The following is a 72,089-nucleotide window of genomic DNA, read 5'->3' on the forward strand; positions in this document are numbered from 1 at the left end:
ACACCCTGTCCTGTCACCCCGTTTTGTTCAGCCTTCTGTCTCCGTTAATTGCTCCCACCTGCCTCTCGTTTCCCAATCACCTTAGGTCCCGGCCCTCGTGTATTTAAACCCCTTCTGTTCTGTGTCTTGTGTCAGATCATTGTTTCATTGTCCAGCGTGTTTCCAAATAAATGATTGTTAAACGTTCCTACCCATCTGCCTGTCTTCCTCACCCCGTTTTGGATCCTCACCTCTTCTCCGCTTCATTCGCCAGCACGTGTGACACTTTTCTGTCCTTCACTCGTTACCTGTATCAATGGCACCTGTTTGAACTCATTATCTGTATAAAAGACACCTGTCCACAGCCTCAAACAGTCAGATTCCAAACTCCACTATGGCCAAGACAAAGAGCTTTCGAAGGACACCAGGAAAAGAATTGTAGACCTGCACCAGACTGGGAAGAGTGAATCTACAATAGGCAAGCAGCTTGGTGTGAAAAAATCAACTGTGGGAGCAATCATCAGAAAATGGAAGACACACAAGACCACTGATAATCTCCCTCGATCTGGGGCTCCACGCAAGATCTCATCCCGTGGGGTCAAAATGATCATGAGAACGGTGAGCAAGAATCCCAGAACCACGCGGGGGGACCTGGTGAATGACCTGCAGAGAGCTGGGACCACAGTAACAAAGGTCACCATCAGTAACACACTACAACTGCAGGGAATCAGATCCTGCAGTGCCAGACGTGTTCCGATGCTGAAGCCAGTGCATGTCCAGGCCCGTCTGAAGTTTGCCAGAGAGCACATGGATGATACAGCAGAGGATTGGGAGAATGTCATGTGGTCAGATGAAACCAAAGTAGCACTTTTTGGTATAAACTCAACTAGTCGTGTTTGGAAGGAGAAGAATACTGAGTTGCATCCCAAGAACACCATACCTACCGTGAAGCATGGGGTGGGAACATCATGCTTTGGGGCTGTTTTTCTGCTAAGGGGACAGGACGACTGATCCGTGTTAAGGACAGAATGAATGGGGCTATGTATCGTGAGATTCTGAGCCAAAACCTCCTTCCATCAGTGAGAGCTTTGAAGATGAAACGTGGCTGGGTCTTCCAACACAACAATGATCCCAAACACACCGCCCGGGCAACAAAGGAGTGGCTCCATAAGAAGCATTTGAAAGTCCTGGAGTGGCCTAGCCAGTCTCCAGACCTCAACCCCATAGAAAATCTGTGGAGGGAGTTGAAAGTCCGTGTTGCTCGGCGACAGCCCCAAAACATCACTGCTCTCGAGAAGATCTGCATGGAGGAATGGGCCAAAATACCAGCTACTGTGTGTGCAAACCTGATAAAGACCTATCGTTTGACCTCTGTTATTGCCAACAAAGGTTATGTTACAAAGTACTGAGTTGAATTTTTGTTATTGACCAAATACTTATTTTCCACCCTGATTTACAAATAAATCCTTTAAAAATCCTGCCATGTGAATTCATGCATTTTTTTTCACATTCTGTCTCTCACAGTTTAAGTGTACCTATGATGTAAATTACTGACCTCTGTCATCATTTTAAGTGGGAGAACTTGCACAGTCGGTGGCTGACTAAATTTTTTGTCCCACTGTATGTATCTACATAAAATAACCTTAAAAGACAGTCATTGCATAGGTATAAGTGAACATTTAAAGTTTATTTTGAAGAATTGTCTCAAACAACACTGATGTCACAGATGTTTTGGATGTAGTCATCGCATTTACATTCCTTTCCAAGGGGAATTTCATTTTGTGTTTATTTTTCATCAGTAAACCGAATAATTGTCCAACTCCCAACTGATTTGTTGAGTGTTGTCCACGATATCATGAAAGCATTACTCTGCTGCTGGCCTCCTGTAGCACATTGAGAGAAAGAACATCACACCAAAAGTGTAACTTGGTGATGGTCTGGAGCTGCTTTGCTGCTTCAACCACTTGCTGTAACTGATGGAACCATGAATTCTGCTCTCTAGTAGAAGATCCCTAAGCAATGATTTTGGTGCATTTCATGGTTTTTTGCTTTAATTAACTCATTTGCAAAATATTAAACTGAAATCCATAATTATGTAGCTAATTGCATTACTTCCGCTGACTCAAACGGCGCACATCATCCGAGGCTTTCTGGTACCTCCAGTCAGTACCACCAGGCCGCCTAATGATTTACTTTGCACATTTTTCTCCATTCCCCGCCCGGAGGTCTGCAGCCAATGGCTCGTCAGAACCTCACAAGTGTTATTTAAGACACAGTCGGTCCAAAGTGGTTCAGATGACAGCTCGGCGCTGCTCAGCAGGACGCACCGGATTATCCAGAACTCAGCCGCTCTCTCCGGCTGCAGCGTGTGGTTTAGCTTAACAAGATAATAACTGTTATTAATTACTTAAAGGAACAAGCTGTGTGAGAAATGAGAACGTGGCAGGCTCGGTTTCTGTTCTTCGCGGTTCTGAACGCAGCTGTGCAGTGTGTAACCTCCCTGGAAGAAGAGCTCTCCGATTCTATTTTAGGTAACTTTCCGGTTTTAACATTTTTTACATTTTAATTTCTAACTCCTTTCTAACACTAAAATGTACCAAATTACTATTAATGATGATAGAGATAATGCGTGCGCAATAACTGATAAATCAAAGTTTTGCGCAGCAATACAGTGATGTGAGTTTTTAATTATCTTGTTAAATTAGGTGTTACTCATTGGGTGTCCTGCAGATTAGAGGATCAAAGTTCAGTGAAATGATCTGAACTGCATCTAAGTCATCAACTTGCAATTATTTAGAAATGTATCTCCTTGCAAATCCAGCAGATGTCTGCAACGTGTTGACCTCCATCAGCTCATCCTGTCCTGCAAGCATCTTAGCCTCTCTACCTGAGTTAGGTGGTCTGATTGAGGAATGATCACGTGTGCATGCAGATTATAATAAGTCAGGATGAGAGAAACTTGAATTCTGTCTTAATGTGGAAGGTTTTTCATTTTTGCAGAGGGGGTTGAATGGATGAGAAGGTGTTATCCCAATTTGTAGATCAGCGTAGTGAGATGTTGCGTTTGCTTCTGATTTTTAAAAGGCATTTTTCAAAACGATGCTGCTAATTTATCAATCTTCTCTCTTAGGTAACTTCCTGGACCCTCTTAAAGACTTGTTGGAGAACAACCATGACAGCAACACAGCGATTGCCAAATTCTTCCTCCGTAAACCTTCCTATCCCGACAATGACCTGTGCTACCTTATTCCTGGCAAACCGGAGTCGTTGACTGCCTGCGGCTTCAATAGCACAGCCAAAACCTTCATGGTGATCCACGGATGGACGGTGAGCAAAAATTCTAAAGATGAATGTAAACTTTAGTGATTAATACAGAGGTTTACTGATTCGTGAGATGTGTTTAATGGTTTGCTTGTGTTTACTTTTAGCTGAGTGGGATGTTTGAAAGCTGGATGCCAAAGTTAGTTTCAGCTCTGCACGAGAGGAAGCGGATGGCCAACATCATCGTAGTAGACTGGCTCGGCTCAGCCCAGAACCATTATGTGATTGCTGCTCAGAAAACCCAAGCTGTGGGACAGGAGGTCGCTCGCTTCATTGACTGGATCGAGGTGAGTTGAATGTCTTTAAATCAAGTATTTTTAAGGACAAATAAAACGTTTAATAGCCAGTTCTTTTATAAACCTACTGTTTATTAGACTTTTACATTACCAGGGCTATGTGCTGAGCTAATGCAGCAGTAAGAACATTTCTTAGGTTTTATTCCACTTGTGTTCAATTCAATTCAATTCAAGTTTATTTATATAGCGCCAAATCACGACAAGAGTCGTCTCAAGGCACTTCACATAATAAACATTCCAATTCAGGTCAGTTCATTAAGCCAATCAGAAATAATTTTTCCTATATAAGGAACCCAGCAAATTGCATCAAGTCACTGACTGGTGTCAGTGACTATACAGCAATCCTCATACCAAGCAAGCATAAAGCGACAGTGGAGAGGAAAACTCCCTTTTAACAGGAAGAAACCTCCAGAGAATCCTGGCTCAGTATAAGCAGCCATCCTCCACGACTCACTGGGGATCGAGAAGACAGAGCAGACACACACACACACACACACACACACACACACACACACACACACACACACACACACACACACACACACACACACACACACACACACACACACACACACACACACACACACACACACACACACACACACACACGGACAAGTAATGTGTCTACAGTTATATTGTGATGTCAGTAAATATTCTATTTGGTGAAAGATAAACTTTATTGTATTTATCCTAGTGGATCTATAATTAAACGGATAAACTAGTATTAGCACATCAAAAATCAATGAAAACAAAAAGTTATTATCAGGAGAGAGAGAATGTTTAAGTGTGCTAGTCGATGGCCCCCTCCATGAGGCCACCACAGCTCAGCAGAACGTCATTGTCGCATCTTCTGGGGAGAAAAACACTTACAGAGAAAATAAAGTTAACAGCTGAAATTGGACAAAATAGTACAGTTAAAGAGCAGACTGTAGAAGAAAGCAGTAGAGTGTGAGAAGTGGTCAGTGTATCCTCCAGCAGTCTAAGCCTATAGCAGCATAACTACAGAGATAACTCTGGATAATCTATCCTATTTAGATGTAGGCATGTTGGAGGCAGGGCAAGGGAGAGCCGTCTTTACCGACTGTACACTCCACCTCCCTGTAATCCCCCACTTGTCCAGATTTAGGCTAACATCAGATTTTAACCATAGGCCCTATCAAATAAAAATGTTTTAAGCCTATTCTTAAAAGTAGACAAAGTGTCTGCCTCACGGACTAAGGCTGGGAGCTGGTTCCACAGGAGAGGAGCCTGATAACTAAAAGATCTGCCTACCATCCCAGTTTTAGATATTCTTGGAACCACCAGTAGACCTGCAGTCTGAGAGCGAAGTGCTCGGTTAGGAACATATGGAACAATCAGATCACTGATGTATGATGGACCTTGATTATTAAGAGCTTTATATGTGAGAAGGAGGATCTTATGATCTATTCTGAATTTAACAGGTAGCCAATGTAGGGAAGCTAAGACAGGAGAGATATGATCTCTCTTTTTAATTCTCATCAGAACTCTAGCTGCAGCATTTTGGACAAGCTGAAGACTTTTAACTACATTCTGTGGACTTCCTGAGAGTAATGAATTACAGTAATCCAGTCTTGATGTAAAACTGTGTTCAACAGGAAACCACCAACATCCCGCTAGACAACATCCATCTGATTGGTTACAGCCTGGGTGCTCACGTGGCAGGATTTGCCGGCAGCCACACTACTAATAAAGTTGGGAGAATTACTGGTAAACAAAGTGAAACATTTTACACATGTCACATTTCTATCATTTAATTTTTACCACCTAGTAATGCTCCTCTATCTGGTCTGAAGGTCTGGATCCTGCTGGTCCTGTGTTTGAGGGCAAACATGCTCACAGACGCCTCTCTCCAGATGACGCTCACTTTGTTGATGTCCTTCACACTTTCACACGTGGCTCCCTGGGTCTCAGCATCGGCATTAAGCAACCCGTCGGCCATGTGGACATTTACCCCAACGGAGGCAGCTTCCAGCCAGGGTGCAACCTCAGAGGGGCGCTGGAGAAAATAGCAAACTTTGGGATATTTGGTAAAAAATGTTGTATTATTTTAAAAGAGGTTTTTCGTCTTTTGCAGCCCATTGATAGTAGTAGTATTTAAAACTTAAAACAAGAGCTGGTTTAATGTCTGTAAAAAGCTACAGTGGTAAAATATTGTTTTAGTCAAATGAGCTGAAATGAGGGCTGAGTAAAGGTTGGGAGACATGTCTGTCCTTACGTCTGTCAGAGAGCTCCTCTTACATTGTTTTTAATTCCTGTCTCATTCTTCAGCCATCACCGACGCAGTAAAATGTGAACACGAGCGCTCGATCCACCTGTTTATTGACTCGCTGCTGAATGAACAGGAAGTGGCCAAGGCCTACAGGTGTGGCAGCAGCGACATGTTCGACCGCGGCATGTGTCTGAGCTGCCGCAAGAGCCGCTGCAACGCGGTGGGCTACGACATGAGCAAGGTCCGAAGAGCACGCAATGTTCAGATGTACACCAAGACAAGAGCCTCCATGCCTTTCAGAGGTCAGAATTCCTTCTGTTGGCCATTTAGCAGAGAAGCTGCAGGAGGTTTTTTGCACCAATTTGTGTTTTCTAAACAATCATCTTCTCATTCTCCTTCCAGTTTATCACTATCAGCTGAAGATCCACTTCTCCAGTAAAGTGAACACATCACAGATGGAGCCTTCACTCACTGTTTCACTGTTTGGAACCAACGGGGAGGCTGAAAACCTGGAACTTCAGCTGTGAGCGATCATTTCAAACACTTTATCCAAACACACAGATTTCCACCTCACCATTTAGTTGTGTTTTTAAAATGCATGTTTTCATCACAGGAAAGAAGGTATTGTGTCAAATAAGACACATTCATTCCTGCTGGTGACAGAAAAAGACATTGGTGATCCACTGATGCTGAAGTTTAGGTGGACAGAGACAAACAGCTGGTCGGCCTCCAGCCTTCTGAAGATAGTTTCGTCTTGGTGGTCTGGAGACTCAAACAGCTCCAACATGGAGATTCACAAAATACGCATCAGAGCTGGAGAGACGCAACAAAAGTAAGTTAAAAACAGGAATGTGGGGAAAATCGTTGGTTATCTTGGTGTGGCCAACTTCTATTAGCATTACAAACCTGTAACAGGGTCAGCTGTAGGATAAAGTATTGACTTTTTGATTATAAATTTCTCTTTGCAGAATGGTATTCTGCCTAAAAGACCCCAATGCCCCAAACCCTACACCGGAGGTCACGTTTGTTAAATGTAAGGGTACGTGGAGGACGAAACCAAGGCAAATTCCACAGAAGTGAGTTGGTGTTTGCATTTAATTCATTAATGAAATATAATATGTAATGTAATATGTGGGAGCTGATCTGTAACCATGAACTGGTCTCTGTCTGTAGAATATCTCAGAAGAACAAATCACAAAGAAAACATGCTGCTGAACTCCCTCTTGCTCATTTCAGCAGATAATTTATACAACAGGGGCCTAATTTATCAAGCTTGCTTACGCACAAAATGGGGTCGGAAAACTGTGTAAGCAACTTTCCACGCAAACTTTGGGATTTCTGAAAGAAAACTTAGCAGAAAAATGTGCGCAACTTTAAATTGACTAAGGGCCTGGCTTATGCACATTTTGGACATGGAGAGCACCTGCAGTGCTGCTGAGAAGGATAAAATTATGAAATCCTGCAGCATTATCACTTGTACCGCTTCATTTTCACACAGAACAAGACCTCCCACACGCGCGTGCACACACACAGCCTGAAGCGCAGAATACGGAATGCAGAATATCAGCAGGGGGACAGATTGAGACAGAATGCCATGCGTCTGTGACAGTGTGTGTCCTGTCACCGTGACCCGATTGATCATGCGCCCTGGCTACTTGGACAATGGAGATCTCTGTTTGGCTGACTAGTTAGCACGGGTGACTTTCACCCAGGAGTCTGGGGATCAAATCCCGATTGCACCATGTTTTTTATATCCATCACAGATCTCTCTGAAGAACTCAGCATTGACGGCTTCAGCAACGCTGTGCCACTCTATGGATTTTCTCTTATTTGTTTTGCAAAAGCACTTCCTTTCATTTCTCCACCTCAACCACAGGTACCTCAATTTCTGCTGCTGTGAAATAGCACTTCCTTGATCTGTGGTTGTGATTGAAATGCTGCAACAAGCCAGCTTATGTATATGCATGAGGTCCACAAGGCACTTTGCATTGACTATTTATGGCAGTAAGTGGGCGTGATGAGGGCGGGATGTGACTAAATTGCAGCTGAGAAACATTCTCGTTAGTCTCTGATTTATGAAGCGGAGATTGCGTGCAGCTGTGCGTACTCCATGTTTGATAGATCACAAACCTACTTGGCGTAAGTACATTTTTTTGCAGAGTTTAAGTACGGTTTTAGTAAAGATTCTACGCAATGCTTGATAAATGAGACCCCTGTACATTTACCAGATGCATAAAATATTGTATATTATATTTTTGTAAAATCCAAAACAAGCATGTGAATGCTGTTTAGTGATTTGTAAAAAAATGTTTTATAAATGTATTTTTATGTTTTTACAAGTAAATGTAGTCATGTTTGGTTGACTTAGCGGGCTAAAGTCTGAGTGAATGGATGTCACACTCTAAGAAATAAAATATTGAATTAACTTAACCAAGTTATGTCAGTTGGTTCCACTAAACCTAGTGGCATAGATGTAAAGAGTAATATACATTGTTAGATGTTGTGTCAAAGCATATTACTCTTTTTACATTTAAGCTACTATAGTGGAACAAGTTGACATAACTTGGTTTAGAGAGTTCACCTTTCCATTTCTTAGAGTGCTGATCGTATATTCACAGTGGTACATATTCATGTAGAGGTTAGTCAAATAAAAAAAAATCATTGGCTTATTGTTAGTGAATTCACTAAGACTTTATAACACAACCAGCAATAAAGAAAGGTAAAAAGATAACGTACCAGTGTGGACGTAGTTCAGACTGAGGACCTGGTTGACGCTAGCCTAGTGGACTAGACCAAATTCTTGCTTTGCAAAGTTTGTTCTAGGAACGCTCCATTGGAACCTCTGCAGCCCCTAGCAGCATTCTGGCTGGCCAATCACAGCTCTCTCTATAGGGGTTTCAATCATATATAGCGCTGTGATTGGTCCACAATAGTGGGCCAATCACAGCGCTTTATCTGCTTTGTGGGCCAATCAGGGCCCTCTATTTCTCTGGTAGGCGGGATGGTGCTACAGAGTGGAACAAGATGGCGACAGCTAGTTTGAAACTGCTTTTACATCTGTTTTGGACTATTTGGACTTGGGCTTTATTAGAATCAGGAGCAGATTGATGTATAGAAAAATGTTTAACTCATTCACTGCCAGCCGTTTCCTGATCACTAACGGCCTTCGCTGCCAGCGTTTCTCACCGTTTTTACTGTTTTTTAAGACTCACAGAACGTTGCGCGCTAGCATGATGTCGATGCCAAAACAACCAAAACAAAGAGGAGACTCACCTCTTACATCAGGAAGAAGCCGCGTGTTTTGAGCGTTATCCGGTCTTTCATAATCCGTTGTCGAATTGTGATCGGCAGAAGCTTTTCCGGTTCGCGCCTCACTTTTTTTACAGGAACGGCCCAAAACGATCTCCAAACACATGGATGTGTTGCTTCCTGATCATGTGATCTGTGACGTATACGGATGATTGGCTTCAGGGCTGAGATGTTTGTTCTCTCAGCGCGGGGGCTCGTTCCGATGCTTTAGTCGTCATTGGCAGTGAATGAGTTAAAAAAAGGATGTATTTTCACCTTCTTCAACAGTGGACTGCCTCGTTTACCGACATCCGCTGCGGTATACGTCACATTGTTCATTGTCCAGTAGCATGCGGTGATTGTTTGAAAGACAACGGTTGAACCCGCCCCACGACCGAGAGCCATCAATGGAGCGTTGCCAGACAACATTTATTATTTGGTCTGGCTTGCCAGGCTAGGTTGACGGAGTTTCGGAGGTACTTTTATCCTGTTTAATAAAATACCTCATGTAATTTAAACAGAAACACTGTGAGAAACAACCATCTTTGGACTTCTGTCTCTAAAAATATGACATTTTTAGGGGTTTTAAAGGTATGGTTCACCTGATTATTCAATACATTTGCAATGGTCTAGCAGAGATGATTGCCTTGTAAGTCTTACTCAGGGGTGGGGGGATGTATGCCGGTGCACCAGGAGCAGTGACCCACATCACAGCTGAGACGGCAGGATTATTTTCTGATTTTTGGACTTCTCATCTCAGATTGGATAACAGCAACACAACACTACCACTGACTTGCAACGCTGATGTTTTATCTCCACAAATAACACAAGTTTGAAGGAGTTCTGGTGTGTGGTGAAGTTGCAAATGCTACTATACGAGACGTCCTCTGCTGTTTCCTGGCTGCTAAACCAACAACAGCCTTCCCCATGAATGTGAAGTGACAGTGTGACGTAGATGGGTCAGGCTTCCCTAATCCTAGCATTTCACCATCTATTTTCTGTCAGAAGCTCATGCAGGAGATAGGTGTAGGAGACTATTTTCATGTTCAGCCTGCAAGAAACACTCAGAGTGGCAGATTGTAATCAGGAATAATAATTAAAAACAAGGTTTTCAATGAACCACACCTTTAAGCATTTTGGTATAATTGTTTTTGCGTATTTTATTTCTAACACAACACTGTGGTTGTGTGTGACTGTAGGACCTGTATCAGTGTACTGTAAACGCTCCCCAGACTCACCATTTTTGTTTTGACATTGTTCTACTGTACTGTACACCTTTATACACAGCATCTCTGTCACCTCGGACACCTGCCAAACGTACCTGGAATGTGTCTAATGAACATACATGTATTTTCTACGTTCAGTTTTTGTCAAAGAGTGTTTTCTTTCTGCTAATGCTCATTTATTTATAATTCCTTTAAGATGAACTCCTCAGCTTTACAGAGATCGGTACTGAAATCATTGTGACTTTAAAAGAATAAAAGCGATTTATTCTTGCACAAAAAGGGAAGACGTTTTGAAGGAAGGGGTTTGTACAGAGAATCTTTGTAAATATCAGAATATAAATAACAGATTTATTAAAAAAGAGGCGATGCTATTTTATATTTTTATCTATGGATGAAGTTATTTTATAAACTGTACATTTCTGTAATTCTTTATGTGAAACTACATAGAATTTGTCACTGCACTGAGCACATGCTCTAATAAACCAAGTTTGCCAACGTTCTGAAGTCGACTTGATTTTATTTTATGACTTGACAACAAAAACGTTTCCATTGTTTCTCATTTTATCATTAAAGCAAAATGTATGCCCCCCTCCCAATAAGAACAATTTAAACTTTCACACAGCCATTTCTGATATACAATTCAAAATATTCTCAAACTGCCCAAAATAAGATACGCTGTTCTTCGTGCCCTCTCAGTTGTGACGCCAGAATGTTCCACCGATTGTGTCAAGGTGACATGGAGACAGATTAAAATAAGAACACTTGAGTTAATTATACAGACAGCTGCAGATTTTGTCTTTTTAAAATAAGAATTCATTTCAAGGTTCTGAAAATGTCCTCAGATTTACCCTCAGCCAAGAAGGCCACGAGCATTCTAGTGCACTCTGAAGTGTCTTATCATGCATAAAAATGAAGAATAAAACAAAACTGCTGAACTTTGGTTCACGTTTTTCAAAATTTAAAAGGACCATAACATGGAAAATCCACTTTTTGGAGCTTTGTAGCATGTAATATTGTTGTTTCCTCGTGAAAAGCACCCGCAAACCTGTTTTTGGCTGTATCCATGCATTTTTTATGTTTCAGCTACAAATTTAGATTTTTATTTTGACATTCCTGAAACAATCTAATGTATAAGGGCTGCATGGTGGCGCAGTGGTTAGCACTGTTGTCTCGCAGTACGAAGGTTGCAGGTTCGAAACTCGGCTCGGCTGCGGCCTTTCTGCGTGGAGTTGCGTGTTCTCCCCATGCATGCGTGGGTTTCCTCCGGGTACTCCGGTTAACCCCCACAGATCACAACATGCCCTATAGGTTATAAATTGTAAGTCGCTTTGGATAAAAGCATCTGCCAAATAAATAAACATAAACATTAATCATCCTGCCCCCAACATCAGGCCTTGCTCCTCCCTAAGAAGCTATTCTCTGGTCTAAACTGGTCTCCCTGGCAATCTCAGGATACGTGGCTTAAGCAACAAGCTTTATTTAATAGACTTGGTTAATGGCTAGGCTAGCATACAGTTTTGTGCTGGTTTACATCCCAGAATGAACAGTAACCAGTATGATTTTTTCAATCCTTTATTAGTAAACTGTTAATAATATAAGGACTGATTTTTTTTTTTTTTTTTACTTTCTTTGTAAGTCCATGTGAGGTGAGCTGCTTGGAAATGACCAAATTCAAAGATCTTTAGAGACACAAAATATTTTGCCGAAAATATTCAATAAAACTAAAATATAAAAACATGAAATCTGCTCCAGCTGGTAAATAAACGGCTGCCGACACCGTCAGGAGCTGAACCCACATCAGAACATGGCAAAAATGAGACGCAGGATTGAAGCTTTTGCCACTGGACTATCACAGCAAACATAATACCCACCTCATCTAAGACACTACTGTAGGCATGTTTGGTTGGAGCGGGCATGGGCGGAGCTTCACTGAAACAAAGTTTGTTGTATTTCTGGCTATAAATTCAGGCTGATGAAAAGAACTCATATTTAAGATAAATGACATCTCAATAGTGTAATATACTGTGCCCACCTTTGCTCTCAAAGGTTTAAAAAAAGCATGATATGGAACCTTTAAGTTTTCCTGTACAAACAGCGGCACTGGCCAGAGCCATCATGTCCACATGCTCTTTCATCTCTACCGACATGGAAAGTTGGAACGGTTCCAAATCAGAAACACGTTGGCTTTTGCAGGGACATGTGACTTTACATTCAAGTGTCACTGTATCTGTGTCTTTCCAAGAAAGACTGTACTGATTCATCTTGGCAGAGACTCTTTTCACAACACGAGTGCCACAAGAGGCTTACCGCAAATAAAGTCCCTTACGGAAACGGAGATGCAAACATATCAGGTGACAAACACAAGAGACAGGCTTAAGCAGGTGTTCAGCGACCTTGGACGTTACGTTCAGATCAGGTGTGAGACAGAGTTGACCAAAGACCATCTCTCAATTACTGTCCCAAAAATGAGGTTGAAATTATTTTCTGTGTGGTCCAGGAGGAGATGTTAGGTCAAGGGGTCAGTCCAAGCCATGGGTGTTCAGGGTGCGGCTGCACAGGAAGACCGTACAGCCCATCACTCCAGACAGAGCGATGATAACGATCAGGATAGCCCACCAATGAGCCTGTGGAGAAGAACGAAACTGTTTAGTTGGGTTCTTATGATTCTGTCATGTTAGATCTCCTCCTGAAAACATCACCCAGAAAGTGAACGGTCTGCAGGGGCTCGGGTAGGTGCATGACTGATAGCTGAAGACATTTTTTGTATGTTTGTGATTTTTGTGTTCAGACAGGAATTAGTGCCTGAAAACATTTTGAATCAAATATTTGTATCAGATGCCAAAATTCATTTTTAAGGAGAAGAAACACATTTTTAAGCAGCGCCTCTCAAGATAAAAAAATCACAAGAACAAAAATACATATATATTTGTAATACATAAGTTTTATAAAGCGCTTTTCACAACAACTCAAAGATGCTGTCTTTATCTATCTATCTATCTATCTATCTATCTATCTATCTATCTATCTATCTATCTATCTATCTATCTATCTATCTATCTATCTATCTATCTATCTATCTATCTATCTATCTATCTATCTATCTATCTATCTATCTATCTATCTATCTATCCATCCATCCATCCATCCATCCATCCATCCATCCATCCATCCATCCATCCATCTATCTATCTATCTATCTATCTATCTATCTATCTATCTATCTATCTATCTATCTATCTATCTATCTATCTATCTATCTATCCATCCATCCATCCATCCATCCATCCATCCATCCATCCATCCATCCATCCATCCATCCATCCATCCATCTATCTATCTATCTATCTATCTATCTATCTATCTATCTATCTATCTATCTATCTATCTATCTATCTATCTATCTATCTATCTATCTATCTATCTATCTATCTATCTATCTATCTCTATCCATCCATCCCCCCCCCCCCCTCTCTCTCTCTCTCTCTCTATATATATATATATATATATATATATATATATATATATATATATATATACATATATATATATATATGTATATATATATGTATTTATTTATTTATTTATTTATTTATTTATTTATTTATATATCCATTTTCAACTGCTTATCCAGAGTTGGGTCGTGGGGCAGCAGCCTAAGCCAAAGACTCAGACTTCCCTCTCCCCAGCCAGTTGGACCAGCTCCACCAGGGGAATCCCAAGGCATTTCCTGGCCAGCCGAGAGACATAGTCCCTCCATCGTGTCCTGGGTCTTCCCTTAGGTCTCCTCCCAGTTGGACGTGTCCAGAAAACCTCACCAGGGAGGCATCCTGACCAAATGCTCGAGCTACCTCAATTGGCTCCTCTCGACGTGGAGGAGCAGCAAGTCTTCTCCAAGTCTCTCCTGCATGACCGATCTTCTCATCCCATTTCTAAGAGAGAGCCCAGACACCCTGCAGGGAAAACTCATTTTGGCCGCTTGTATCCACGATTTTGTTCTTTCTGTCACCACCCAAAGCTTGTGACCATAGGTCAGGGTAGGAACGTAGATCAAATAGTAAATTGAGAGCTTCGCCTTCTGGCTCAGTTCTCTCTTCACCAGGACAGACCAGTACAATGTCCACATCACTGCAGACACAGCACCAATCTGCCTGTTGATCTCATGCTCCATCTTTCCCTCACAAGATCCAGAGATACTTAAAGTCCTCCACTTGGGGCAGGACCTCTTCCCTGACCTGGAGAAGGCATTCTGCCCTTTTCCAACTCAAGACCATGGTCTTGGATGTAGAAGAGCTGATTCTCATCCCAGCTGCTTCACACTCAGCTGCAAACCACTTTAGCAAGAGCTGAAGATCATGTTCTATTGAAGCCAACAGGACCACATCATCTGCAAAAGGCCGAGACCTGATCTTCAGGCCACCAAAACGGATCCCCTCAACACCTTGGCTGCATCTAGAAATCCTGTCCATAAAACTGTATTTTATTATTTTATATTTGATTATCACCTGTATATGTTGATATATGACAGTAAAGACAGGAACATGAAAAATTTGTGTCTGACATTTGCTCGGGTAAGTCAAACAATTCCAGATCATTTCAGTCATCCCCAATTTGTTACAGACTGGGTCTGCCTTGATTTTTTTATGTTGCTGTCCTTGCCCGCACCCCTCAGCTCATCAGCTGATTACGTCCACCTGCCGTCCACTTTCAGCTGCGACATGCCGACCCTCTAGTGTTTGGCATAAGAGGCCAGGATTGGGAGCAGACAGAGGCAGCAGCCCGAGCCGATCAGTTAACACATTTGTTTTGGTTAACTTTATGTTTTATTTTTATAATAAATGAACATCGCATTCATGCAGCCCATGTCCCGTTTCCTTCTGTCCATGACTGGGAAACGCCTTTGCGGCACCACCTTCTAGACCTCTGGCATCTGTAACACTATTGGTTATTACTGTTGCTGTTGCACCCAGTTCCAACCAATCACACACCTGTTAATCACCTTACCTGTTCACTCAGGAATGACCCCTTCCTGTATAACTCGATTCTCAATTAAGGTGTGAGGCAGATGCACATGTCATCCATAACTGTTTAGTAGGGTGGGGTAAGGGATCCTAGCTAGAATACATCTATTACGGTTAAAGTCATCCCTGTGCCTGTTCATTTGCTGAAATGACCAAAGAGGCTTCATAAAAATGAATATGAAGAGGCTTGATTTTAGTAGTTGCTGCATGTAAAAAAAAGACAAAATAGAAAAAGTAACCTTCATCCACTCTGCCACGTCATCAAACTCGTCAAAATGAAGAAAAGCGTTCTTCAGTCTGGCTATAGGGCCGTCTGCGTCCAGTAGGCGACACATGTGAAACTTATCACAGTACCCTCGGTTCCCTGCACACGGAGCACCACCAACCAGAGGCAGCGACGTCCCCTGAAAGTAGCGAGACAGCACAGAGGAGGTGGTGCTGGCACACGTTTTGGGATTATCTGTAACGGACACACAGTTAGAACACGTGCTGTATGTTTCATCTCATTCATTCAACTGCAATGTGATGACAGGGCTCTGAGGAAAAGGCCTTGTGAGAGTATCAATGAAACCAAACTGAACCTGTATCACGAGTCATGATGGTAAACTTGACCTATTTAATTTAAAATGTTTTTTTGCAGCAGGTTGAGAACAGCTTTCTGGAACCAGCCCTGGTGGAAGAGGGGGGAACTATGTTGGCCCTTTTGGCAGACGAAGTTCACCGCTTGGGGTAGCCGCTAGACTGAATCTTTTGCTATTGCTACAGCTGGTCTATATTTGTACTCTATGTAAACATGTTTCTGAGTCATTAAGACACACGCCGGTCTGTGGTTACCAGGCTGCTGGCAGCACATGTGGCATTTCTCCTTCATGTTGTCTCCTGGACAGTCACACTGCTGCAGATCGTGCTTCACACACACAGACTCGGCACACACCTGCACGAGAACACACACTCTGATGATTTTCTAAAGGAAAGACTCGGAAGAGAAAAAAAGACATTAAAACGACAAGAAACAGTCAGGATGTTCTTCAGTTATAAAAGGGCATCACTTCATTTATACTTTAATACTGAATGAGTCGTTTAGGATGCTTTAACACACGAATCAATCAAACCAAAGAACTATTTTTAGTAGTGTCACCTTAACCTCTCAAAAATGTTTATATTTATTAAATTTTTCTTATTGAAATGATTTTTTTCTGAAAGTTAGATGTGATTATATGTGCAAGAGTCATAATTATTCTAGTTGTCTTTGGTTTCATGTTCTGAATTGTTGAGTTTGTTTCTCTACCCTCAAACACACACACACACACACACACACACACACACACACACACACACACACACACACACACACACACACACACACACACACACACACACACACACACACACACACACACACACACACACACACACCTGTTCCCTAATCCTGTCCTCTTTCTGCATCCTTTCTCATCTTGTTTACTCTTTCCATCCCTTCAGGTCTAGCCAGGAGTTTTTCATTGTTCTCTTTCTTCTGTTATGATATGCTGGATGCCATATCCATATCCTGGCTGATTTGTTTTGCTTTTTGACTGAACTGTCTCCTGAATCTTTCATGCTCTCATTTTTGTCTTGTGACAAACATTTGGCCAAAATCTTTGTTATGATGCAGATACTCACGCATGTGCTTTTCTTTTTGTTTTCAAAAATGAAAACAAACAAACATTTGTTTTTAGCAACTAAACTGAACCAGGAAAACAATTGAAAATACCATTATTTCTCTCTTCTCACCAAAAGCTTTTTCCAGGTATTTTATTGTGTAATCAGACATTATCACAGCCTGCACATCTGGACAATAAGACATCCGGAACAAATGATTAAGCAACTTTCACAGCTGGAGGAAATTCCCATCAGAGATCTCAGTGTATTTAAGAGTCAAGATGAGTTATTTGTAATCATACCGTGATGGCGCAGTAAGATGGAGTCAGTCAGTGATTTTCCAAGTAATTATGTGCAGTAATATTGCATTTGTTAAAAAACAAAGATGATTGGCAACGAGGGAGTCTTTTTTTTTATTCCCACAAACTGAAACCAAAATGAGAAGCATTTGAGTAGTACACCAGATCAGAGAGAATTTGGATTTTCACCTAAAGCTCATTTCATATAGCAGGATTTTTTATATTGTTGGCCGAAACACAAGACCAAACATGTGGTGACAGAAAATCACTGATATACTTGTTTTGACTTACAGTGTGTGCTGTCTTGCAGCTCAGCAAAAACGACACATGAACCGCTTTCACTCATGGACATTCTTCCCCTAGATGGGATGTCTCTCAAGATAAAACGTGACTACCAATTAAATATGACCTGTTGTTAGGTTAAACAGGCAGTACGTTCATGGTCCTAGAAAATCAGACAGGGATAATACAACATGTTTGAAAGTCTGGATTTTTTATTGGAACGCTACCAGATCAGATCACACGTGATACACAACGCATGGTAGGATTATCTGGGAAGATGATCTTTAGAGCCGTCACAGTAATCAGGTGCAACTTTGAGATGTCTGAAGGAATGGGCCTGGTCAAAATTCAGTGTGATCATCCTGTAATCAGACATGCTAACCGTAGGGTTTAAAGGCAGAAAATCTGAATCAAATATCCTAGAAGAGACTAAAAATGAAGGCACAGCAGATAACTGCTGCTGCTAGGGTCTCTGCAGGAATGCTGCAAATATTGCCAAACTGTTGGGTAATAAAGAAAATGTGTTACGTCACATTCTATGTGTGTGTGTGTGTGTGTGTGCGTGCGTGTGTGCCTCACCCCGTTCAGACAGATACGTGTGCCCTGGCTGCAGATGGTGAGGTTTTCCTTGGCATGTGGCTCAGGGCAGACCGGGGATAGACCTGAACACTCAGTCACTTCCTGACAGTCCGTTTCCTCGTGGCACATCTGACCCGCCGGTTTAAACTCACAGTTCTTACCACAACACAAGCCCTGCCTCGGACTGATGGATGGACAAAAAGACAAAAAGAAATGTGGAATAGCAAAAAAATATTTCTTATGAAAGTTTGATTTATGAATGTGGTACCTGCAGACTTTCCCAGGCTTCAGGTGACACTGGACTCCTACAGGCTCTGCAGCACTATAGCAGCACAGATCTGTGCTGTTTTGACCAACGTCACATTCTTCACCTTCCTCTACTATGTGGTTCCCACAGATGGGCTGATCGCTGACTGATCAGAGCACGCAGAAAAGCAGAACTACTCTCAGCCACCAGGAGGTTTATCGATGAACACTGTTAAACACTTCCCTCACCTACGAAGCAGTTGTCCTTCTTCTGCTTCAGGATCTTGCTAATATGTTTAATGCTGCAGGGTGAGAATTTGTCATTGTTTTCACGCACCTCGTCTGTGGCTTGAGGAAACATCAGGTACCGACCTTTACCACCAGAAGAGCCCAGGTCCCCGCAGTTTGAGCCCTCATCATGCTGAAACACAAAAAATTTACTTAATGTGCTTTTTTTGTTGTAAAGTCACTCAGCTGCTGACAGAAACAAATTAACCAGTCAAGCTTCCATTTACCGTGAATCCTCTAATACAGGCCCGGGCCTGTATTAGAGGCTTTACGGTATTTTGATCACAAATGCAGGAGTTTAACCCAGCAGGTTGTCAGAAAAATACCTTCAGAACATGGTGAGATTCAGAGAATTGTGTTGATATCTTTGGTATGTCTGTCAACATTTAACTCGTTTATTTTAACAAAACAGTGGGACGCAGTGTTCCACATGTAGGACAGCAAGGACAAAACAAGTTTTTTTTTTCTGTAACTTTTGGTAAAACTCATCCTGTCAGAGTGTCAGACTCTTTGGTAGGTTCAGAAACCAGAGAAATTATTTAAAATGAACAAGAACACATGTAGAGAAGAGCAGCCTTGATGTGGGTATGCCTCCGTCCGGTCCTGATTAGTATGATAGATTTAATGAGTGACAATTTTACAATCTGCTTTAGCTCTGGGACTGTTGGATTGATGGGACACAGCAGATGTGGAATTGTTTTTGTCTCTGCTGCAATTTATTTGACATGTTGTGGTGCCACGCAGCATTTCCACTTCTGTTTGAGTTGCTGTTTTACTCTTTTGACCATTGTGTCACTGTTTTATAGAAACTGTTCACAAAATCACAAATCTTGACTATTTAGAAAAGCAAAACAAGCAATGTGGAGGACTTCACACGTTGAAATCAGCAGTAATGTCTTCTCATTAGGTTTCTTGCAGAGTGTCTTTGGGGTGAAAACAAGTTCTGGATTGGATTACTGGCTGCATGAAGATTTAATGTTCACTTTTGTGCATGCACGAGTTTTTTATCTGGTTTTCCATGCTTGTCAGCTAGTTGGTGACCAGAAACAGAATACATTTTTTTGCCACGTTAAAAAAAAAGACATTTGTTTTAATGCACTGGTGCTGAAAAGTTCACACGTTATATAAGACATGCCATAAACGTAACAGACTCTTTAAAAAAAAGGTATAGTTTGGTGCAGTCTGAATGTAGTCCTACAATGGTCGGGGTATCCCACCACCACCTCTGGAGATGGAAACAGCCCCCCACCACTCTAGACAGGAAGAGGCAAGCATGCAGAATGTATTAATCACAAACACCAGCAGGCATCCATCAATGTATAATTAGAAGTCAAGGAAATTCATTCACTCATCTTAGCGCAGATTCACTGAAGGACCTAAAAAAATAAGAAATCATAGTTTGGGTTTGATGAAGTTGAAAAATGATAAATTTTTTCTGCTTGGATCCAAACTTTTCAAACCAGGCCTGTAGCACGGATCAAAACTACTGAATTTTTACATTTTTCTTCTTGTGGTTTGCTTTTTTTGACTGTTATAAAATGCAGAAATTTCTCTAGTTGCACTCCAAGCTGTGGAATGGCCCAAAGAGGGGGAAGGCAAGAGGGAAAACACACACACACACACACACACACACACACACACACACACACACACACACACACACACACACACACACACACACACACACACACACACACACACACACACACACACACACACACACACACAGCTTATAAGCTGTAGCTGTCTATTGTTGTTTAAGGAGCAGAAACTACTCTGGGTACCCCTCCTCTCTACCACCTGACGTGTCGTCCGTTAATGGTGCTAAGTTTCAGGCTCTTTGGATGGAGACTTTGTTATCGACATCTCAGGTTAACTCAGGAGGTGGTTTCTGTAGTCAGCAAACTTCCTTGATGTCCTCTCATAGTTTGTAAGCTTGGCTCTCCCATAATCCAGTCAGAATTGACAAAGCTCCTCAGATGAGAAGCGAAACGTCTTCAAGAAAGTCCAGTTACCATCATTTGAACCATTTTGGTTGATTGCTAAGTTTATTTGTAGGTTAAATGATTGCATTTTAAATTTTGTTTTGTAAGTTAGCTAGGAAGTATGCACTGGGGTGGGCCTATGGTTTTCTACTAGAGCAGAAGCATCAAATCACAACTTTCAAGTTTTAGACATTGGATTTATTTTGCATGAGCCGCAGTGGCTCGTTGATTTCTGAACGTTCTTTTGACTTTGTTGTTTCTTTTGAAAATCAAATTGTATTTATTATACTTTTAATTAGTTTTATTGTTTTTTAATTGCACTGTTTTAGCCCTTAATTTAGATTCTTCTAAACCCTCTAAAAACCAAACAGAGGTCTTGAGTTAACTGGAACCATAAATGTCTGATGCAGTTTTAGTGACATTACTTGTTATCAAAGTTATTACAAAGATAGATCCTCTCCTTTGAAGGTGGTCCCCTGAAACACATCACCAAAAATGTAAAACCAATCCCTCAACTCATGACTGAGAAAAACTGCTGCATGTAGACATTCATGTTCCCAAGGTCCAGGCACACAGCTTACTGCTGACACCCGCTGGGATCTGAATGAATTCTTAACTCTGACGCATCGAAAAGGTAAAAACACATTAAAGTCATTTGGTGTTTCACTGTAAAGCAGAGCGTTTTTATTCATAGAAAGGAGGATATTCATTTAATCATGTTTGTCTGATTCAGAACAAAGCAGCCAACTAAAGAGACATAAAATGTTAAACTTGGCTGAGCTGTGTTGTTATGCAACCTACAGGAGACAGTTGGCTGTTGAATTAGACAAAAAGGCAGAAATGTTTTTGTTGATTGTCTGAAAAACATGAATGTGTTATTTTTGTACTCATTTAAGTACTAAGTCACGATGATTTTTCGTGTTTTTTGTAAATGAAATCAAAGATTTTGGGGATTTTCCTCTATGAGTGAATTAGTTGGAAGCATTTCATCCTGTAATACGTCTAACAGCTCGTATGTAGTCCGGACTTTTCTAGCCTTGTCTTAACAACATCCCAATAAATTGTGTTTGCCCAAGGCTTAACTAGTGGCCAATTTATCAGCCTGCAAACAAAGAATGAGCAGCTGTCACATACTCAACAGCTTTAGTTCTGATAACTGATAACTCCCACCACACGGGCACTCAAAAAGGTAAAAGAGATGTCAGAATTAAAACAATTTAAATGAATATTTGAGCAGGTAACTTTGTTTTAGCAGATATTAGACAATTAAATTCCAATTATCATTTTCACTTGGTTTATTTTATATTATGACATTCAAAGATATTTGAGTTTCTTGTATTTTTCAAGATCTGTGATAAAATTAAATAAATGGAGAGTAAGAAAAAGCCAAAGCATTTAATTCACTCTACATCAGAGGAAGATGAAACGAATTTTGTATAGTGCCTCCCAAGATAATAGGTGCTTCACAAGAATAACAACAAATGAACCAAAAATATTGGGCAAAAAAGGGAATATTTAGATTTAAAAAAAAGATGAAAAAGAGTTGTGATTGCATTTCAGGCAAAATTCCTGAGAGAAAGTTTAGGCTGAAATTGTGAAAGCTGGTGTCATGTGAAAATAATCAAACATGCCTGTGATGACCTCATGGCTCATCCTGTGATGCTCAAACCTGAGTCTTTTTTAAAGGAAACTGTTTAATAAAGGCCAAAGTCTCTAACATTCACGCCAATGGATTTCATGGACAGGTTGTTCAAGAACAGAACAAATATTAAAAGTGTGGGACTCTCGTTTAATCAATACATTGTTGCTGTTAGCCTCGGATTGGCTAACAGCAACATGAAAATAGTCTAGTCCTTTATAAAAATAAGCTTCGACAAGCTACAACTGCTTGTTTTTCATCGCTAATTGAGCAGAATAAGACTAATCCTAAATATCTTTTCAGTACAGTTGCCAAACTTACACAGAATCATAGCTCTGAACCATCTATTCCCTTAGCCCTCAGCAGCAACAACTTTATGGGATTTTTCACAAGGAAAATTAATTATATTAGAAACAAAATTATTAGCATCCTCCCTAATGCGATTTCTTCTTCCTCAGTAAGTAAGGCAGCATCAGAGGTAACTGTAGAACCTCATCTCTGTTTGAACCATTTTGATCCAGTTGAGCTTTCAGAGTTATCAAAAATATTAGCTTAATCTAAACCTTCAACTTGCATTTTAGATCCAATCCCAACCAAATTATTTAAAGATGCATTTCCTTTGGTTACTGCCCCCATTCTAAATATAATCAATCTATCCTTAGTAAATGGATACGTACCACAGGATTTTAAGGTTGCTATAATCAAACCTTTATTTAGGATGCCTTCTCTGGATCCAGATGACCCAATAAATTATAGACCAATATCTAACCTTCCATTTTTATCCAAAGTCCTTGAGAAGATAGTGGCCAACCAAGTATGTGAGCATTTAAACACTAATGATCTGTTTGAGGAATTTCAGTCTGGTTTTAGAAGAAGAAGAAGAAGAAGAAGAAGAAGAAGAAGAAGAAGAAGAAGAAGAAGAAGAAGAAGAAGAAGAAGAAGAAGAAGAAGAAGAAGAAGAAGAACTGTGGATTTTAACCAGTTTATTGAAAAATCTAAAACTGTTGAGAAATAGTTTATCAGTTCTATTGCTTGAGAGAGAGAGGATTGAGAATTCAGGAGAAAAAGTATCACATCATCTGCATAAAGACTGTTTTCATGTTCTATGTTCTTACACTTTATGCCTTTAATATCTGTTGTTTGCCTAATTGCTGCCGCTAGTGGTTTGACAAAGACAGCATACAGTGAGGGGGAGAGTGGGCATCCCTGCCTGGTCCCCCTCTGAAGACAGAAGCTAGCTGATATTTGGTCGTTTGTCCTGACACGTGCTGTTGGTGAATTGTTTAATGTTTGTAGACAGTTTATGAAGAAGTTCCCAAAACCAAATTTATGTGAAGTTGCAAATAAGAACTTCCAGTTAACTCTATCAAAAGCCTTTTCTGCATCTAGAGATAATATACTAGTTTCTATGTTTCTACTGTAAGAGAAATCTATCAAATTAAGTAATCTACGTGAGTTTGTGGATGACTGTCTACCCTTCATGAAACCAGTTTGGTCAGGGTGTATTATGAAGGGGGTTACCTTCTCTAATCTTTTTACCAGGGCCTTACAAATTATTTTGAGATCAACATTAATAAGAGAAATTGGGCGATAGCTGGTAGGAAATGCTGGGTCTTTGCCTGGTTTTAACAAAATACTAATATTGGCTGAGTTCATGTTTGGCTGTAATCTGCCGCTCTCTTCGATTTCCCTCACCATTCTGAAAAATGTTGGAGCCAGAATGATCCAGAATGTGATGAGAAAGATTATTTTACCTCTCATCACTGAGTCCCAGCTATACTGAGCCAGTCTGTTAAAGTATCCATCCAAAAATGTAATCGCCTTCAAGTTTAAGTGGACAGTCCAAGTGTTCGGAGAGTACAGAGAAAAAAATAATGAAATAATGAAGGGTCATCAATATTTGGACAGTGTATGCTGACGTTACATAAGCTTTGCTTCTGTACAGATATTTTTAGCATTGTAAAGCTCTGGATCTGAAACTGTGTCCAATACTGTGAAATTGATGTTTTTTTGTATTAAAATAGCTACACCTCTTTGCCTAGAGTAATAGCAGGCAGAGAACATGCTGGGAAACTCAGATGTTTTAAGTTCAACTGCAGATGTGGCAGATCTGAGTCTCTTGTAATATTATTACGTATGCCTGCACTCTTTTTAATTGATCAAAAATCTTTAATCTCTTCTCTCTGGAGCCAGCTCCATGTACGTTCCATGAGACAAACCTTAGTGCACCCATAGATGTGTGTGTGAGTAGCTAGAATATGATGCTTTCATGTGTATGATATAAAATAAGTAATTAAATGCATAAATTAATCTGATAGTAAATAATAGAGAGTAAATAATAAGGGTATCATTATAATCATTATTATCATTTGCAATATCAATAATAGCAACAACAATAATAATAATAATAAATAATAGTAGCAATATTAAAATAATAATCATATTTTAACAATATTAATATATTAATATAAAGATATTAATGCTGATAATGATAAATAATAATAATAATGATAAATAATAATAATAATAATAATAATAATAATAATAATAATAATAAGAAGAAGAAGAAGAAGAAGAAGAAGAAGAAGAAATGCTCAAGCCCAGCAGTGGTTTTGATGCCATAAAACGCCTTACTTACATCGTGTGTGACTGTGCGTATGGATTCTATATATGTGTGTGTGCGTGCGTGCGTGCGCATGTTGTGTGCGTGTTGCTGCAGTGCAGAAAAAAAATTGCTAATTGTGCCATGCAGATGTAAAGATCCAGACGCAGATAAAAAAAGGCAAAGGAAGGAATTATAAAAATAAAGAAAAGGAAAAAAGAAGAAAGGAAAGAAAAAAGTGTTGTCGGTGTGAGGTGGTGAGGGAACAGGTGAACATATCTAAACACGGACCTAGCAGCTAATAAATCCTGACTTGTTCAAACCCAGTGAATTCTGTTAATAATAATAAAGTTGTACCTGATGTTTGTCTAATAAAGCCAGTCTGTTACTCCTCCTTCTTTGTAGAGCTTACTGTTCACATGCAGTCGATACGAAGATGACAACCCGTTTCCCATCCTGGATTAACTTCTTACACGGTGGGAAGAGAACTAGGTGGTGATCCAGAATTTCCTTGGGAAATTGGTCGTTAACGCTGAAGTATTTACCTTTAAGCTCTCTCCCGCAGCTTTTAACAAGATCTTTCTGGAGTTTTCTTCCTGTCAAAAGGGAGTTGTCCTCTCCACTGTTACTAAATGCTTGCTTAGTATGAGGATTGCTGTAAAGACACTGGCACCAGTCAATGACTCGATGCAGTCTGCTGGGTTCCTTATATGGGAAACTTTTTTCTGATTGGCTTAATGAACTGACCTGTATTGGAATGTTTATTATGTGAAGTGCCTTGAGACGACTCTTGTCATGATTTGGCATTATATGAATAAGCTTGAATTGAATTTAATTGACTCTACCACTGAATTTGTTTGCTCAACAACAAGGATGTTTAATCTCCACAAAAAACACAAGCCTGGAGGTGTTTTGCTGTGTGGTGGAGTTGCTAATGCTAATGGTTAGCTTCTATTAGCCAAGATGGTCTCTGCTGTTTCTTGGATGCTAAACCAACTCATGGCTGAGTCCATGAATGTAGGTGACAGTGTGATGTAGATCTGTCAGACTTTTCAAATCCTAGAATTTCACCATCTATTTTCTATCAGAAGCTAATGCATGGGATATGTGTAGGAGACTATTTTCATGTTCGGTCAGCATAAAAAACTCAGAGAGATTGATTATAATCAGAAAAAAAATCATTAAAATGTTTTTTCACTGATCCACACCTTTAACAAGAACCCAACAAAACAGTCTGAATCAACCAACCAAACAAACAAACCAGTTTTTCCAAAGGAAAATAAGTAAGGCAATTATTAGATTTTTTACTTCCTCTAACATCCATCCATCCATCGTCTGAACCCACTTTGTCCATGTAGGGTCGCGGGGGGTGGGGGGGTGGGGGGTGGGGGGTGTTGGCTATCTCCAGCAGTCAACGGGGAATCAGGCGGGGTACTCCCTGGACAGAGAGCCAGTCCATCGCAGGGCAACACTGAGACACACAGGACAAACAATCATGCACACACACACTCACACCTAAGGACAATTTAGACAGACCAATTAACCTAACAGTCATGTTTTTGGACTGTGGGAGGAAGCCGGAGTAACCGAAGAGAACCCACGCACACACAGGGAGAACATGCAAACTCCATGCAGAAAGATCCCAAGCTGGGAAGCGAACCCAGGACATTCTTGCTGCGTAGCTTCCTCTAACATATCAATAATTATTGCAGTTTAACATTAAACTAAGTTAAATTCAATTGCGTTAAGTTAAATTAAGATGGATGTAAACTACAGTAATCTATGGAGCTGTTTTGAGCATCCCGTGCTGAAGATGAGTGTTAGGACAAAAACTAACCGGAGAACCTAGACTGTGGCCCAGTTCGTGTGCCATGGTCAGCTGGATGTGTCGAGGAGGCAGGAACTGTCCGTAGTTCTGAATTGTTATTAAGCCGGTGTTAAGAGAGGATCTTTGTCCATCACGGAAGATGGTGTGTTGTGAGCATATTCCTCCCCAGTTACCTGAAGCACAAATAAAAAAGAAACAAAGCAGTTATTTTCATTGATGTTCTGCCAGAAAGATGATGCTAAAAAAACTGATGGCTGATGTGTGTAGATTTTATTTTTTAGTAGACCTTAATTCTCATTGTGACACACATTCCTTTCAAAACTGTGACAATAATACAAACTTTACTGAGCTACAGTCCAATAAACTCACAGAAAAGAGTCACTTTCAACGTGGTGTATTGCAGTAGCATTTGTCATTGTGGAACCAGTAATAGCCTAAACCAGTGACGCCCGAGTTATCATCCTGTGAGGCTTTCAGGTCATCAGTAGACCTGCTAAATAGTCGTCGTCGTCGTCGTCTTCCTCCGCTTATGTGGCCTCTAATTATACTTTTTAATTTACCCTTTCATCTCTTTTCAACTATAAAAGTTTAAGAAAACTTGCAAATTTTAAATAAGCGATATAATGAATTAGTATTAAATTGTGGGAATTTTCATTCATGTAGGTAATTTAGAGAGTGTCCTGTAATTGCAAACTGTTGTGTAAATGTTCTTGTTGCAGGTTAGTCAACCAAAAAAGTAGTTGTCTCTTAATTTGTTTGTTGTTTACCAACATTTTAATTCTTTTATTTGTTCACAAAACCCACCCATTAGTTCACATATTTCTGTTTTTGGTTCATGGAAACTAAATTTAGAAAAGTTTCAGACATTTGCCAGACTCTACCTCATATTTTGATTTAGGAGTTAGTCTGTAATTTATTTATTTATTTTTTCATGATCAAAATTCAAGCAACGTGAGAAAAACTCCCCAAAACTCAGGCTTGGTAGTGAACCCTTAAAAACTATAATTTTCTGTGTCCCATGTGTCTTTTTTCCCCATGTGCTGCAGCATGCTCATTTATGTGGTTGTTTTTGTGTGTTTAGTAGTTCAGTTTTCCCTGTGAAAAATTGGATGGGAGGCAGGAGTCATCAGGCTCCTCTACTGTGGAACCAGCTCACAGCTTTGGTCTGTGAGGCAGACACTTTGCATTGTAGACTAGGCTTGAAACCTTTTAATTTGATAGAGCTTATGGTTAAATTCTGACAGGTGTTGGCCCAAGTTTGGATGAGTGGTGGAGTAGAAGGAGGTGGAGTGTATAGTAGGGAACACAGTCGGTAAAGACGGTTCTCTCTGGCTCTGCCTCCAACATTCCTCCATCTAAAAGGCTGGGTTATCCAGAGTAGACTCTGTAGTTATGCTGCTAAAGGCTTAGAGGACATACTGACCACATTCCACAATCTGCTACTTTCTTCTACCACTACTCTCTAATTGCATTATTTTATTTTATTTCAGCTTTTAGTTTTATTTTCTCTCTGTGTTTGTCTCCCCAGAAGAAGCTACAATGGTGTTCTACTGAGCTGTGGTGGCCTTATGGAGGTGGCCATCAGCTGTTAATAAATAGAATCTCTACTAAGAAATCACAATCTAGCCTTGGTCTAGCTTGGTATACAATACAGGCCAAAAAGTTTGGACACACCTTCTCATTCAATGTGTTTTGTTCATTTTTATGACCATGACCATTTACAAAGGGAACTTTTCAAGACTGTTGGAGAACCATTTCAGGTGACTACCGCTTGAAGCTCATTAAGAGACTGCCAAGAGTGTGCAAAGCAGTAATCAGAGCAAAGGAATAGAATAGAAATAGAATCTAAAACATGTTTTCAGTTATTTCACCTTTTCTGGTTAAGTACATAACTCCACAAGTGTTCATTCATAGTTTTGATGCCTTCAGAGAGAATCTACCGGTGTAAATGGTCATGAAAATAAAGGAAACACATTGAATGAGAAGGTGTGTCCAAACTTTTGACCTGTACTGTATTCAGTTAAATTAAATTCAAGTTTATTTCTATAGCACCTAATGACAACAAGAGTCGTCTTAAGACACTTCACACAGTAAACATTTCAATCCAGGTCAGTTTATTAAGCCAATCAGTTAAAAGTTTCCTATATAAGGAACCCAGCAGGTTGCATCAAGTCACCGACTGGTGTCAGTGTCTTTACAGCAATCCTCATACTAAGCAAGCATTTAGCGACAGTGGAGAGGAAAGCTCCCTTTTAACAGGAAGAAACCTCCAGAAGATCTTGGCTCAATATAAGCAGCCATCCACCACGACTCACTGGGGATTGGGAAGACAGAGCAGACATGCACACATGCGTGTGCATTCATGACGTCTGCGCACGCACGCGCACGTGCACACACACACACACACACACACACACACACACACACACACACACACACAACATATACTGTATACCAAGTAATGTTTCTATGGTTACATTGTGATTTCTTAGTAAATATTCTGTTTAGTAAGAGATACATTTTATTGTATTTATCATAGTGACTCTATTATTAATTCAACAGGTAAACTAGTAGTAGCACAAATATATTGTGTGTGTGTGTGTGTGTGTGTGTGTGTGTGTGTGTGTGTGTGTGTGTGTGTGTGTGTGTGTGTGTGTGTGTGTGTGCGCTGTCTTCTTAAACCCCAGTCACTTGTGGTGGATGCCTGCTCACACTGAGCCCGGATCCTGGAGTTTTCCTCTCCACTGTTGCTACATGCTTGCTAGAATGAGGATTGCTGTAAAGTGACTTGATGCTTTCTGCTGGATTTCCTTATATAGGAAACTTTTAACTAATTGAACTGAACTGAACTCATTTGGAATATTTATTTTGTGAAGTGCCTTGAGACGACTCTTGACGTGATTTGGTGCAATATAAATACACTGAATTGAAATGAATTATAGCTCAGCAGAAATCAGAGTCAACAATGAAATATTGAATATTAGAGGACAATTACTCATCTAAAGTTATTATTTCCTTTTTGTTTAGGGTATCAGCAATGGACATGGGAGCTTTTCACAATACCTCTTATGCAACACAGCCAGTTGAAACATTCTAGGAAGGGGGGGAGAGGGGTCTGCTGCAGACAGCCAACATTTTTTGGATGTCACCGGGGACTGTGGGAACCAGAAGCAGGCGTAACGATTTCTAACCAGCATGTTATTTGTTACATGGTAAGCACAACAGGGACGTCCAGAAACGGTCAGGGACAATTAGAGGTTAAACAACAATAACAAGCCCCCTTATCTCTGTTGTACTGCAGCAGGAGGACCCCACTACTGTCATATAGCGTGTGAAGGACACTGTCAATAACAATGCTGTAAACGTAAAGAATTTACCCCCTTTGCTACAATGTAGCTCATCATCACCAGTGTGTGAGTGTGTGTGTGTGTGTGTGTGTGTGTGTGTGTGTGTGTGTGTGTGTGTGTGTGTGTGTGTGTGTGTGTGTGTGTGTGTGTGTGTGTGTGGTTGTAGAACATTAGAAGGTTCCATACAAACACAGGCCATTTACCATTTATTATATCTCACAAAGTTTTTGAGGTTCAACAAGACTGTCAGACTTTAGATGAAGCACATGTGAAAATAAGTTAAACTGTTTGTGATCGTTATCAACAAAAAGTCGGATTTAGAAAGTATTCAGGATGATTTTCTCCCCTTGCATCCTGCTTTTGACCTTTAAAGAAAAAAAGTCACTCAGTTAAATGTAAATTAAACTTCCAACATCAGAAAGAAGAGTAAATTAGCAGTAATCACTATGTTTTCCTTTATTGTGTGGTGGAGTGACTATCATGAAATAAAAAGTCTTCTTTTTTCTGTTTTTGTTTATACTGCGCCATTAATATAGGGGAACTGCCTTTCCAGACAAGAATAAAAGACTGCTGAAAACATCCAAAAACGATTGTTAAAAACAAATTTGCAAAAAATATTTACCTTAAAAAATTTTTTTCATGCTTCTTTATCTAACAGCTGAAATATCTCCTCAGCCTTCATTAGTGTCTACAGGAGTGATTCATCACTAAATTAAACAAATCAGCTGTGTTCATGATCTAAGACATGCTGGAAGCAGGCTGAAGCAGGTGGCGGCCTGCCAGTCTGAAGTTGCAAGTGCGTTATTCTGGCCACATGGGGTGGTAGGGGTCTGAGTGACATTTCATTAACCTTGTAAAGGGTTGTCTTAGCACATACCGGCCCAAGAAAATGCGAAATAATAGTTTACGATAAAATTGTCCCAATGTAGGATTATATGTGTTAAACTTACGTTGTTTATGTAGTATGATAGGAGTGTTGCCTTTAAAAGACATCTTGTCCCATCCAGGTGAGAGAGTAGCATCTGAACTCGATGACCCCACCAGCAATTAAAAATTGGTAGGGATCCAAATTTCTTTTTATTTATTTTTTAATAAGTTCCAGTTTAAAGTGAAACGCTGTTTATCACATAAAGTTATAAATCCAGCAGGGTGAATTCTGGCAACGTCGGCAGCTTGTTTACATCGGTGAATAGCAGCAGGGAGAACGTAAGCTAATGTTTGTAACTTTTGTAAATACCGCTCTCTGAGAGCCCCACCTAGGTGTGCTACTTCTTCTGATCACTGAATTGGGCTTGAACTAGTTGATTAGGTGATGTAGGTGCAAAGGGTCAATAAAGTAGTTCTCTCAAAATTGTCTGAAACCCTCAGCCAATCACACGACACTGACCAAAGTCAACTACTGGACCATCTGGTTGTCTGTCTTACCAAACCGACACACTTCCCTGGGTCCTCCATTCATTAAACTATCACTTATTTAGTACCAGAACACTTATTTACAACAGAACAGGTGTGAGAGGTTCTCCGCTCAATAATACCAGAGAAGGAGAAACAGCCGGCTGCTACCACTTTAACTTTAGGACAAACTACCGGAGTCACCATTTGAAGCCTGGTTTTAGCTCCCTCTCGTATCCTCCGGAAATGCAGTTTCCGGTTCCGGCAGAAAGGTCTCAGGGAAGATATCCGAGGGAAGGGGTGGGTGTCCCGTGGCCGTGTTTGCATTCAAAACCTAGCTTGATTGCAGATTCGCCATAACAGCTTTAAGGATGACCAAAAAGTTGATTCTACTTGTTGTAGTGTGCTTTAAACAAAATAACACAATTTCCACTGTTTGTGTGATTTCTTCCTTCCTATTTTACTTCCAGCAGTGACAATGCATTTACAGGGAATACCTCCTGCTGTGTAGTTCATGAGTGAACAGGAAACAGCTGACAAAGCCTGCAAACAATTCTGCAAACAACTTCTGAGAAACTCAAGGTATAGAAGCTTCGGTCTGCATTGCTGTAGGCAGAGTAAAGGGTTTGAGAAATACGGTCAATGCAAATTGGCTTGAACTTATGCCTAACTGTTACATATGAATTATGAATTACCTTTGCAACAGACATTTTATTTATTCTCTTAAAAATCCAGTTCACATGACTGTAATGTGTTTTGTCCCATGGGTGGGACGCTGGAATGCAACATTTTTTTTAAATCGTGATACTCAGAATTTTTGTTTATTAAAACAAAAATGAAGCTTCTCAAAGCTGAAACTTGTAATTAAAACATTTTTTTGTTAAATTAAAGCTGATGTGCCAATGAAGGACTCCTGAGGGTTGTTTGATGCGGCTGATGGGGCTGTAAATGTGTACGTGCGAAAGTGGCGTTTTCTTATGTCTCTGTTGGATGTATAGAGGTCCTGAAGTTTATGGTTTTGCTGTTTAAACTGGACTGAGTGGAGATGCAGGGCTAGAGTGCATCTGTCTCTGGAGGTCAAACATTATCTAATAGCGTGAGAATGAAATGCCCCAACATCCAAAACAACATTTTATCCACAGTGTGTTTGTGTGTGTGTGTGTGTGTGGCTGTCCATCACACAAGATTTCACCATGTCAACCATGTTGTGGAATGCAGCCAACAATTCACACTATCCCAGGAGCATGATCATGTGTGTTCATGCACATGTTCGTGCATGTGTGTGTTACAGGTTGTCACTAATCCTGAGTCACAGTGGCAAACTGCCCCCCCCCCCCCCCCCCCGCCTTCTGACAATCCAAAGCTGCATGTGGGACATTGTCACTGAAAGAAGCAGGAAAGACCTACTAAAACAGTTCCCAAATAAATAACACACACACACACACACACACACACACACACACACACACACACACACACACACACACAGGTTACAATGATTGCTTAACACTTGTTTTTGCCCACTTTGTGTATTTAGGTCATTGAACACGTTGAACTTCTTCAGGTACATTTGGTGAAACAGGAATTAATTAAAGTCGAAACCAATAGAAACTATTAGTGAATGAACATTTATTTTTATTTTTATCCAACTCAACGCCTGTTGAGTTTATTCTTGTGTAGAAACTAACACTGACATTTACTTTTTAAATAAAGATTGTAACAAAATTTAAACATGTTATAGCAAAAATAACTTTTTTCCCCTTTTTCTGTATTGGATATAGCGCCTTCTAGAGGCCTGGAACCCCCCAAGGTGCTTTACAACACAATCAGTAATTCACACATTCACACCCTGGTGGGGATGAGCTATGATGTAGCCACAGCTGCCCTGGATTGGAAACCCACTGAGACGTAATTATGGCAAAAGAAAATGTGTCTTTTGTTTCATACATCATTTGCCCAACGTGACGTGCTTAAAAGACATCCTGCAAACAGTGTCACCAGTAAAGAAAAGTCTTAATGACATTAGACGGATTTAAAAACGTGTTTGATAAGATGGTCGTTAACCTGAATAAACTAGACACTGTAGTTCATACGTTTTTACTACGAGATCAGAAAGATTAACTACATTTTCTTTTTAAACTGAAATCATATTTGGGATATATTTACAATCATTGGTGGATTTTATTTAATAATGCAACTTAAAGTAGAATCAGTAATGCCCTAGAAGAGAAATTTGACGGCCTTTACCAATCACATTCAGCTTCTTTGCAAACTACCGCCTGTTTGGTGTTTGTCTTGTGACTCACTTGTCTTGCCCTCCCACGCCAGGCCCAGAACTCCACTGTAGTCTCTGTTAGTGAGCAGGTAGGACAGACAGAAGTTGCCCCAGTTTTGCTCTGAAAACAGACTCAACAACTTCTCAGGTCCGATGTACAAAGGAGTCAATGGATCATTCGTGTCCTCCCTAGTCATCACCTAAACAGAGAGTAAAACAAAATGAATTTCCCACAATTCTGAGAAAGTCCCCCAGAAACAGATGTTCATAAATGATGCTTTTCACTGATTACACTAAATGTCCACACGTGGAAGTCAGAGTAACTGTGATGGTTTGATACATCACCCTGAGATTTTAGGCAATTATTCTGTTCAGCTGCATAAGGCTCTTACACGGAGGGATTTAACTTTAAAGTTGATCAGCTTGATTCCATCAAAATCAACCTTGTCGAAGATGTCGTTCACAGCCCGCAGGTACGAGGCAACCTGAGGACAACAAAGGACAAATGTCAGCAGCGGCTGATCCTGATCTTCTGGAAAGTCATCGGAGCCAGCAGAAGGTTGTAAGACATCTCTGAGGTAAATTAGATACGTTCTTTATGTTCCATGTGTCAACAAGTTACATGCAGCAGTGGAAATCCAGCAGGTGAGGATGGTGCTGGAGGAGTTCCATGAATCTAAATACAAACATCTCGGGTTCAAAAACCTGAACTGGGTCAGAACTGACCAACAACAGATCTTTGTTTATTTATACCCTATGATCACGTCACAGCATCACGTACTTTATACTGTGTGTGTGTGTGTGTGTGTGTGTGTGTGTGTGTGTGTGTGTGTGTGTGTGTGTGTGTTTGTGTTTGTGTGTAGACCTTTTACTATATAAGCACTTCAACATGTTTAAAATGAAAGATGGCCTTCAAGGTGGTGAAGGAGGGGATGAGTGGAGAAACAACAGCATGGCCACACAAACCAAGGGGATGGTCTGTCTGATTTACACATTACCAGGTTGCTACTTTGAGTAGCCAGGTTAATTTGGGGATTTTAACGACTGAAATTAACTTTTTTCCCCAGGGAAGAATGTTTAGCTAACAAATATCTTCAATGAACTCCAAAAACAAATTGTTGTTTGCATGGCTTTGGACTTATCCATTGTCAAATTACCTGTATTAAAACCCATCAGCTTGGATTTTTCTCAGACTGTTAAACAAAATTCATGTTCAAACACATTTTTGGATGATTAAAAACTCTCATGCTATTAACTGCACCATAATGTCAAAATGACACAGCAAAAAACTCAATTTACCATCCAAGCTTGAACCTGGCTGGAGCTCCAGACAGGTGCATAAACATACTAACTGTTTTTGTTTTCTGCCCTTTGAAGTTCAGTAAGAGTCAAACTAGGTTTTATCTTCTTATCAGAGGTTAGTTTGACCTTTGGATTTCAATACAAACAGCAGAAGATCTAAAGAAATGTGTAGTTTCACGCACGGGCCACACATGGAGACATAACTGAATTTTGTGGTGAAAAGTGAAATCGTAATTTTGACTACTTTTCTTCAAAATGAAACCCTAATATCACAGAAAGCATGATATTTGTTGCAGATGTTACAGGATCAAAAACGATGATTTGAATGGACGTTTTTGTCCTCTAAAAACTCAAACGTATAGTAAATTAAAGTGAAGCCTGAGGGTTAAACTGTTCAGAAGAAATGCATTAAGCACTTTGCACCTGTCGCTATGATGGCTGCAGAACTGTTCAGCTTTTACCAACAAACGCTCTGTCTCTGACTTATTACACGAGGGCCACAGGTTTTGAGTTCCCTCACAGTTCACAGACACTAGCAAGTCACAAAATGTCCTGAACAGTTTATTATTATTATCATTTACTCCAGAACAACCATCTATTGACCAATCCAATGTCTGAAACTTGACATTGAGGCAATTGATCCACATTCACGGCATCTGGCTCAGAGCCTGCGCTCTATAGAACACCATGTCCTCCAGATGTTCTGCTTTGTGCAGCAACATAACAGCTGTTTATTCAGGGCTGCATCTAGGTTCAGCAGAGGATGGTTCTGTTAATGATGACTGCGATTCTTAATGGGAGTCAAAGATGAAAAACTTAAAAATCTCTGCAATATTTAAGGACCATTTATCAAAGAAAAAACTGAATTATTGGAAAAATTGTTTAGGATTGTTTAGGATTTTAATCCGAAGACAAAACACATGAAATTGTATTGGAGAGTTAAATGTAAAAACATGAAGTGTGCTGAGGTCAGCCAAAGAAGCTGGAATCTTTAGGTCTGATCCATTGTGACTGCATCGTAAACTGAACAATATGTTCCCCTTGACGTTTTATTTTAAAAAGAACTTGTAAGTCTATTGTGCAAGCTCTATTTTTAACAACAGAGAGGGGAAATGTAAACCTCTGTCACGTTTGTGTTTGTCTCATTCTTCCTGGTAACATAAACACTTCATATCTGAAAATCAGCAAAACCCGTTAAATAAAGTTCTGAAACGTAAATGTTTCAATACAGTTGAAGGCTCACCTGAGCCACAACGGCTTCTACAGTCTTGAACCTCTTGTAGTAGAGGTGATCAGTGTGGAGGTGGAGCAGGCAGCTGGTCTTCGACTCGTTAACCGTCCTCCTGACCCGGCTCACTTCTGCCTCCTGTGGAGCGAAACAAAATCAACACGAGGAAGATAAAGAGTGGCATGGGCTGGATGTCCAAGAAGCAGTCTTCATCTATTCAGAATTAAATAATCAACTCCTCCCATTTGTAAACCTTGCTGCTCTTTGAATCAGAGCAGCACCAGAACCTTAGAGTTAAAGGTATAAACTGGCCCCAGAGTTCCGGTGGGAAATGAGAAATTCTACGGCAGGAACTTTGGACAATAATCAGAGAAAAAACATCTGCTCAGGTCATTTCATTACCTAACTGTGGAAAGGATCTCCACCGGTAAACCTGTTGTTAAAAATGGATGTGTGGTGACGTCCCAGTCCTCTGTTCACAATGGAAGTCGGGGACAACCACCCACTGGCTTGATGGTTAAAGATTAAAATGGCTACCCAGGGGAGTGATCAGCCTAATACATGTGGCAGATGTTTGAAAAAGTTGTTTTCAAGACTTTACAACACATTCAAGGCTATCTGCAGACAGCCGGGTCTGAGCTTTGTGTTTTACTCGCTATTGTGTCGGTATCACATCATCCTCCTGGAGCTAAGACCTGCAGTTTGCTCTTGTCCTCTTCATAGGGCCAATAACCGTAACTGAATAAATGAATGTGATCACAAATCTGGGTAGGTTGTAACTGATGAATCAGACACACAAGTGAACTTCCTGCTTTAATCACCAATTACTTTTTTAGGGGGAAATAAATATCATCAGAAAAGAGGAAAGCTTGAGATTGATGGAAGAAGAAAGTGTTGACATATGTTGTGCCTCTACCTGGTTGAGGTTGTGGGTGAGAACGCTCAGATGCTCCGTGGCACAGAATTCATCGGTGTGAGCTGACATACGTGGAAGGACTAGCAAAGTCAGACAAACACAAGCTGTTAGACACACACACACACACACACACACACACACACACACACACACACACACACTCACGTCCTAGCTGCAGTCAAACAGCATGCACAATAAGCTGCACACACAGTCGTGACTGAGCCCTTCAACATGTTCATTCATTTTGTGTTCAAAGAGGAAAAAATAAACAACCCGCAGAATCAGAGCAGAAGGAAGGAGACGGGTCAAAGTGGAGATGTAAGTTTGTGCAGGTGAATGTGAAGACACCAGTCTCTATGTGGATTAGGCTTGCTCCCAAGAGATGTGACTGGTTTGTTACCTCCTTCAAGCCTACTTGCTTGGAAAAGATGGAAAAGCCATAGCCATGAGGTTCATTTTTGCCTCAAACCGACTTATTGCTGTTTTATGGTGTGGCTGAATCTGCGATCCGCTGCCACGTGGACTGGAATAACAAATGCTGCAGTAACATGAGTTGTGGCAGGTTCGGAGTCACTGGCTGGAGCGGATCCGACCTTAATACGTCATCCCAAAATAGAAGCTAATATCTTAATTTGACCTGGAATGAAAAATGTTATAAAACCTCTTAAAAGTTTTTATCACAGAGGAGGCAGCGCTCATTTCTGCCTTCAGTCTGACGGCGCGCCAGAGTTTACGCAGCGTGCACGCTCATTGAATCTGTGTGTGTGTGTGTGTGTGTGTGTGTGTGTGTGTGTGTGTGTGTGTGTGTGTGTGTGTGTGCGGCACAGCTCCATGAGCCGCTCCAGTCACTGTGTCTCGTTATTGGCGCTATTTAAACCAATGTTGTAAAATTACTTCTGCCCAGCCCAGATGTGCTCACATGTGCACCCGTGAGCCGTGGTTCCGCTGGAACGCGTCTGACCTCTGACAGACGCACTCTGAACTTCAGATCTTCAGCGCGCTGTTAATAGCCTGAATGGGAATCATTTCTTGATTTATTTAGTTACATCCACAATGTTCTGTGTGTGAGGTTTACAATGTCAGAACACCTGCATGAGACAGGGTGTTTATTACAATCTGCCAGAATGACTCGCCACCTTCAGATTTCTCCATCATCGTTAAAAATGAGCAAATACGGAACATATCGGCGTGCGCAGGCCAGAGTGCTGAAGCTCGGCGCATTGTTATGAAGCTAGGGCGCATGTGGAGGACACACGCGCGTGCAAAAATATATTTGTTTTCAATTACATTTATTGTGCCCTCTTACTTTTTCTTAAGCCCACCCACTAATGAGTTTATGGCTACGCTAATGGTGACATATGACAGACCTCTCTGAGCTCCGCAGCCATTACACTTTTCACCTCGCGCACCCCCTAGTGGCAGCTCGCGCACCCCGCACCACACTTTGGGAATCCCTATAGAAGATGATAGCATGAAGCATAACAATGACACAGCGTTGTGATGAGCCACATGATCAAAATCCAAGTGTGATGAAAGTCAAACAAAAAGATTTTAGAAAGTTGATTCTTTTACTTGATTTCAATGTTTTCTGGCAGTTTAAAGGTTAAACTAAAGTGTTTTGTGTTTTTATCACAAGTATGATTTCATCACTTGAGTAATAAATGGACAAAAACAGAAAAATCTCGGTTTTTATGTGATGCTAAAAAGAAAAACAAACTGAACAGGCTACTTATATTTTGAACAGTCCTCGTGCATTGTTGTGGTGAAGACACTGGAAGTCAGAGACTCTAATTTACATGCTTGTTTATGTCATTTTCAGCCCTGATTTTTCAGTCAAAAGACCAAGAGAAAGAAATTGTGGAATAAATTGGCCAAAATAAAGTTGTTGCTTTTTTGGGGCCAGCTGACATCTGATTTGCAAAAGTCTTACAGGCACGTCTGTTTGGTGCAGAACAGAACCCTCAGGGACAACTAGGACCGGGGAAGAACCCCCAATCCAGCACCTCCTAACATGCATGAATGACCCTAACTCCAAATAATAAATATAAAGTGTAAGTACAAGTCTAAATTATAATTAACATAGAAAAGATAAGGAAGATAAATTGTTTTGGGATACTTGATTTGGTGAAAGAATGAAATGAACTAAATTCAATTTCTGTTTCTCCAGATTTTTGGTCTCTTCTTGCATAACCATTTGCATTTTTATTTGTTCCAAGATGTAAAAAACTTTTGCATCTTTCTTTGGTTCTAGTTACTTCATTGGTCCTTCGGGTGCTGGAAACTCTGTTCTGTCTTTTCTCTCTCCTCCTGACCTGTTCCTGGCCCGCCTCAATTTCCTGATTTAAAATTTTCTTTGTTTCCTCCATTTCCTTTTTTTGTTCATTATTATTATTACTCTTTCTCCCCTGAAAAGCCTTCTTTTAGATTTTCTCTTTCAAGTTTTAGATGTTCAACCCCCTCATCCAGAATGCAGGGAGCTTAAAATAAATCTCTTCAAATTTGCTCATGTCTAGGATTCTATGTCTGGGACTTGGGAGATCAGGGTTCAAATCCCAGTTGGGTCATACCAAAGACCCAATGCTTACCCGCTTTACACTCAGCTTTAAGGGGTGTAATTAGGGAGTTAAACCACCACCTGAGCGCAGCCACTGCTGCTGCTCACCGCACCCCATGGGGATGGGTCAAATGCGGTGATGTAATCTCATCAGTGTGCGATGATGACCGATGGCACTTTAACTGTAAACCCTTTCATGAGCTGCATGTCACACTGAACAGAAGTTCAATCCCATTCTCAGACACTTTATAAATAGAAGGACTCTGTTTGGACAGCAGCTAGTAGTCTGTGATGCGCTACTGGTCGGATTTCACTAAAACACAGTTGTCTGTGATTTCCAGTCCCTCTGGGACAGCTGTCTCGTTTTAATCTGTTGCAACAGAGATTGTGCCGGATTCTTCAGAGACGCCGTGTTCTGACTACAAGAAGTCAAAGGATGTTGCAAGAGTTCATTAGGTTTATGGTCAAGGATTGAAGCATATCTTTTTGTAGTGGCTTGGTTCCAAGATTGACTTTGTGTTGCTGGGAGTAACGAGGACATCAGTGGAAATTTCAGCCAAAGACCAGCAGTGGCTTCAACATAAAGTGTGTGAAACCAGTTGTCTTCCAGGACCAAGTTTGGTCATTCAGCGTAACATATGCCTGAATACCACCATCCACCCACAGCCCCTCAGCCAATCACAAACCCACAGTTCAGCCTATGTATGGAAGGGGTGGGGGCGGGGCTGCTGATGGGGGCCTAAATGCTGGGTGTTGTTAACCCAGAATTGTTTCCAGACCTCACCTCCTGCATCTCAGACTACATCTCCCTCTTTTCTGTAGGAAAAAAATCTGTCCATCAACACCAACCTTTCTGAAATGACATGAGCTTGGTTAGCCACATATCTGAGAACAACAAAATGGGTTTTCTCATTTAAACAGGGAAAGATATCCCCAGATGAAAAATCAGAGTTCCTGCCAAGGCTTGTGTTTCCAGCTTCTGTGTAACAGTCTTTCTGCTGAGCAGCGTGGTGTAGAAAGTTCCCTTTCATCCAACTAAAGTCTACCTTTACTCTGAACCTAACGGATGTTGAAACAAATCAAAAATGACCTTACAGTGTGTTTCCCCTGTGCCCTGTAGGTGTTGGTTTTCATGCCCTACAGCTTGTTGTTGAAGGAATGGCTTCCAACGACAACACATAAGAGCGTGTGCTCAGCATCAGAACACGCGTTTATCTTCCTCCAAATATTCTGCACGTTTGGTGGGAGTAAAAAAGTTTCGTACGCACAGATTTCCTAACAGTCCCCCCTTTTTGACACTAATGAAGTTTGAATAATTTACATAGCTGTCATTTTGCATAACCTCAGATATTTGCTTTGAGTGATACATGGTAATGCATACATGCAATATGGCAGCTTCTCTGGCCTTACTTGCATTAGCCGGATCAGCTCTGATCCAAAGCATTGCTGTCTGGATCTGGGAAATAAACCCTGATAAGATTTCTTGTATTGCTGCAACACCAAGAGCTCAGCCAGCATCACAGCTATTAGTCAACCTCTGACAGCAACAGATACAGTTTAGAAACAGGCACCTAAATGATATCAAACTGAAAAAGGCATAAAAGCTTGTTCTTCCCTTGAAGGGGTATTAAAAGTAAAACAGCTTCTTCCACATTTGAACAATTCCTAGTTAAACATTAACATATTTCCCATGAAACTACGTTAAACGGAAATACAAGGTTAATAGTTAATTGTTACCCATTATTTAAGGTGAACCACAGTTACAAGGCACAACTTGTAAAGATTGTGTATTTATGGAGTAAGACCCATAGCTAAATGTGAGAATAGCACCCCCTAAACATGAGGCACCTCTGCATTGTTGACATTATCATAAACCATCATGGTTGTTTCAGTGTTTGACTGACAAACTAAGCTTGAGAAATATCTGTTTTTGTGCATCTCAGCACAGGTTTGTAACTCAGCCGGTCTGAGAGGGTTTTGAGTCTCTTGAATTTCCTACAAAGATTCAGTATCTGAGCTCTGATTGATGAATGTTAAAAATCTTCACAGGCAAATCTAAATGGTGGCCAGGGGTGACCGAGCAGATAAACGGCCAAACAAAACAGACAAGAGATCTCCAACTGACTTTAAGCAGGGTGCATGTCTGCAGCTGATGGGGACACAGTTTTATCTTGTACCACTCCACTGCTTTACCCACTTGGGGAGACACCATAGCGGACCATCATTATACCTGTCAGGTCTCCTGTTCTGGCTGGGAAACTTTCATATTTTACCCCTCTTTCCCGCCCTCTGCCTACATTAGCCCTTTGATGCATAATGGTCACTACAGTGGACAGGTACTCAAAATTGTTATTTATTTTTGCTATTAAGCACAGCTGTTGAAGACTTTATTGCATTTGAGCCCCTCCATTTGGACTTCTGTAAGTCAAGCCAACATGTTTCATGTTCAGAATGCACACTGTCCACTGAGGTGGACATGTAATAAATTATTTGTAAATTATTAAATGTTACAAAAAATATTTGTTGAAAATTGATTCATTCACACCTAAAGATGAATGAAAAAAATTGTTAAAAAAATCATGGTTGAAGATTTCATAATTCATTTATCAAAGTGTTAGTATTCTCTTGGAAAATTTCCCATAATATCTTGATTTACAATGAAACCCATCCATTTGCACTCCTACAAGTACTTTCAGGAGGTGCCACCCTCCTTTTCTGGGTTCAATACAATTTTCTTTGGTTCATCTAAATTCAAAAGGTAACTAAAGTCCAAAAGCAGCTATCCACAAGCACAAGGCAGTTAAAAGTACAATTATTTTCTTTTTACTCTTCAAAATAACGATCTAGAATAGCAGGGTTTGATTTTTGTTGACCAGGACCAGGTGTTTTGATCGCATCACAATACCCTTTGTCCCAGATCTGACGGACCTCTTGACATCCACAATCCCACAGGGGCCTGAAGTTCTTCATCTAGAACTTGAGGCCTCCGGACGACAACCACAGGAAGTGAAAAGATACACATTATGTCACCGTTGTTCGTGCTGTACCGGGGTCTTGATTGTTTACTGTAATATCACATGGTTAAATCTCTAACAGCTTCCTGCAGATATGCCGGGCCATGAATGAAGGGACAGGATGTTGTCGACGGCAACGCCAACTAAAGAACAGTTTTACTACAGCCTGGCTCAAAGAAACTGACGTGGAAGCGAAGAGGAAACTGTGGAGTCAGTGCAGATTAGGGGACAAATGTGTGTTTGTGTGTGGGGGCTGTTTGGCACAATCTGCACTGTGTTCCCAGTAAAATGATTTCTTAGAGCAAAGGTTATAAGAATGCAAGCGTCCATGGGTGGCCAGAGAATTGCACACATGCTGAAATACACACACGGGTGTCTAGTTTCTAACATCTGTAATGACTCATCTGGTTAAAGAACGCCAGCTGAGATTCAAACTCAATCCGCTGTTGCAGAAATTGTCTCCAAGTTCCTCGAAAATCTTCCTATTCCCTTGAAAACAACTATTTCTTTCTTCACTTTCCTCCATTTTATTCCCACACCCCAAAACATTTTTTCATCCATGAATAAAATCCTCTTTTCCCTTTCAGTCCAAATACACCCCCATGCTTTCTACTTCATTTCAGCCCCTGAATTCTCAACTCCTCCTCTTGCAAAAATCACACCACCTTCAGTTTGTCTTTTCTTTGGCCCAAGCAGGGAGAGCCTCGAGACCCTCTCTCAGCCCCCTGAAGGCTCCAGTGATACACTGAAGCTGCTCTCCTCGCTGGCCCTCAGTGACCCAGCTGGATATAATTCAGCAGCGGGGATCTGTGACAACGACACAGATGTGCATTTCTGTGCATGTTTGTCATTCTGTGAGGTGTTGATTAAGGAGTCGACTCATAACAAAGATTTCCTTTTTGCATTCTTTCCCATCATCTGCAGAAAGGCTGCAGCTAGAGTGTGAATAGGATGGTTTCTTCCTCCAAATGCACATACATCAGTCTTATTTTACAACTCTGGAGCAACAACCACCACAGAGCCAAAAACATTTTTATTGCTTTATGCTGAAAGGTAAATGTTAGGCATTAATGATTTTAGACTGGGAATAACTCAGCTCATTAAGCAGATACTGACCCACGATCTACAAGATAGGCAGATTGGTGCTGCATCTCCAGAGAGTCTACAGGTGAAGCTTTTGATTTCCTGATCGATCGACGTTCCAACCCTCACCTATGGGCATGAGCTTTGGGTAGTGACAGACAGAATGAGATTGCGGAAACAAGCGGCCGAAATTACTTTTCTCCTCAGGGTGACTGGGCTCTCCCTTAGAGATAGGATGAGAAGCTCGGCCATCCGCTGCTCCTCTACATCAAGAGGAGCCAGTTGAGGTGGCTTGGGCATCTGGTTAGGATGCCTCATCGATGCTTCCCTGGTGAAGTTTTCCAGGCACGTCCAACAGGGAGGAGACCCAAGGGAAGACACAAGACACGCTAAAGAGACTACCTTTTACGGCTGACCAGGGAATGTCTTAGGATTCCCTGGAAGAGCTGGCCCAAGTAACTGGTGAGGGAGAAATCTGGGCCTCCTTGATCAGGCTACTGCCCCCGCGACTCGACCCGGATATGTGGGAGAAAATGAGAGGATGTACGACCAGTCAGCTCAGAATCATCAACCCTTTTCTGTGAGAAACTGATCTGGCGATGTGAGGTGACATGTGGGTTTGCACTCCTCCAATGAAGGCTATGACTTTATTAGTGCCACTTTTCTTTACATGAAAACACTTACCCAAGTCATCCTCATGGTAGATTATAGAGTGGTGATCTGTTGGGCTGCTGGTGTATCTGTCAAATGGCTCTATGTGATATGTCCCATTTTCTGTGTGGATGCTTCCCTCAAACTGTCCGTGCAACACCGAGCCGTGACAGGCGGAACCATGCTCGCCTGTGAGATAAAGTTCAGACAGATAACAGAGTCCGGGCAGACAGATGAAACAGAACAGAGACAACTAAACACAGACTGGGGAAAGGGACTGGTAAGGTTCTGAGTGGGGGCAAGTTTTACAAAAGACTAGAAAAAGAGACGAGATTATGAGCCTTAATGTAACAAATGTCTTCATGCTGATGTTTCGTCTCAGACTTTAAGGTTGGGGTCATCATTTCACGTGGAGCAGACTGTTGTTGGTAAAATTATCAAAAAATGCCTTCATCTGCAAGATTTTTCAGCATCTGATCACAAATGAGAATGTTTTCAGTCGTATCTTTCCAGCATCTAGAAGCTCGGACCAACTCAAAAAGAAGTTGCTTTACATTCAGATTTGAATGCAGGTTGGCAGTTGCCCTGAGCCAAACTCTTGCATACTCACCTTCAAGTGTTCCTGAGTATAAGTGTGAAAGTTCAACAGACTCTGGACCATTTTCACCAATCACTGTGAATTCTTTGTAAAATGCCTCTGAATCTGGTCTCAGGAGCAGATGGAAAGATCTGATGAACACAAAAACATTCAGCAGCTGTGGTCAAAGCTTTGCAGTGTGATGGGAAGAATGCAGCACAGTCATCAGCTGGCTAAAGGCACCAATAACCTGATTAGTTAATTGCATAATTTAATAATTTAGAACTAAGAGTTTGGTGAAAGAGTAACAGTTTGTTGACATTTCAGTGCTTCTGAAGCTGAACGTTACCTATGAAATGCAGTAAAATCCAACTCCAGTGTAACGGCCTGAAGCTTTGTGGCCCTCCTGGCTCTTAAGTGTTTCCTGTGAAGATCCTCCCGGTCATATGATAGGACTTCGTAATGTTTTATATACGGGCTGATGCTGCTCAGTGCACCTGCAAGGAAAGAAAGGCATGCACATTTAAAAAAGCAGGTGAAATCATCTGTCATTTTATCTGCAACCGTTTTAGAAAATGTGTGCTTGAACTTCAGTGTCACTGATGTTAGTGAGATTTGGAGAATTTTAGCATTTGGAGGTTAATGCAATCCCATCAAAACCATTACATTTATTTTGCATCCCTTCATCCTTGCTGTTTTTGTGATTTGCTCAGATTTCCATTCATGTTCTCATGCTCTGTAAATACTCCACCATCTTTATCCACGCAGCATTTTATCTTGGTTTTTATTTTAGTTCTTAACATGTATAAATTCAACATTGTGAATTTTTTAAAGGTGTAGAAAACTCATTTAATCATTAAATTTTCAGTGGTCTCTGGTAGGAATAAATGCCTTGCAAGCTGTACTCAGGGCTAAAAAAGCCCAGAAACGCCTGGATCAGCACAGATAAGTGTGCTACATCAGAGGAGAGACTAAAATGACGGGACTTGGAGTCTTACGTCCTGATATTTGGGCATCTTGCCTCTGATTGGATAACAGCAATGTCACTCTACCACTGTTTGCTCTACAACATAAATGTTTCATCTCCACAAATAACACAAACCTGGACGAGCTTCTATCACGTGGTTGAGCTGCTAATGCTAAAAGTTAGCTTCTGTTAGCAGAAATGTTCTCTGTTAATTCTGGACGCTAAAACAACAACAGCCTTCCCATCATGAGCCAGTATAGGTGAGTCCAAGCTTGACCACCACCATCACCATCTATTTTCTATCAGAAGCTAAAGCAGGAGATAGAGGTAGGAGACTATTTATGTGTTCAGCCTGCATGAAAAACAATAAGTGACTGATTATAATCAGAAATACTAATAAAAAATTCTGAACCACACCTTTAAGTATCTCTGCAATGTTTTCTGGTTTTCTGTACAGCCTTTTACTCCTTATTCTTTAATTTTTTTCTTTCTGGTTCCTGTAGTTTTCTGCACTGTTTTACTTTGCTTTGATTGCAGCTGTCCTACAAAATTTCCCCCACTGACAACAAAGGAAATTTCCATTCTATTCTATTCTAACAACCACATAAAAAAACCTAAGATTTGGCACATGAAATGTAAGGAAAAACTAAACCTGCCATTATTCTTCAAATCTTTACCTCAAAATCTCAAGGTAATCATTGGGTTATGAAATAAAATTTAAATGTCTTTAAATCAGAGCAAATCTGAAGTCTTTAGCAATAAAAGAAAGCCTTTCAACTGCTGGTAGTTAAAGTAGAGGTCTTACAGCATATCTCATGTTTCTTTTTATTTAAGATCTTTTGTGCTAAATAGTGACAGTAAACACCACACATACCTTGACTGAATGTTAGGTCATAACAAACCTTGTTTAATGTTTTCAGATCAAACAAACATTTTGTTTATGTTTTTTTTTTACACTTAACATTTTTTAAATTTTGTTTATATTTTTCTCAAATTTTTAAATGAAATTATTTTTATTTTATCTTTTTGAAATGTTGTTGCGCTTGTGAAGCACTGTCTGTTTTATACCTAGAAAGACACTATAGACAAAACATGTTTCTTCTTTTCTAAGTAAAAAAAGTGCTGGCTGTGATTTCTCAAAAGCTCCTTCCACATTCTTCAACATGTGGTTAAAGTGATACCTATTTGAAAGTAATCCTACAACAAATCCTTTAATAAATGAGGCTGCATCATGATTCACACCTGAGCAGAAAGGTTGCCATGTCTGTGTTTCGTTTTCTAACTGCATTCCTGAGAGGACATGATGAGACATGTCCCACAGACCCAGCTGCCCAAAACAGCAATTTAATACACAAGCACACAAACAACCAGGTCACACACACACACACACACACACACACACACACACACACACACACACACACACACACACACACACACACACACACACACACACACACACACACACACACACACACACACACACACACACACACACACACACACACACACACACACACACACACACACACACACACTTTCTACCTGTGACACAGGTGACCAGCAGAAGCCAGCAGAGTTGAACCATCATCTTCTTATCGTTGCTTTTGTCTTCATTTCTTCTCGCTGTTTCTTTCCTCTCCTCCCTGGTTCACTTCTGCATTTTTCTTTTATCTCTCTCTTTTTTAACTTTTCACACCGGCCGTCTTCACATGTTGGAATGTGTGTGAAAAAGCTTTGACTCAGGATGGAGCGATGAACATCGGCACTGGGGAGAGGCAAATTCAGACTTGTTTGTCTGCAGGTTTTACACTCAGAGCGAGATTTTAGGCAGATCGACTTCTGGAGATTTAAAAATAAAAGATTAGGCTGAAAAAAGTCACGTGAGATGAATTCTTTCAATATTTGAGTCAGCTCTAAAATTTCATATTTAAAATTCACATAAGGGTGATTAAAGTCATAAAAAGAAGCAAACTAAATGATGTAAAACAGAAAAGACAGAGTAGAAAATATCTAATGTGTGATAATGAAACAATATAAAGAAGATTTCCTTCATTTATAATTGTGAGAAAGTTTGTTGTTTGAAAGAAATCCATCCAAATAAACACAGACATGGAGCCAGCTGAACCTTTATCTACTTTCTTGCAGGATTTTCATGCTGGAGTGATTAAACACAAACATATTATTGTTTTATCATTTATTTGCACTCTTGACTAGAAATAAACATGATTATAAAACAGCAAAATGTCCATCAGGGTGACAAATGATGAGAACTTTTTTACAGTTTCTTTTGTTTGAATTAAAAGAATTAGAATAAAAATAACACAAAAGCTATACTTGGGGAATAATAAACAGTGTGACTAATAGAGAGGAAACAAAATCCAGTATTCCAAATCACTTTGTCAAGGACAAAAAAGATATTTATGATGATAAAGAAATCACTGATGAGTTTAATGATTTTTTTGTAAATGTAGGTAGGAGTGTGATGGAGAACAAACCAATAATAGAAGATAAATTGAGCACAATGACTGTCAATAGTATTGTCCTTGACAAAGTAGATAAAGAAGAAATACGAAACATTGTAAAAAACTGTGGAAACAATCAACCGATTATCAAGACCTGGACATGAAAACTGTTAAAACCATCATAGAATCTGTTATTAAACAATTCACTTACATTTGTAATCTATCACTTTCTACTGGAAATTTTCCTGACGCAATGAAAACAGCGAAAGTCACTCCTTTGTACAAGAGTGGTGATAAGCATAGTTTCAATAATTACAGACTGGTGTCACTGCTTCCACAGTTTTCTAAAATATTGAAAAAGTATTATCAAGGTTGGATAAATTCATCGAAAAAAATATTTTAAACAATGAACAATGTGGGTTTAGAACTAAACATTCCACAGCAATGGCAATGATGGAATTAATGGATAAAATATCAACAGCAACTGACAATAAAAATTACTTCATTAATGTTTTCAGTGATTTGAAAAAAATTATTTGACGTCATTGAACGCTCAAGACTACTTCGAAAATTAAGTCAATATGGAATAAGAGGTGTGGCTTATCAATGGGTTAAAACTTATTTAGAAAAAGGAAACAATTTGTTCAGATAAAGGATCATAAATCAAAACTATGTGATCTTAATTGTGGAGTGCCACAAGGGTCGGTCCTCGGACCAAAACTGTTCATTTTGTTTATTAACGACTTGGTAAATGTATCTAAGACACTCGGTACCATTCTATTTGCAGATGATACAACACTGTTTTACTCCGGATCAAATATTGAGGAGGTTGCTAAAGTGATAAATGATGAACTGATTAAAATTAAAAACTGGTTTGAGATAAATAGATTGACACTGAATCTTAACAAAACAAATGTTATTCTGTTTAATGATAAAAATAACGATGATGTGTCATTGGAAATAGATGGGAATGAAATTCAAAGAGTAAAAGAAACTAAATTTCTTGGAGTTCTTATTGATGAAGACTTGACATGGAAATCCCATATTAGTTACCTGAAAGGTAAAATTGCCAAGTGCTTATGAGTATTACATAGATTCAAGTTTTTACTGACTACTTCTGGTGTGTTGGCATCGCACAATTCACTGATTGTTCCATACTTGACATATTGTGTAGAAATCTGGGGAGAAACATACAAAAACTATACACAACCCTTATTTATTTTACATAAAAGAGCTGTGAGAATCATCAATTATAGTGGCTGTAGAGATCCATCAAACCCATTATTTTTAAAATATAAATGTCTGAAATTTCATGATTTAAAAGACTGGAAAATATTACAAACTGTGTATAAAGCCAATTTAAGTACTCTGCCAACAAACATTCAGGGGATATTTGAAAAGAGAACTAGTAATTACACGCCGAAAGAAACTGATGTGTTTACAAAACCTAGATTCAGAACTAAAATTAGAGTGCAATAAATCTGTAAATGGTGTTAAATTATGGAATAACATTAAAAGGGAAATAAAAAAAACCCTGTCATTTAATATATTCAAAAAATGTACCAAATTGAATGTACTAAATAATTATGAAAATGTAAATTAAATCAATGATCATGATCACTCTGGAATTAACAACAGGAAAAAGTTTTAAATGATTCTGTTTGTGTCTGACAAATGGAAATTGTATAGATTATTTCTTCTGGGAAAGGGGGCAGAAATTATAAGATGTTTTTCTTCATTCTGCTCCTTTTCATTCCAATTAGATTTTTTGTTGTTATGTATATCTTATTGTTTATATGTTTTATTTGTTTTAATTTTGAATGAAATAAATGAAAAAAAAAAAGCTCTCCCACAAGACTGACTGTATAATGTTGAGATTTAAATGTAGTTCTGACCCACTGCTAAATATAACAAACTAGAACTCCTTTACATGATTCAGACGATATGAAAGTGTAAACAAATGGGACTGTTTTAGATCAAAGAGCAAAACGAACAGGAACTGTGTCCTGGAAATGAGGTCAACTAAAACAAAGGTTCATTTTATCAAATAAAAACCATCTCTTTCACTTCTGTATGAATAAACAGCAACAAGAATAGAAACGTGATCAATTATGAAAAATATCTTGTTTTTAAGGATGTTTATTGAGCACCTCTGGCAGAAAAAAATCAAAGTGCTTCATAACAAATGCACCCAAAGTAAAATACATTGAAACACACACACACACACACACACACACACACACACACACACACACACACACACACACACACACACACACACACACACACACACACACACAATCATAAAGCCCACAAGGGGGTGGGGGTCTTTACCTGCTTCATGGATGTTAGCTGTTATGCTAGCAGTTAGCATTTTCTGTTTGCCAATCGTTAATAAAAGACACAAGAAGAAGAGAAAGAAGTTCACCTTTTCTGTTGCGGGAGACACGGACTGATGGTGACCTGGCTTTAGATTGAGAGGCAGGAGAGCTGGAGCACTCACACCTTATGTGTCATCAGAGTTTCGTCTGAAAAGTTGGGCAGTGCACACTAGACCAGGGGTGCCCAATCCTGATCCTGGAGGGCCGGTATCCAGCAGGTTTTGTGGTACCTCTGCTCCAACACACAATTCAGTGGTTGAATCACCTGTGCAGCAGCTCATCAGGCTCTGCAGAAGCCTACCAGTCATCTGCTGATTGAAATCAGGTGTGTTGGAGCAGGGTTAAAACTGAAACCTGCTGGATACCGACCCTCCAGGACCAGGACTGAGGACCCCTGCACTAGACAGTACACACTGTCCCACCCATGGGACTTGGCAATGGAGAAGGGACGGGTAGTAGAAGGCGATATCGTCTAATCGTCCTCTGCTGCCTGCAGATAAGCGGAAGTGATTCCACTAACATCGGCGGTTGCTCTGACAAAGGCGGCAGTAGACGACAAAACACGTCTGCAAAGGTAAGAACAAGCTTTATTTGCTCTGTGTCTAATGAAGAAAACACAGAACGACATAAGAGTTCACCTTAGGTTTTTAGGGATTTTAAGATATCTCAAACCTAATTCCTACTATTGCAGTTGTTATTATTGATATCCATAATTCTAATTTCTATAGTAACAACAATTTTGACTAAAAAGAATACAATTAGTAGGAAAAACAAAATTAACATATAAAATAGGAATTACAGAGAGGTCTGATTGTTGATTAAATGTTAAAACAGCTTAAGCCGGCAGTGCTGCGGTGCTTCATTCAGCAACATTATAGTAACACGCCACTTTGCATGCCCAGTAACAGTGAAGGCATTGCAATGATGGAAAAGTAGTTGGATTACTCCATTACCTAAAAAATTATTAGTAATGCCTTTATACTTAAACACTGTTACACCCAACACTGCTAAGTAATGATATTTGTTGTCCAGCAGTATGCATCTTTTTACTTTGTAGTTTATTTTAGTATTAGTTGGCTCATGTTAGCGTTAGCTCATTGTTAGCGCTAGCTACAGCAGGCTGCAGCAGGGTTGTTTACAACAGTTATAATTCCACTTTTAACCAGCAGGGCAGAGGTGCATGAAACTGCTCACTGTTACTTTAAAAGCCTGTGTAAACAGGTGTGTTTGTATGTGAGTTACACACATGTGGTGCTGCATCAGACTCAGTATTGTTTAAAATGAAGATCCCAAGAAAACTGAGTATTTTATTACCCAAAATGTGACCGTTTCCACTTTTTAACTGAACAGCTGCAGATCAGGTTGGAACAGTCATCCAGTTCAAGACTGGTGGTAAGATTATCAGTAGTTTGCAAACGTCTCCAGGTAAACTGAATATTAACCCTAACCAGAACGACGTGTCCCACATGCTCGTGTGTCCTGGGCGAGAGTCCTGTTCTCCTTATGTAACCTCGCCAATCAAAACACACACGTGGGAGACGGTAGGTCACGCTCCGATAGGGAGCACATCAAAGGGACGTTCTGAATCCAAATGTTGCTGCAAACCACACAACCTGGTGTCTCTTTTTGAGGGGGAACTGGTCAACTTTCAGTTCCCACATCAGACAAACTCCTGACTGAAATACGTTGCTGAAACTTCCTCTCTGAAAACCATCAGCACCACGGTTGACTGACCTCAACAGGACCCCAGGTTCTCTGTCAAAACAAACATGAAATGATTTGTGGAGATATTTAGGTTGTGCAAAGTCATAGGATGGTGTTTGGCTCCAACAGAGCAACAACACCTGGGGATTATATGACTTGTTAATGTTTTAATGTAAGCTGCATGGTTTTGGATGGAGGGTGAGATGTTTCCTGCCAAATAGGAAGAATCAGGTCTGAAAACATGCAGATCCTAAAACTTAAGTCATCATTTATAAGAAAAGGTTTGCACATATGTAAAAAAATATTTGTTATATAAACCTTTATCCTGTTAAAATGGGAAGTAGGAACAATCTGTTATCGATTTTCTATTTTAAAATCTAGAAGATTTTAATTTTTTTTTTCTTTGTTACTTTTTGAAGAATAAATGGGAATGAAAGAATCCAAACTGTGTTTTTATCTTGAGTCAAAACCGGCAAAGGTTTTTTTGTGATGTCATTCATTCACACCATGATGGAGACTGCTGCCTTCAGTCCCATCAGCCTGATGGGTTTTACACTGTTGGAGATAAGAAGACCTTACTGCAACCACCATTACCATACCAGTTACCCCTGTTAACCTCCCCCAGTCTTTAATCACTCCCTGACAGCACCCCCCAACACACACACACACACACACACACACACACACACACACACACACACACACACACACACACACACACACACACACACACACACACACACACAGAGGAAATCTCCTGCTTAACTCTGATTGGCTGAGGAGGAATCACCCGGGTACAAGTCACTTGGACACTCCCACAACTACAAACTCATTCACACTTAAACTAAAATCTATCAGGATGATTTTAAGCCCATATGGACTTCATCCTCTTTTATAACAAAAAACATGGACCTTTACACTTTCCCTCTAAACAAAAGGGATTTGTCGAGTGTCTAATGAACGTTTTATAATTAAGGAATTACCTTTTTTAGTTTAAGTAAAATGATCAGAACACCTGGGACATTCACACCTCCACCTGTAGAGCCTTCATCTGTGTGGTTACTGGAGGGCAGACAAGTCACACAAACTGAACATTTTTCATCAGGACCCATCAAGGTGTTGTTTTTTTAATTATACAAACCAAATCTCTGATTCTGATTCAGTATTCCCAGATGTTTGGATGTTGCATCAATGATAGTCAGCAAAGAAATAGATTCCTCCAGTTTTGGGAATATGGATCTGCTTCCTCTCAGTTTTCCAGGAGGTGGTGTTCCTTGTGGGGGTTCTTGTCACTTCCGACCACTGTTTTTCCAATTGTTTTTTTGCATGAGTTACTTTTTAGGCCAACACCACACATGACATCTAATCTGACCCTTCCAAAGTCTGGCATTTACAGCCACTCAAAGATCATGGGATAATTAGTGCAACTGTGGGCCTCCGGCTTGGTTCCTGAGCTCCTCTGAGGGTTAATAGGCTATGGGAATTATCAAATCACATCATTCTGCTGACACAGCCAAGTGTTAACCCCTTCACAGGCCTGACCCAGTTCACCAAAGGTCACGCCTTTCCCCCTCTTTAAACGCCGGCGCAGCACAATATCCACTCTGTGTCGCCCTCATAATGACAGTTATTATACTCAAGTGTTGACATAGATCTGCCATCCAGCTCTGCTCATCATCCGATGTCTTCATTTGGACTCAGAGAACCGAGAGGGCGACATTTAGCATCCGATGATCAGATCTGACCACAGCTACAGGGAGTTTCTATAAAGATCTTTGAGTCTAAAAAAACTCTCCCTTAAAAACAGTGTTTATGTAAAAATGCAAGATAATGAAATGATCTGTTGACGCCAAACCTAACTAATCTACAACTTAAAATCCAATGCCGCCCCCTGCAGGAAGTTTTCATAATTCCTCTTTTATTTCTTCTGAAATCCAAAATTTTAAATAATTAGTTATTTGGAATAATAAAAATATCATATTTTAAAAACAAACACTAACACACTGATGTTTTTCAATCCAAAGACTCAACATGTGTTAACCGCTGTTCATACGACTTCCTGCCTCTTCGGGGCTGGAGGTCATGACATCAGCAGAAACCCAAAACACAAACGCAGACGAGGTCTTTTCAGCCGCGGATCAACGGAAACGGCATCAGATCCTTAAACTAACATGGTGATAACATGAGTCTGATGTGAAGACAAATCTACGAAGGTAAAAGCAGACAGGACAGATGTGAGGGAAACTTCCACAGTCTCAGCTCGAATATGGATACTTAATGAGGAATTTGAACTTGAATAATAAATTATTCTATTAGTCTTATGTTATTTAAGTAAAGGCTCTGAGAGCAGACATACTGAGATGATTTACTTGTCTTTGACAAATACAAAATACGCAGAAAAGTAGCTTTTACTTTGACGATTTGTTATGACTGATCTCTTGTTTCATGATACAACGGTGTAACGCCATACTGTGGATTTCTAAACCAAAGATTTATATCCAGACATACCAAAACTCATTTTTTCCTCCTTGTGCTATCAGAGCCAAGTTAAAATCATCCACATACGATCTGTTTCACACCGAATAAAGCAGCTCTGTAGATAAATATCTTTCTGCTGGAGCGGTACGGTATGATAGAGCAGGTGGTGAAACAGACACAAACTGTGGTTATAAAATGTTCCTGTCTGAGCAAGAAAAGTCCTAAAAGTTAGCCAAAATGAGCCCGATTCTAGTTTTTATCACTGTAAACAGAGAATCCCTTCAGCATTTGGTGCTGTTATTATTTTGTGCACTAATGCCTGATCCTAAACCTTCAACTTTTTTGTGCATTAAAGTAACACTAAACAGTTTCCTGCTCCTCTGCCCTACTGGTTGAAAGTGGAACTACAGCTGCTGTAAACAACCCTGCAGCATTCTGCTGCAGCTAGCGCTAACAACAAGCTAACATTAACGTGAGTGAGCCAATACTAATTTAGCCACAAATTAAAAAGATCCACATCTTAGACCAAAAAATATTATTACTTACAAGTCCAGTAGCAACAAAGCCTGGTCACCATCAGTCCGTGATTTCATAGCCTCCTTTAGCTTTCTTAAATGAGTGCAGGCCAATGTTCACTCTGGTTTTAGCCTTTTGCATCGCTTCCAAATACATTACTCTCTGATTTTTACTTCCAGGCTCTTCCATGATGCCAACAAAAAAGCAAACTTTCTTCTTCTTGTGTTTTTTGTTGACGATTGGCGAACTGAAAATGCTATTGTCCGTGTTCGAGTTGAGCTGTGCCTTGCCTGGAAAACAGATGAGAGCAGACGGAAGCAGCAGGGGGAGTGGCTGAAAGCCGGCGTTTAAGTCGGACACAATTTCCTGCATGTGTAGCTCGCAGGTGACGATGGATGAAGATGTCGCGTTAGTGCCCACACTTGTTTAATTTTCAATTTTAATTCTGGTGCCTGTTAGCAGCTGAAACACATCCTCACATGCTTCTGGATATCATATATTGTATTTGAAGACATGACTGTAATAATAAGTAAAGGTTATCAGCTGTAGGTTTAGTGTTGTAGGTTTAGGAAACGTGACAAAAGAACACAAAACACATTTCTCTTTATGGCCTATATAGTTGTCATCATCAACCTAACATGACTTACAGAATACATGTGACCGACTAACATTTCATGTTCTACCACCGGATGTTTGGATCAAAATATGAACCAATCAGATCTTAGATCAGGTGAAAGCCAGGCATTTCCCGTCATCCCCTAGGTTTAGAAGCCGATGGAGAGCAACTGCAGCTCCAAAATCTGTGGCCGCCTTGATCTCACGAGGTTATCGTTGCCTACGTTATGCATGACGTCAGAGCAAGTCGGCATCAAGTCGGACACAAATCTAACCGGCATGCACTGCTTGCCGATCACCGCTGATCTAATCTGTGCAGAACTGGCTTATCTCGAACACATCCATTTTTTTTAGGCTTTACAAATAGCTGGCTGTAAACTGCTAACAGCAATTTAGCTGGTAAAGAGCGCACCCTAGTGCACCTACCCACTCCACAAAACTGTGAATTGCAGTTTCTGGTCAGTAGAGGACTGCAGACTGCTGTCTATTTGAAGGTGATAAAGTTTCTCCCTACACCATCACTGAAACCCACTTTTAAAGGAACTGGTTAAGGCGTTAAAATGGCTTAATGTTTCTTTAATTGCTAATAAATATTGTTTTAGTACATTTAAAAGTTAATTGTGGTTAAAACTTCTGAAAATATTAAAGAAGTGTTATAATTTAAAAATAATTTCATGAACAAAATTCTCTTACACAAAATGTAAGAAAAATATTCCAGAGCTCAATTTTGCCGTTGAGACCACAGATAATTATGTGTTTATTGATATCAGTTAGACAACCTCTTAAAAGGTTAGCTGCTCCTCAAATGCAAAACATTTGTGCAAAAATTACACCGTTTTTGTACAAATGTAAAGAACAGTTCCCACACAGTGACGTATAACGTTAGATTGATTAGACTTAGAGAGAAGTTATCTGTACATATGCGAAGGATTCAGAGCTGTGTCCATGAAATCAGTCATTTGGCAGGTTTGATTTTCTGAATGTCCAGAAGAGGGCGGTATAAACAAACATTTAAAAAGTGAGTGACCAAAGAAAGGAGGACGCCCCTACAAATAAAAACCAAAGTGGTTGTGTGTGTGTTTTGTCACACCCCGGTTTTTCTTATAGTCTTGGCTGAAAACTAAGAAAACCGATGAAAAGGTCCCTGAAATGCACAAAAAACACAAAAATGACAATAAATAATAAACATGATGTAAAGGTGAGCAGCAGAAGGTGACAGTGAAAGGCCATGACAGAAGGATAATCATTGGTGAAAACAATGACTGTTAAATCCTTATTTTTTTTTCTAAAATACATTTCTGGATCCAAAGGCCCACAGCAGAGTGGGAAACCAAGAAGGAGCACATTTTAGGCCTTTGGGTTGGGTAGAGCAACGCCCACATTGCTTCAGGGCAGGACAATCTCACAGGCAGCCAGCAAGCAGCCTCAGGCAGGACCTCTGCAGAAGGTTGGTCATGTTCTGATTGTTGAAGATGACGATGAAGTCAGCCGCCAGAAAATCTGGAGAAATAAAGGCAGGCCATGTTTCTTTCAGTCACTTTTCTTTTTCTATGAATTTCTTCCAAGAATGAGTTTCAGTTGAGATGAGTGTGGATTAATGAAATCTGCAACAGCTGTTGGATTAGCTCAGTTTGCAGCGATCAGCAGCGATGGTGTTCTCTGCTTACTTTTTCTCTCATTTTCTTTCATCTCTAATTCAGAAAGGGTGTTGATCTCACTTGCGATGGCCTTTGCACTCCAATGACTAGGTGGAAGTAGAAGCTCTTCACAATTCCTCTGACAGGGCTTTGCTGGCAGATCCCAGCAGCCTATCAGCTGAATAGCTGTGGGCTGACCTCACACATTCTTCCTTCTCAGATAACCTCTGCAGCTTTGTGTAAATACTAACAGCCTCACCTTTAGAAACACATGAGGTCTGCTCTGAATGCGTTTGACCTTTGACACCATATTGTGCATAAGATCTGATGTACAGGAGGTGGTCTGCAGTGTGAAGCCAACTCTGCAGCTCCCCTCAGCCCTGTAGAACTTTATAGCTCATTACAGCTAATTGTTTATGTTTTACAGCCCGCATCTTTACTGCCTTACTACGTTCTCGGCCCGCAGAAGCAGATCCAGTAGCTGGCAGCTAACTGAGAGCAGAGCAAAGTTTTCAAACGTTGCAGAGTCAAATAGTTCACTCAGAGGGAGTAAGTGAAGACTGGAAGATTAGTAAAATAAATAAATAAATAAATAAAAACAGCAAAATCTGGACCTAAATTAATAACACAGCCTGGACTTATTTAGACAGGAAATGATCACAACTCATGGGTGACTGCATCTACTTACACTGTAATTTAGTGCCTTTTTGACTTAAAGTCCTGCCAAGTTAGTTAATTCCAGGCTCTTCACAGCTGCTGACAGAAAATCTCAGTTTGACTTCTGTCCCTCCCTCGTCCCCCACAGTCTGCCCTCTGTTTTCTCCTGAATGAGTGGGATGAGGGGATAAAGATCATCTGTAAACAATGTCAGAGGCAAAAGATTACAGGGACAAGAGGAGGTGGCTCACACACACACACACACACGCACGCACGCGCACGCACACAAACATGTCTGTGGCAGCCCCAAGGGGTGGCCAGGTGTGGCACTTTTAACCCCTAGAAAATTGCCACACCTGGCCACCCTACTGGCCAAACCAGAAGAGACCGATGTTCTATGTGACCTTGTGCAAGACACTTATCCACCTTGCCTGCTGGTGGTGGTTGGAGGGATCAGTGGCGCCTGTGCTCGGCAGCCTCGCCTCTGTCAGTGCACCCCAGGACAGCTGTGGCTACATCGTGGCTCATCCCCACCAGTGTGTGAATGTGTGTGTGTGTGTGTGTGTGTGAATGGGTGAATGACTGATTGTGTTGTAAAGTGCCTTGGGGGGTCCCAGGACTCTAGAAGGTGCTATATTAAATATGGGCCATTTACCATAACATAAATCATTAATGAATCACACAAACAATAAATTCATATTATTTGATCAGACATAAATGCAAAACTCAATAAAAATGTACAGTTAATGAGTATATAAATGTCCTGAATTTTAAAATATATATTTGTTTCTCCAGCTCCCTTTTTTTAAAACAAAAGTTTGAGTCTCTATAGCAGGGTCCTGGAGGACCAGTATCCAGCATGTTTTAGTGGTTTTTCCGCTCCAGCACGCTTGATTCAGAGGTTGAATCACCTGTGCAGCAGTTCATCAGGCTCTGCAGAAGCCAGTTAATCACCTGCTGATCTGAAATCAGGTGTGTTACAACAGAGTTAAAACTAAAAAATGCTGCATGCCGGCCCGCCAGGAACAGGATTGGGCTACCCTCCTGTAGTTGTTGTGGATGTTTTTGTGAAGACATCAACAGGTGAATTAAACTGCGTGTTCTGTACTGTTTCAATGGATTTGGAGACAGCCTCCCACTGTCACACAATGGTACAGAGAAATGTTTAAGGTGCTGCCAATGGAGCGCCTCAGTGCCGTCATAAAGGGCAATTGCAATGCATTCTGTAGGACATGGCAGCCGTTGCTTGATCACTTACCTCGTGACCTTGCTGTGTTATTACATAAAGGGGGGGTCACATTTTGCTTTTAAACACCATGATTAATGTCTGTATCCCCCCCCCCCCCTGTTAATTTCCCTTGACTTCAAATGTGAAACGTTGTACATATTTTGACCCAGACATATATATTTGTAACTCATGTACCTGTATTTGTTTTTCTTTTTCTTGTTTATATTTGGCTGTGCTGATTTGTTGTTATTTGTGTTGTTCTAAAAACTTAAGAAATCATTGTTTAAAAAAATTACATGTTCTAAAAATTCTACAATAAATAACATTCCAAATAACTGTTTGAAATGTATTTTCCTGAAAGTTTTTGTCAGATTTGAGGTGTGTTGGATGCGTATTGTTTTATAATGAAAAAGAATAAAGGAGCATGCAATGCATTGCCACAGGCTAAACTCTCCTTGAGCTACCACACGGTCCAGTCTGGTGTGCCACCCTATAAATTTTCTCTAGCCCCACCTAGCCACCCCTATGGAAAAGATCTGGGGGCGCCACTGAGGCACGCATGCATGCACACACGCATACACTCATGTACACATATGTTCCTGGTGTCTGCTAGTAGCAAAAAGCAATAAGTGGAGACAACAAACGTGCTGTTTCCTTGAATCAGAAACATCACAATGCTACTTTAAAGAGTAACCATTCATTTACCTTCACAAAACTCAAACCACAACAGCCACTAGTCTAACTATGGTAGTAATCAGATTTTAACAGTTTTGACAAAGTATTGTGTTATGCTGCTAAAACGAGTGAATCTGAAGACATCTGCACTTTTCAGCTCCGAGATTGAACTGGCATGAAAGCAAACTAGAGATGAACAATGTGAGAGCACTGTTGCCATGGAGAGATGTTATCATTGTATAATTTACGTTCCACAGATATGTGTCACCTTTGTTTATCTCATCCAGGAATGTGGAATCTCAGAATGTCCAAGAACACGTGCAAAAATAATGACATTTTCTTTGTTCTCTTGCATCGTTTCCTCGGTCACGGCTGGGTTTGTGTGTAAAACCTGACCTCTAAGGGTTCAATGAAGCCAAGATTAGGAGTAAAATACTACTTGTGAAACATCAGGAAGCTCGATATTCCTAAATTGCAGTCTATTTTTGCTTCCTCAATCCTGAAATTTTTGGACACGCCTCTAGTTTCCATGTCATCCTACTTGCAGACAATTTCCCCGTGGTGGAAAAGCACACGGGGGCCACTTACCACACTCACCTCAGTACAAGTCAGACTGCAGACAGACGTGAACGTCTGCAACACTCCACTGACTTAGTGACTCATAACACTGTTATATAACCTCTCTGATAGTGAAATGTTATGGAAATGTGGCCTAAGCAGCCACTGTGCAGGAAAAACGCAACAAGTCAGAAAATAGTATGTGTGACTTCTGATTACAACGTGTGTGTTTTGTTTGCTTCACTTCTCCAAAGCACTTCCCAAACTTCCTGCCTTGACCAGCTCCTTCTGTTGCTTTAAATTCAACTATATATTAGCTCTTTTCCCAGGCTGGATGCATTTTGGGGAGTTTTTTACCTTAAAAGGACATGTGGAGTAGAGCGCTGGTTTCCTGTGGGAGGGTTTTCCTCTTTTTTTTACTCTAGCTGGAAGCCCAACCCATCCTCATTCTCACTCACCCTGCCAGGTTGACACACACACACACACACACACACGCACGCACGCACGCATGCACGCACACACAGCCAACTCTGATCTGAAACAGGGTTGGATGTAGAAACTGCCTCGTGTGAAGCAAAGCAAAGACGACAGAAAGAAGGGATGATTGTTGTCGGGGACTTAATCAAGGGAGGAGACAGGAACTCCAAATTGGAGGCATTATGAAAAAGGGAAGTGGTGTGCGGCGGTGATAATGACTGCAGCTTTACTGAGCAGCAGCTGATCGCCCTGAAGAGTCAGCGTGTCGTTCAGTCTGTCTGATAACAAATGAGTCAAAAGGATCTTCTCCTTATAAGGCTGAAGACGGCATGCTGGAGTTCCTGCATCTGATGTGTCGTCACCGTCTCATTCATTCATGTCTGTCACACACTGTAACCTCCAAGTGTTTCCTCCTTATTTATGACTGTAATAATCCCACACTATTATGTCAGCCTGCCAGTTAGGTGTGTTTTGAAGTTGATCCTAAACTTTGTTTTGTTGTTATTTTATCTATTACTTACTTTGATGAATTTAACTAATTCATTCAAGAGGCGGTTCAAAAAAGTACGTAGTCATTACTTACAATTTTTACCTACTTCTAAATAGACATCATATCTCTCAAGGATCTGCATCTGAAGGCTTGTCATGAAACCAAAATTACTCAAACAAGCAGCTTTTTTTTATTGCTTTCATTTTAGCCAGATAGCTAGATTATAGTAAGATCATTCTAAAAAAAAATCAGTTTCTCTTTTTTGTCATTTTATACATCCAGTACAGGCCAAAGGTTTAGACACACCTTCTCATTCAATGTGTTTTCTTTATTTTCATGGTAGATTCTCACTGAAGGCATCAACACTATGAATGAACACAAGTGGAGTTTTGTATTTAACCAAAAAAAGGTGAAATAACTGAAAACATGTTTTATATTCTATTTTTTCCACAATAGCCACCCTTTGCTCTGATTACTGCTTTAAACACTCTTGGCATTCTCTTGATGAGCTTCAAGAGGTAGTCACCTGAAATGGTTCTCCAACAGTCTTGAAGGACTTCCTCTTTCCAATCTTCTATCGTCCAATTTTGGTTAGCCTGCGCTAAATGTAGCCTCAGTTTCCTGATCTTAGCTGACAGGAGTGGCTCCTGATGTGATCTTCTGCTGCTGTAGCCCATCTGCCTCAAGGTTCAACGTGGTGTGCATTCAGAGATGCTCTTCTATACGTTGTTTGTAACGAGTGGTTATTTGAGTTACTGTTGTCTTTCTATCAGCTCTACCAGTCTGGTCCTTGTCCTCTGACCTCTTCACTAGGCTATTGACCTCTGGCATCAACAAGGCATTTCGCCCACAGAGCTGCCGCTCACTGGATGTTTTCCCTTTTTCAGACCATTCTCTGTAAACCCTAGAGATGGTTGTGTTGGACAATCCCAGAAGATCAGCAGTTTCTGAAATACTCAGACCAGCCCGTCTGGCACCAACAACCACGCCACGTTCAAAGTCACTTCAATCACCTTTCTTCCCCTTTCTGAAGCTCGGTTTGAACTGTTGCAGATCGTCTTGACCATGTCAACATGCCTAAATGCATTGAATATTTAACAAAATACCACACAGAGAAACGTTGATGACTAAATAACTGAGTTCAGGTTCTAGGAAGGGTTCATACACCATTACACCAGATTTAGAATCATCGCATTGGCTCCCCGTATGTTTCAGGATCAATTTTAAGGTTCTTCTAATGGTTTTTAAGTGTCTTAACAGTCTTGGGCCTTCTTATCTCTCAGAACTGTTTTTACCATATGAACCCTCACGGCCTCTGCGCTCCTCTGGCAGGCGTCTCCTGGTCATCCATAAAGTCAGGACACACACTCACGGCAAGGCGTCCTTCCAGTGTTATGGCCCTCGCCTCTGGAACAAGCTGCCAGAGGACCTCAGGGCTGCAGAGAACGCTCATGTTTTGAAGTCCAGGCTCTAGACCCATCTTTTTAGGTTAGCTTTTATCTAAATATTTACTACAGTTTTATTTCTCCTTTTACATGATTATATGTTATTGCTTGCTTTGCATGATTTATGTGATTATATTTTAGCAGTGTTTTCATTATTTAATATTATTATTTTACTGTCTATATGATTTTATTTATTACTTATTTTCTAACTTTTGTCCCTTATATTAGCTCTTTTATTATATTTTTACTCATTTTAATCCAGTGTTTCCTCTGGAGGGGCCCTCTGCCCCGGGAGCGGTGGTCGACTGTAGCTTCCTGGGCGCTCTATAGGTGGGGGTCTATGCTCCCCCTCCACTGAGCGCCCTGACTTAGTGTGGAACACTAATCTGCCGGGGCAGATGGCTCCTCTGATGGCGTTTCCTTGCCTTACCTTACTTAGCTCATCTGGACTCAGCCAAATATAATTTTTACTTGTGTGTGTGTGTGTGTGTGTGTGTGTGTGTGTGTGTGTGTGTGTGTGTGTGTGTGCGCGCGCTTGCATATGTCTGTTAATGTTTTGAACCTGTTATGGGAATCTGGGGTCATTTTGTAAAGCAGTTTGAGTAACACTTTGTTTGAAAAGCGCTTTATATATAAATCTGACTGATTGATTGATACATAAGCTGTAAGATTCTTTATTTCCTTACAGAATGATTTCTCACCACCTGAACCTGAGCTGCAGGTTCAGTCTCCAGCACGCACAACACCTACTGAACTGTTTGTAATGTGGAATTCATTAGGAGTAGCTAAAAACTTGATGAGCTCGTCCTTTGACTGACACCAATTTAAATCTAATTGTGCATTTCAGCACAGTCCTTGAGACATCTGGTTGGTGTGCTTTTTGTTTTTATGCTAGGCTGAAACTGTGAAACAATAATCTGAGCATATTGTGACACAGCCATGTGTCTGGAAAACGAAGAGATGTTCAAACATGTAGTCATCTCTCATTGCTCAGCTAATTGCCGGTTGTCTGTGCCTGGGAAGGAGGCATGAGAGTTTGTGTGTGAGTGAAAGCTGCTGAGGTCATGACGTCATTAGGGAGCACAGCAGCTAGACGTCACACAGGAAACGTGTGTTTCTGTCTGCATGGACAAAGAGGAGAAGTGTGTGTGTGTGTGTGTGTGTGTGTGTGTGTGTGTGTGTGTGTGTGTGTGTGTGTGTGTGTGTGTGTGTGTGTGTGTGTGTGTGTGTGTGTGTCATGAAAGTCCAGGTGGTATCCTGTCTAAATGCTGTGTGTTCACAGCCCAAGGGTGCCGGAGCTCCCTCACAGACACAAACAAAAGGAACTTCTTTTTCTACTGGTGTGGCTGAAACCATTTAAGCACACAAAGACAGTAAGTTTCTCTCTTCATCTGCTCAGCTACAGTCTGTTCCCATTTGTAAATAATACTAATGAAAACAGCTTCCCTTTCATGTGTGGCTCATCTTCTCCAGCCTCTGACTCTCCGCAGCATTTCTGCGGTCGAGCAGCAACAAGTGGAAGCATACTTAAAGCATGAAGAGGAAAACTTGTCACAACACTAAATAACACTCATCAATAGATCACTGAGTGACTGAGTGGAACGCACTCATCCAACATGTGTAGGAGACAAACAGCTGCTGCGTCTAAAAGGCGAGGGGAACGATGCTGCTGGGTGTTTAGGATGGGTCCTGGAGACTTTTCCAGGAAACAGCACAGATGTGTGGCTGTTTATCTGAACAGGTTGATGACAAAAAGTATTCTACTTACTCCTTAAGTGAAAGTGCTGATATCTTTTAAAGATTTTATATAAGAACGCCACACATTACCTTCCCTTTCCTCTATCTGAGATCAGGTGGATGAAGCAGGTCAAGGAGGGAAGTCCCTCACATCCCAGGGGATAATGAGCAGTTCTGAGGTTAGAGGTGATAAATAATCATCTCCATCTAGTTCTGGGTCAGTTTCTGGGTCTCCTTCTCAGAGAGGAGACCATGGAACCGTAGGTGCATAAAGCTGACTCCCTTTGATGAGGAGGAACATTGAATGGAATATGAGGTGCAAAAATACAACCTCAACTTCTGAGGCTGAGCAAGTCACCCTGGTGAGGAAACTCGCATCACAAACTGTGATCCTAACAATTATCCTAATAGGTTTAAAACAAGCAAAAGAAAGTGAATGAGTTGTGAAAATGAGGTTGGTTTAGCTGTTTGCTACACCGGTGATAAGGACCACACAATACAAACACCAGGAACTACAGGTCCTTCTCAAAAAATTAGCATATTGTGATAAAGTTCATTAATGTCTGTAATGTACTGATAAACATTAGACTTTCATATATATTATATTCATTACACACAACTGAAGTAGTTCAAGCCTTTAATTGTTTCTAATATTGATGATTTTGGCATACAGCTCATGAAAACCCAAAATTCCTATCTCAGAAAATTAGCATATTTCATCCGACCAATAAAAGAAAAGTGTTTTTAATACAAAAAAAGTCAACCTTCAATTAATTATGTTCAGTTATGCACTCAATACTTGGTCTGGAATCCTTTTGCTGAAATGACTGCTTCAGTGCGGCGTGGCATGGAGGCAGTCAGCAGTGGCACTGCTGAGGTGTCATGGAGGCCCAGGATGCTTCGATAGCGGCCTTAGGCCGGGGACACACTGGCCGCGGAAGCGCCGCGAAGCGCCGCGAAAATGGGACCGTCTTCATTCGGCGCCCTTGTTAAGCTATTCTATAGACCAAATGGGCCGCCGAAGCGCCGCGAATCGCCTCGCGCCGGCGCGCGCCGGCGCTCCAGCCCGCGCCGTGCAGCGATCATTTCGGCGTTGTATGGCATTTAAAGCGTGCCACAACCCGTGCACGCGCATTGGGTCCACAGCGCGCGTGTGAACGGGACTCGCGAGCGCAAATATACATGGCAGCGCGCGTGTGAACGGGACTCGCGCGCGTGTGAACGGGACTCGTGAGCGAAAATATACATGGCGAGAGGTCATTTGTGCACTGAGAGGGAGCAAACTGTGTCTGTGAGCGCACAAGGATGTGCACAAGTGACAAACCTGCGTGCGCGCGTTGTCAACGAGCACACGGCAGAGGAAAACGTGCGCGCGCGGCAGCCTCTGTGCGTGCTCGGCAGCCTCTCTGCACGCTCGGTTTCTGACTCCTGCTCGCTCGGCTGTAAGGGCTTTTGGCACTCTGGAGGCGTGGCCTGTGGCAGATCTTGTCTGTCCTCTGATTGGTTAGTTTACCCCGCACTTTACCCTCTATCTATATAAAAAAGTCTGTTGTTCAGTAGTTGCTGGCATAGCTCAGCTGGGAGAGTGGGTGACTCTCGCCCCGGAGGATCCAGGTTTGAGTCCGGCCAAGGAGAATGTAGTAGACGTCATGTTAATTTTTCTTAATTTCAGGTATTTTACAGTTGTGACCGTTCAACTGTCATTAAACGTCCGAATGTTTGCTGGGCAGTGTTTTAAAAAGTGCACATAAGCTAGATGGTTTTAACCATATAAAATTACATTTTTTGTGATACTGGAAAAATACATACTGAAATAAAACTACTGATTGAAAACTTTATGACTGTGGTTGTACAATATATGACTCACTAATACACTGCAAACTCCCTTAGAGTGGGGCTTCCAGAGAGAGAGAGAGAGAGAGAGAGAGAGAGAGAGAGAGAGAGAGAGAGAGAGAGAGAGAGAGAGAGAGAGAGAGAGAGAGAGAGAGAGAGAGAGAGAGAGAGAGAGAGAGAGAGAGAGAGAGAGAGAGAGAGAGAGAGAGAGAGAGAGAGAGAGAGAGAGAGAGAGAAGTTCTTGCCTCATTAATGAATTGTTTATTTTTTTCAGTATTTAATTGACAAATTATCCTTTCAAATAATTAATTGATGAGTTACATAATTGTCCATTTAGAATTGTTGAATGGACTGAGTCAAGTTTGGTGCACTTTATATATTTCAAAACATGTTTTTTTTTATTTTAATGATGCATATAAATAATTTAAATGTTAATTTAATGAAATATTTCTATTTTTTCATTACCTCACCCTTGTTTTGACAAAAACGGGACCTTGCTGGATAATATCATGGAGAAACTATTTGTTCACAGTACATGGCTCAGTGAGGATCTGTGTAAAGGAGGAGATACTCAGAAATCTGTCTGCAGATTGTTACAACCCAGACTGGAAGTGGTGGGCTGTAATAAGAAAGGAGACCAAACAGAGGAGTGGGGGTTCAACAACTGATTTATTTAACAAAAGTAAGGATTTACTAAAGCAAGTTAGTGAACAGAAAATGGCCATCTCAAGGTTTTACTCGGATGTCCCTCAGCAGGGTGCAGCACTGTTGAAGGTCATCTGAATGAAAGCTTGATATGCAGTTTCTTTATGAAATGGACAATTATGTAACTCATCAATTAATTATTTGAAAGGATAATTTGTCAATTAAATACTGAAAAAAATAAACAATTCATTAATGAGGCAAGAACTTTTCTCTCTCTCTCTCTCTCTCTCTCTCTCTGGAAGCCCCACTCTAAGGGAGTTTGCAGTGTATTAGTGAGTCATATATTGTACAACCACAGTCATAAAGTTTTCAATCAGTAGTTTTATTTCAGTATGTATTTTTCCAGTATCACAAAAAATGTAATTTTATATGGTTAAAACCATCTAGCTTATGTGCACTTTTTAAAACACTGCCCAGCAAACATTCGGACGTTTAATGACAGTTGAACGGTCACAACTGTAAAATACCTGAAATTAAAGAAAAATTAACATGACGTCTACTACATTTTCCTTGCCCGGACTCGAACCTGGATCCTCCGGGGCGAGAGTCACCTGCTTTCCCAGCTGAGCTATGCCAGCAACTACTGAACATCAGACTTTTTTATATAGATAGAGGGTAAAGTGCGGGGTGAACTAACCAATCAGAGGACAGACAAGATCTGCCACAGGCCACGCCTCCAGAGTGCCAAAAGCCCTTACAGCCGAGCGAGCAGGAGTCAGAAACCGAGCGCGCAGAGAGGCTGCCGAGCGCGCACAGAGGCTGCCGCGCGCGCACGTTTTCCTCTGCCGTGTGCTCGTTGACAACGTGCGCACGCAGGTTTGTCACTTGTGCACATCCTTGTGCGCTCACAGACACAGTTTGCTCCCTCTCTGTGCACAAATGACCTCTCGCCATGTATATTTTCGCTCGCGAGTCCCGTTCACACGCGCGCGAGTCCCGTTCACACGCGCGCTGTGGACCCAATGCGCGTGCACGGGTTGTGGCACGCTTTAAACGCCATACGATAGCGTTGGCTCTATTTTTTTCGCGAGCCGCGGGTGAATCGCGTCAATTCTGGCAGGAAGTCAAACGTAGACATAAGAGGCAGGCCGGTAAAGTTAACAAAATAAAGCATTTCAAAATAAAATTCCGCAATAGTCAAATGTGTTCGTAAACAGACACTGCAGAAAAACCACACGAACACGCACACACATACACACACATCGAACTTGTGTGCGTGTGTGACCACGTGAAGGGGGGAGTGGTTTTGGGTGTCTTTTCACCGGAGCAAACAGGACAGAGAGGCAGAAAGTCTGAGGCAAGCAGTTAGGATGGATGACTTTAAATTAATTATGGAAGTTGAGAAACACAAGGAGCTGTACGACCCCCGAAAAACATGATTGTTTACGTACCCATGTCGGAAGAAACTGCTAGGATACAGCTGCAGAATTGGAGCGGGTTCCAAGAGATTCAACTGGCAGAAACAACTCATACCATAGGTTCACACACACACACACACGCGCGCGCACGCGCACAAACACTCAAACGTAGGAAAAGAGCTGAGAAAAGGCAGAGAGGAAATGGAGGACACCAAGTGTTTAAAAGAAAAACTACAGCTGAGCCGAGGCGCGCCTCGACTGGGGCGCGTCTGATCTGAACTGAGGAGCGGCGAGCAGCGGCCGAATTTCGTGAGCGATTCGCTTCTCGGCGCTTCGCGGCGCTTCCGCGAACGGTGTGTCCCCGGCGTTAAGCTCATCCAGAGTGTTGGGTCTTGCGTCTCTCAACTTTCTCTTCACAATATCCCACAGATTCTCTACGTGGTTCAGGTCAGGAGAGTTGGCAGGCCAATTGAGCACAGTCGTACCATGGTCAGTAAACCATTTACCAGTGGTTTTGGCACTGTGAGCAGGTGCCAGGTCGTGCTGAAAAATGAAATCTTCATCTCCACAAAGACTTTCAGCAGATGGAAGCATGAAGTGCTCCAAAATCTCCAGATAGCTAGCTGCATTGACCCTGCCCTTGATAAAACACAGTGGACCAACACCAGCAGCTGACATGGCACCCCAGACCATCACTGACTGTGGGTACCTGACACTGGACTTGAGGAGTTTTGACATTTCCCTGTGCCCAGTCTTCCTCCAGACTCTGGCACCTTGATTTCCGAATGACATGCAAAATTTGCTTTCATCCAAAAAAAGTACTTTGGACCACTGAGCAACATTTCAGTGCTGCTTCTCTGTAGCCCAGGTCAGGCGCTTCTCCCTCTGTTTCTGGTTCAAAAGTGGCTTGACCTGGGGAATGCGGCACCTGTAGCCCATTTCCTACACACACCTGTACACGGTGGCTCTGGATGTTTCTACTCCAGACTCAGTCCACTGCTTCCGCAGGTCCCCCAAGGTCTGTAATCGGGCTTTCTCCACAATCTTCCTCAGGGTCCGGTCACCTCTTCTCGTTATGCAGCGTTTTCTGCCACACTTTTTCCTTCCCACAGACTTCCCACTGAGGTGCCTTGATACAGCACTCTGGGAACAGCCAGTTCGTTCAGAAATTTCTTTCTGTGTCTTACCCTCTTGCTTGAGGGTGTCAGTGATGGCCTTCTGGACAGCAGTCAGGTCGGCAGTCTTACCCATGATTGTGGTTTTGAGTAATGAACCAGGCTGGGAGTTTTTAAAAGCCTCAGGAATCTTTTGCAGGTGTTTAGAGTTAATTAGTAGATTTAGATGATTAGGTTAATAGCTTGTTTAGAAAACCTTTTCATGATATGTTAATTTTTTGAGATAGGATTTTTGGGTTTTCATGAGCTGTACACCAAAATCATCAGTATTAGAAACAATAAAAGGCTTGAACTACTTCAGTTGTGTGTAATGAATCTAATATATATGAAAGTCTAATGTTTATCTACATTACAGACAATAATGAACTTCATCACAATATGCAATTTTTTGAGAAGGACCCGTATGTTGAAAGTAACAGCCTATTGTTACAGGATCAAACAGGACTGTGTTGGATGTAGAAGTTAGCTCAGGGTTCCAGCAGTAACTCGGTTGAACCAGAAGCCAGAAATGTTTCCATTTTCTTCTTATCTATTTACCAACGTGAAACAGAGGTCTCCTTGGTGACTCCATGTAGGCATTAAAGAATTTCTTTATGACCACAGATGAGGGATGGAATGAAGACAGACCAGTAATTCAAGAGCTTTGCCTTTTTACTCTGCACCCTCTTAACCACAACAAGACTCTCATTACTAAAGATGAAGCCCTGATCAGTCAGTCCATCTCTGGCTCCATTCTACCATCACCCAGGAACAAGACACCATAGATACTTGAACTCCTTCACTTGAGGCCAAGACCCGTTCCCAGTGTAGAAGGAGCTTTACACAGTTTTTCTGTACAGAACCATGGTCTGATATTTGATCTTCTTGACCCATCCCAACCTCTTCACACTCAGCTGTGAATCGTCCCAGTTCATACCAGAAGGTTGTGGCTTGCAGCGGCATAAAACAACACATCATATGGGAAAAGCAAAGATGAGATCCTGATGTTTCCATTCCACACACCCATCTCTTCTCAATTGTACCTTGAGATCCTGTCACCACAAACAGGATTGGGGGCAAAGAGGCAGCCCTGGTGGAGCACTGCCCCCGTACCAAGAGCAAACTCGACTGAGAAAGCAGATGCGCTCTTTCTTCAGTTGGACAGGAATGGCCCTTACAAGTGGTCCTGGCACCCACCACCTACAGAAAATCATGAAGGAAAGCCAGTTAGGACTGAATATCCAAACCCCCATGACCCTGAGAAAAACCATTCTGCTCCTCTTGGTTCTGAGTTTCAACGGTGGGTCAGAGCCTCCTCTAACGCGCTAGAGAAACTTTCTAGAGAGACTAAACTAGAGAAGTTTGATGCCCCTGAAGTCAGAACGTTCTGGTCTCCCTTTCTGAAAAGTGGGACTACCACTGCTGTCTGCAGATAAACAGGTGTCATTCCAGTCCAACACTGAAGAGCCATGGCAGCCCCGCTACATCCAGAGCCTTCAGCATCTCAGCATGAATCTCATCCACACCTTGTACCTTGCCAAAGGGAAGCTTTGTTTTCTGACCTCCACCTGTGTGATTAACTTTACTCCACCCAAGTCCTTTGACAATATGCCCTTTACAGGTCAGTAGTCCTCCACCCAAACTATAAACAGCCTGGAATGATCCCTGCTTTCCTTTCACGAGTCAGCGTACTGTTCTCCAAGAGGTCACCCAGAATTCCTCCTTCTTGGTGTCTCTGCATTCCTCCCACACCTGAGGTTTTGCTTCTGCAACCAATAAACCAACAGTGTTTCTGAAAACGGGTACCTGTCAGCTGCTTCAGGTCCTCTGTGACAATCAAGCCCCAAAATCCTCTGTCTTCAGCTTCTATCATGGCTGGTGTCCACCATTGGGTCCTCCAGTTGACACAGCAACAAGCACTGG

The 72,089-nt window shown here is 41.0% G+C and overlaps 2 protein-coding genes and 1 long non-coding RNA gene across 4 annotated transcripts; 1 reads left to right on the top strand and 2 right to left on the bottom strand.

Annotated features, from left to right (window-relative positions):
- Positions 1–2,282: 2,282 nt before the first annotated feature.
- On the top strand, positions 2,283–7,592 carry LOC107393172 (lipoprotein lipase). 2 transcript variants are annotated; one of them, XM_054752399.2, is made up of 10 exons: positions 2,283–2,510; positions 3,110–3,306; positions 3,408–3,587; positions 5,213–5,324; positions 5,411–5,644; positions 5,886–6,128; positions 6,229–6,349; positions 6,440–6,658; positions 6,795–6,902; positions 7,325–7,592. In XM_054752399.2, exons 1-10 carry the CDS (start codon positions 2,411–2,413, stop codon positions 7,362–7,364), a joined length of 1,554 nt encoding a protein of 517 aa, XP_054608374.2. In that variant the 5' UTR covers positions 2,283–2,410; the 3' UTR covers positions 7,365–7,592. The 2 variants fall into 2 exon arrangements, with proteins under 2 accessions (XP_054608374.2, XP_015826856.3); XM_015971370.3 differs by lacking the exon at positions 7,325–7,592 and adding an exon at positions 7,000–7,286.
- A 4,528-nt stretch (positions 7,593–12,120) lies between these two features.
- si:ch1073-396h14.1 (disintegrin and metalloproteinase domain-containing protein 10) lies at positions 12,121–47,766 on the bottom strand. Its single transcript, XM_070554138.1, has 15 exons — positions 47,599–47,766; positions 45,436–45,583; positions 45,120–45,238; positions 44,543–44,698; positions 37,208–37,287; positions 36,307–36,429; positions 34,154–34,246; positions 33,793–33,961; positions 26,757–26,920; positions 18,655–18,826; positions 18,428–18,572; positions 18,160–18,343; positions 16,193–16,292; positions 15,598–15,818; positions 12,121–12,964 (listed from the first exon to the last, which is right to left on the bottom strand). The coding sequence occupies exons 1-15, from the start codon at positions 47,642–47,644 to the stop codon at positions 12,860–12,862; spliced, it is 2,025 nt and encodes a 674-aa protein (XP_070410239.1). The 5' UTR covers positions 47,645–47,766; the 3' UTR covers positions 12,121–12,859.
- Positions 47,767–56,956: 9,190 nt separating this feature from the next.
- Positions 56,957–58,822, bottom strand: LOC129152333 (uncharacterized). Its single transcript, XR_008558944.2, has 2 exons — positions 58,538–58,822; positions 56,957–57,712 (listed from the first exon to the last, which is right to left on the bottom strand). It is a non-coding gene; the product is annotated as an uncharacterized lncRNA (long non-coding RNA).
- Between the last annotated feature and the right edge of the window lie 13,267 nt (positions 58,823–72,089).

This window comes from Nothobranchius furzeri, chromosome 8 (genome assembly GCF_043380555.1).
Source record: "Nothobranchius furzeri strain GRZ-AD chromosome 8, NfurGRZ-RIMD1, whole genome shotgun sequence".
NCBI classification, from domain to species: domain Eukaryota; kingdom Metazoa; phylum Chordata; class Actinopteri; order Cyprinodontiformes; family Nothobranchiidae; genus Nothobranchius; species Nothobranchius furzeri.

What these genes read in the sequence shown, in the direction of transcription:
- LOC107393172 (XM_015971370.3), top strand. Translation starts at nt 2,411, where the DNA reads ATGAGAACGTGGCAGGCTCGGTTTCTGTTCTTCGCGGTTCTGAACGCA. An exon ending in GCTCTCCGATTCTATTTTAG is followed by an intron (nt 2,511 to 3,109) that starts GTAACTTTCCGG and finishes CTTCTCTCTTAG; the next exon opens with GTAACTTCCTGGACCCTCTT. An exon ending in GAAAACCTGGAACTTCAGCT is followed by an intron (nt 6,350 to 6,439) that starts GTGAGCGATCAT and finishes TTTTCATCACAG; the next exon opens with GAAAGAAGGTATTGTGTCAA.
- si:ch1073-396h14.1 (XM_070554138.1), bottom strand. Translation starts at nt 47,644, where the DNA reads ATGATGGTTCAACTCTGCTGGCTTCTGCTGGTCACCTGTGTCACAG. An exon ending in ATACTCAGGAACACTTGAAG is followed by an intron (nt 44,699 to 45,119) that starts GTGAGTATGCAA and finishes TTTATCTCACAG; the next exon opens with GCGAGCATGGTTCCGCCTGT. An exon ending in GAAGGACAACTGCTTCGTAG is followed by an intron (nt 18,573 to 18,654) that starts GTGAGGGAAGTG and finishes TGCTCTGATCAG; the next exon opens with TCAGCGATCAGCCCATCTGT.